The 51,122-nt window shown below is 43.4% G+C and overlaps 2 protein-coding genes across 4 annotated transcripts; one reads left to right on the forward strand and one right to left on the reverse strand.

The window, feature by feature from the left end:
- Positions 1 to 5,329: 5,329 nt before the first annotated feature.
- Positions 5,330 to 22,764, forward strand: RAD51 (RAD51 recombinase; the record flags this gene model as incomplete). Of its 2 annotated transcripts, XM_080931160.1 has the most annotated exons (9): positions 5,330 to 5,416; positions 10,167 to 10,304; positions 11,853 to 11,970; positions 14,264 to 14,355; positions 17,017 to 17,111; positions 19,928 to 20,041; positions 21,626 to 21,755; positions 21,938 to 22,059; positions 22,635 to 22,764. In XM_080931160.1, the coding sequence occupies 9 exons, from the start codon at positions 5,330 to 5,332 to the stop codon at positions 22,756 to 22,758; spliced, it is 1,020 nt and encodes a 339-aa protein (XP_080787286.1). The 2 variants fall into 2 exon arrangements, with proteins under 2 accessions (XP_080787286.1, XP_080787287.1); XM_080931161.1 differs by lacking the exon at positions 21,938 to 22,059 and having other exon boundaries at positions 22,635 to 22,703.
- Positions 22,765 to 24,451: 1,687 nt separating this feature from the next.
- Positions 24,452 to 42,250, reverse strand: RMDN3 (regulator of microtubule dynamics 3). Of its 2 annotated transcripts, none has more exons than XM_080931036.1 (13): positions 42,195 to 42,250; positions 41,685 to 41,878; positions 38,944 to 39,136; positions 38,430 to 38,573; positions 33,141 to 33,426; positions 32,173 to 32,275; positions 29,541 to 29,601; positions 27,188 to 27,263; positions 26,973 to 27,050; positions 26,330 to 26,428; positions 26,095 to 26,148; positions 25,664 to 25,744; positions 24,452 to 25,147 (listed from the first exon to the last, which is right to left on the reverse strand). In XM_080931036.1, exons 2-13 carry the CDS (start codon positions 41,869 to 41,871, stop codon positions 25,094 to 25,096), a joined length of 1,416 nt encoding a protein of 471 aa, XP_080787162.1. In that variant the 5' UTR covers positions 41,872 to 41,878; positions 42,195 to 42,250; the 3' UTR covers positions 24,452 to 25,093. The 2 variants fall into 2 exon arrangements, with proteins under 2 accessions (XP_080787162.1, XP_080787163.1); XM_080931037.1 differs by lacking the exon at positions 42,195 to 42,250 and adding an exon at positions 41,972 to 42,093.
- Between the last annotated feature and the right edge of the window lie 8,872 nt (positions 42,251 to 51,122).

Genomic DNA, 51,122 nt, shown 5'->3' on the forward strand with positions numbered 1-51,122 from the left:
GTTTCTTCCTTTTGGAGTGCTGAGATTAAAGGTGTTCACCTCTACACCCAGCTTTTCCCATGACTATTAGTTTCCGTGACTGTTGATTTGTTCGTGTAGTGTGCGAGAGGGGGGTGGGAGTGTCCACAGAAGTGCCATGGTGTACATGCTGTCAGGGAGCATGAATGTCAGGGAGCAAGCTTGGGTGTTAGTGGTCCTTGCCTTCTACCTTTTTTATGACAGAATTTCTGTATTTGCTGCTGGATATGCCAGAGAAGTGGCCTGAGAGGGTGTAGGAGCCTGATCCCTAGCCATGCTCATAGCATGGCCAGATTTAAGTGGCTTCTGTGGATAAACTTCACCTACTGAGTCAAATCCCTAGCTTACATTGGTTTAGGGGATGGATGGTTTTGAGGTAGGTTTTTCCTGGCTGGTATGAAACTTAACAATGTCATTTATGTACCTGGCCCTTTAAAGGATCCCCCAATGATGAGTTAGCTTGACTTTTTAGTGCTTAGCAGTTAGAACTGCTTAACAAAATGACCTTTAGCTTTGGCTACCTCTTAGACTTCTAGGAACATCAGTTTGATGCTCAGTACCCACATACACCAGTCAGTGGTAAATCCCAGTAATCCCAATACTCAGAAGGGTCTAAATTCTGAGTATCTTCACCTACATAGCAAATTTGAGGTCAGCCTGGGCTGCATATATCCACTAAAAAACAGCAGACATCACTAAGATTGTGTAGTTCAATATCTTTCCAACTATGGTTATATTTTCAAGAACTGGCTTCTCTGTTGGAGGTCTCGTTCATCATTTTCCCCAGTTCTTAGGCTTTTTTATTGTTTTTGAAGAAAAGTACACAGACTAGTTTAAGCATTATTAAAATGGAATCTAGTTCACTGATTCATTCTATCTTGGAATGTATGGGTCACTACTGACCTAAAGCATCATCCATGCTGCTGGGCTTCTGAATTGGAAAGATCTGAAAACAAGTTTTTTGTTTTGTTGGGTATTGTTTCTTCTCCCACTTTCTATCTCATTTACCTGAGAATGATACACCCTTTTCTGTTTGAGAGCCACTGGTGTCCTTTGCCTCATATTTCTAAGCTTATATTTGCCCAGATTACAATTCTGATTTCCAGGAGAAATTCATTATTTACCTGCTATCTATTAATCAACTTGGTTTTTTTCTACAACCAAAATGCTTCTTGAACTGTTCTGTCATTGTCTTAACTCAAACCTCTGTCTCACCTGAAATACTTAAAAAGTTTCATGGAGGAGATGGCAGCTGCCACCAAGCCTGACAACCTGAACAGACAAGGTGGAAGATGACTTTCAAGTTCTTTCTGCCCTCTACTCGTGAAAGTAGACACACACACACACACACAAATCGAGTTTTTTGTTTTTGTTGTCGTTCTCATCTCTAGAAATCTATCCTTTGACATAACGATAGTGTAAGGATAAAATATAAGAATTTTGTCCACTTTAAAGCACTTCACAATCAGCCTTGGTGGCACACATTTGTAGGGGAGTAAAACACCTATATGGTAAATTTATCCAGAGAAATTTATCTAAAATGTCTCTCAATATAAAATAAATATACGTCAAGAATGGTGGCTTTTTCATGTAATCCCAGACCTTGGGTAGCTGAATCCAATCTGTGTTACAAAGAACCTGTCTCAAAAATAATAACCTAGGGCTGAATATATGGCAAAGTGGCTAAGAGCACTTGACTTATCTTCCAGAGTTCAGTTCCCAGCGACCGCATGGTGGCTCACAACCATTTGTAATGGAATCCGATGACCTCTTCTGGTGTGTCTGAAGAGAGCCACAGTGTACTCATATTAAATGTAATTTCCAGCTGTTTTCATGCTTGTGTTAAATGCTTACAATCTGGAGTTCAATCCTCAACACAGAACATAGTAATTGAATCGCTCCTACAATCCCAGCACAGGAAACAAAGGTCGGAGAAGGATTAAGGTCATTCTTGGCACAAACTTTGAGTATGAGATCTTGTCTGAAAACACCTAGATGTATTCAAGAAAAATACAAAGTTCCCAGCAAACTACACAAGCCTTTACTTTATTCAATTTTGCGCTTACTTTTCTGGAGTCCCAATAACCACCACAAAGCGAGAAAGGAAAAAGAAAAAACACTAGAGAGTGAGTTTTTTCATTTTAGTTTTTAGTTGTTTTATAAATGTATAACCCTAAGACCTTTCCGACCTGGGTCCACACCCAGTACGCAAGATTTTTTCAGAGGCGCTTCCGCAGCAGTGCATTCTGGGTTATGTAGTCCTGGGCCGATCACATCGTCTTTGTAGATTTGTAGTCCTCAATCAGGCAACAAGGAAGGCTTGGTCAGAACAGTCATTAAGGAAGGGAAGAGTGACCCAAGAAATCTCGGCTTCAAAGCCGTCGGGCACGTCTGTCAGCAGAAGCGGAAGTAGGAATAAGGCGGGTCGGAGAAAGGCGTGATGACGTTGCAGCGATGCGAGCGTGAGGATTTGGCGGGATTTCTGAATGTCGCGCGCCCAGCGCTCATACGCGCCTGGGCAAAACCGAGGCGTCCCCAAAAGTGTGACTAGGAGGACTGAAAGTTTTCGTAGAAGACCTGACGGAGGAGCTGCGAAGTGCGTTCGAGCCGGGTGACGGGAGGGAGCGTGGCGTGTGCAGAGCCGGCTGCCGGAAGGAGCGAGCGACCCAGGGCTGCGGGACAGGTGAGTGTGAGGAGCGGGCGGACCCCTCCCACGGCCGCTAGGCTTCTTGGGCCAGCTCAGGCCAGTGCTCCCCATAGCCTGCTCGGCGGCTCCCCTCTACACTGAGAAACCGGAGAAAGGCGGAGCAAGGCGACCAACCGACGCTAACCGCCCCGCTGAATTCGTTGTGGAGAAAACCACCTGTACTTCAAACTTGAGACCCGAGGTCAAGACCTAGGCTAGGCTCGCTGGGCTCGAACTCCTGCCCTTGATCTCCCAAATGCTGAATTTACAAACTTCAGGGTTCATTTCTGTAGTCCCGACGCAGGAAGCTGAGATCCTGAGAAAAGTGCTCACAGCTGTTAAGTAGTGGGGCCAGCGCTAATAGATTCTTGGTTACTTTAAAGTGAGTGTAGTGGCTGGTATCTCTGGAGACCGAAGTAGGAGGTTCCAGAGTTCAAACACTGCGTAAGCAAGAGTAGTAGAGACTGAAAAAATACAACACAAATTTCTGTAGAGAATCCTGGCTAGATGACTCACACCTATAGAACCCTAGCACTTGGGAGAGGCAGGAGGCTGACAGTTTCAAGACCAACCTGAGCTACAAATGGAAGAGCTGTCTCAGAAAAAAGAAAAGTGAAGTACAGGGACTGGAGAGATGGCTCAGCCGTTAAGAGCACTTGTTGCTCTTTCAAAGGAACTGACTTCAGTTCCCAACACCCACTTGGTGGCTTATAATCAACCGTAACTCCAGTTCCAGAGGATCCAGTGCCTCCTTCTGACCTCCTCAGATACCAGGCATGCTTATGGTACACATACATGTTTGCAGGCAAGATACTCGTGCACAAAGAGTAAATCTAAAAGAAACTTTCAAGAAATAATAATGAAGTATAAAATACATAGGTCACAAGTGTATACATGAATTATTACAAAATTAATATATCTATATAATCACTAATAGAATGTTGTCACCACGCTAAAAACCTCCTGTTATCCTTTCTGGTTTTAGTATTTTCCCCCTCACCCTGATGATTTCTAAAACTGTTCGCTAACACGGACTACCTTTAAAAAACATTTAGGCAGGGTCTGATTTTGTAACCCTGAAGCTAGTTTGGAACTCAGGATCCCAGTATCTGCCTTGTAGGTGCTGGGGCGACGGGAGGGTGCTGCTATGCCGGCCTTTCTTTGGTTTTGTTTATTTTTATCAAGTATCTTGTTTTCTATCGAAAGCTGACCTTGAACCCTGACTGCTTTCCTAGCTCATCTTTGCCTGTTTTTAAATCTCATGTAACTGTGCCAGTAGTGTTGAATTTTAATCGTTACACATGCTTGCCAATCAATACTTGATATTTTATGAAGGTCATAGTAGCTTATGAATTTTGGAATGGGTGAGGGGGCAGGTTTTTGAGATAATCTAACTATACAGCCCGTCTTGGTCTTAAACTTGGAAGTCTTTCTGCCTCAGCCTCCTAAATGCTAGGGCAGTCATGGGCCACCATACCAGGCTCTCTTTCTCCTCTTGTGGTTTTAATTCTGATTACTGATGAGGTCATGTTTGTTTGTATTTTTGGTTGTGGAGATATCTCCCTCTTGAATCTGATTTCTGTTGTCTTTTTTTTTTTTTCTTATTTGAATGAATTCTTTATGTTTGTGTTCTGATTATCCACCTCTGATTACATGTAGTTTTCTTTACAGTTGGAGGGATTTGTTTGTTTGTTTGTTTGTTTGTTTTGGAGCTAGGGTTTTAGGTAATCCATGATAATCTCAAACTTGCTATACAACAGAGAATGGCCCTGAATTTCTAGTCTTCCCTACCTGCCTCCTAAACATTGTTTAGGATTACAGACATAACTTCCATGCCTGGTTTTATGCATAGCATTGAACTCATGGCTTCATGCATGGTGGACGAACACTTTACCAATTGACCTACCTCCCAAAGCCCAGCGTTGTCAGTTTAAATGTAGTCGGAGCTAATTTATTCCGGTACTTACTTAACCTGCTCAGGGACCTGAATTCCATCTTCAGCTTTGACAGTAAAATAAATATACTTGGTTTCTTGTTTGCTTTGTGGTACTGGGGATGCACCCTAGTGCCTCTTTTTCATATGCTAGACAAGGACCGTACCACAGGCTTCTTCTATATTTCAAGGCTGGAAATTCACTATTAGGCTGCTTTATGTATCTAGTTCAAGAATCCCTCTATTCCAGGAAATATTCTGTATTTTGGAATTTTACTCACCTTGTAGTATAGGAAAGCTTAGAACTTGCTGCCTTGTTTAAAAAAGATATTTTTTTAAATTTATTTTGAATGAGTGATCCTTGGCAGCATGCAGCACACTGCTGAAGGTTAGATATGCCTGGGTTGTTGGTTTGTTTGTTTGTTTAAGCTTATTGTTATGTATATGTGCTTCTAAGTCTTGTCTCTATGCCTTTAAGCATAACACTCCTGCCCAGTGCCTGCATGAGCAGAAGAGGGTGCTGAATCTTCTAGAACTGAAGTTATAAACATGAATTTCCATGTGGGTACTGAGAACTGAACCTGGATCCTCTGGTCTTAACCTGTGGATAGGGAGGGCCAGCTGCAGTTCTTCGTTACCCCAGAATATTTCTCTCATGTTCACTCATACTGATGCCTGTGTATTTTTTAGTAATGGCTATGCAAATGCAGCTTGAAGCAAATGCAGATACTTCAGTGGAAGAAGAAAGCTTTGGTCCACAACCTATTTCACGGTTAGAGGTATGTTCATAATTGCTAAGTATTTACTTACTGTGCTGTAATATACTCTTCTACTTAATGGAACAAATTGACTGTTACAGAAATTAAACTGGGGTTTCAGGAAGTTGTCAAGGTTTCTACAGAAAAGCATAGGATTGTTGCTAAGAATGTCTGGTTTTCCTAGAGCTGAACTTTAGAAACTAAGGCCTAGGATCCCATAGTGGAATCTTTGTGCTACTTTTACTAAGTATAAAAATACTAATGGGAAATTAGTGTTGTAACCCAGGAATGCATGTAGGAAAGGGGATCAGCCTCTCTCCACTGGCCTAGGCTGTCATTAGGCAGGCTGAAGGGAGTGGGTTGTTAAGATGTAATACCCACCTCTATTTTAGGACTCAACATTAAGAATATGAAGCATGAGGGCTGGAGAGATGGCTTAAGAGCACCGACTGCTCTTCCAAAGGTCCTGAGTTCAATTCCTGGCAACCACATGGTGTCTCACCATCTACAATGTGGTCTGATGCCCTCCTCTGGTGTGTCTACATAAAATAAATAAATAAATATTTTTTAAAAAGAATATGAAGCATTAGTTGGGTATGGTGGCTCACACCTGTAATTCTAGGAGTTGGAAGGCTAGGCAGGAGAATTCTTTTGGAGGCCAGCCTGGTCTACATAGCAAGTTCCAGGACAACAAGGGTTGCACAGTGAAACCTGCCTCAAATAAAGAAGCCACAAAAAGGTAGCAGCAACAGAACAAACAAGAGGCTTGGGGAGATGGCTCTGTGGGTAAAGCCCTTGCCATGCAAACAGTGAAGACCTCCATTTGGATTTCCAGCACCCATAGAATCTAGTCAGAGTGACAAATGCCTGTAATCTGAGGATCACTGGGGCTTTTTGGTGAGCCAACCTAGCAATGAGAATCAGGTATAGTAAGAGACCCTGTCTCCCAAAATAGGATTAAAAATGACTAAGGCAGACACCCCTGGCCTCCATGCATGTACACACAAACTTATACACACATGAACACATGCACATGTACCACATACACGAGACACTAGCAGGTACTAAATTTGTACAGTATTTCTGCGTGCTACACAGAGGACCCTGTGGGAGGACATACCTTGATCTTCTGTCTTGGTTTGTATAATTTTCAGTCTGCCTGAACTTCAAGACTCTGGAAACTCTTAAATAAACTGAACTTGGTGGCGCTTGCTTCCAAAATGGAGCAAAAAGAATCAGGAGTCCCAGGTCATCCTTTGCTCCTTACAAGTTTGGGCTGCATGAGACCCTCTCACAAACTCAATGGCACTGCTTTTCTCCTTCCACCTTCATTGAAATTCTTGGTCATGACTTCTTCATAGAGTTTATTTGTGAAGGGCCTGGAGAGATTAAGAGCACAGACTGCTTTTCCCAGAGGTCCTGAGTTAAATTCCCAGCAACCACATGGTGGCTCATAACCACCTGTAATGGAATCTGGTGCCCTCTACTGGTGTGTCTGAAGACAGTGACAGTGTACTCATGTACATAAAAATAACTAAATTGGGGAGGGGGAGAGATCATTTGTGTGTATTCATCTAAGTCCAAATGGGTGGGTACTGAAAGAGGCCAGGAGAGGATGTCAAATCTATTGGAACTGGAGTTAGGTGGTTGTGAGTCACCAGAATTGGGTTCTGGGAACTGAATTCCAGTTCTCTACAACAGCAGCAAGCACTCTTAACTGCTGAGCCATCTCTCCAGCCTTCATAATGTTTTGTTTTGTTTAAAATGTATTCATTTTTTAACAGGAAGATGATATAACTTTTCTACCCAGTAACTTTTTAAATAGGACTTTTAAAGGTACTGGGGCTAGTTCTGCAAGTCAAAGTTTAATATATTTGTTTAAATATATTGAAATGAAAGTTTCTTTAAGGAAATGGTGCTGGGTAAATAATTTAGTTCCTATTATATTGTCTCTTACCGGTTGTTGTCTCTAGGTTATTTAATTCATCTTGTTAGGTTTTCTCTCCTTTTATTATTTATTTATTTATTTAGACAGTCTCTACATAACCCTTGCTATCCTGGTGCTCACTGACTATATAGGGCAAGGTGGCCTTTAACCCACAGAGATCCTCCTGCCTGGTCCTCTTGAGATTTTTTTTTTTTTTTTTTTTGGACATCCGGTCTTACTGTGTGACCTTGGCTGACCTAGAACTCACTATGTAGAGTAGGCTCGTCTCTAACTCATACAGATCTACATGCCTCTGCCTCCCCTGCTGGAATCTACCCCTGGCCTAGATTCATATATTTTTATGTATTAATATGTGTGCTGGGTAGTTTTATGTTAGCTTGATACAAGCTATAATCATATGAGAAGAGAGAGTCTTAGTTGAGATATAAGAGCAGACTTCAGGTAAGCCTGTGGGCATTTTCTTAATTAGTGATGATGTGGGAGGGCCCAGTCCTTTGTATGTTGGCCACCCCTGGACTAGTGGTTCTGAGTTCAATAAGAAAGGCTGGGCCAGCCATGGACAGCAAGCCAGTCAGCAGCATTTCTCCAGCCTCAGTATCAGCTCCTGCCTCCAAGTTCTTGTCCCTGTTTATGCTCCCTCCTGTCCTGACTTTCTTCAGCGATAAGCAGTGATGTGGAAGTGTAAGCCAAATAAACCTTTTCCTCCCCAAGTTACTTTGGTCATGGTGTTTATCACAGCAATAGTAACCCTAAGACAATATGTATGAGTGTTTTGCCTGCATGTGTGTATATATCCAGCATATGAATACCTTGTGTTTGCAGAGGTCAGAGGGCATGGGATTCCCTGGCACTGGAGTTAACAGCTGCCACATGGATCTTGCAAGAACAACAAATGCTCTCGACCACTGAGCTACCTCTACAGGCCCCATCCCCATAATGTTTTGTTTTTTGTTTTGTTTTGTTTTGTTTTTCCATAATGTTTTAATGCTTTTGGTTTTGCTTTTTAGTAGTCCTAGGCTTTGAACCTGGGGCTCTTCTGTATTCAAGGCCAGAGTGCTGGTTAATTTTAAACAACTTGCCTTGAGTCATCTGGGAAGAGTAGACCTCAACTGAGAAAACGCCTTCATTGGTTTTGCCTGTAGCTAAGTTGGTGGGGTGTTGAAGGACATTTGATCACTTGGGCACGGCCTTGAATTCACTGTGTAGATGAGGATAACCTTGATTCCTAATCCTAAATTTACCTCCTGAGTGTGATTATAGGCATATAACCAGCATTACCTGTCATATTGTGTATTGTGTTTTGTTTTTTAATTTTTAGATTTATTATTTTTTGTATGTAAGTGTTTGGCTTTCATGAATGCGTACATTGCCTCTGTGCCTAGTGCTCAGTGAGGTCAAAAATAAGCTTCAGATCCTCCTGGAACTGGAGATAAAGGCAGTCATGAGCACCACGTGGGTGCTGGGAACCCAGGCTAGCCCAAAAATCATGCCCATTTCCCATGGCCTCCTTTTGTGTGTGGGGGGGGAGGGGGTCGTATATGTTAAGTTGTTTATGATGTATCTTGATTGTCACCCGTCACCTTCACTTACCCTCTTTTACTAACTCCCTTTCTCTTCCCAGTCAGTCCCCTTCTTTGATCTATTTCTGGTTGTTCTGGTGTCATAGCTTTTGGTCTGGTGCTCACTGATTCTTTTTATTATTATTATTATTATTATTATTATTATTATTATTATTATTATTATTATTATTATTATTATATGTAAGTACACTGTAGCTGTCTTCAGACACACCAGAAGATGGCATCAGATCTCATTACAGATGGTTGTGAGCCACCATGTGGTTGCTGGGAATTGAACTCAGGACCTCTGGAAGAGCAGTCAGTGCTCTTAACCACTGAGCCATCTCTCCGGCCACCGCCGCCCGCCTCCCCTCCCCCCCCCAAGCTCACTGATTACCCTAGGCTGCTGGCTAGTGAGTCTCAGGCCTCTTAGGGTAATAGTAAACACTATATCTCACTGTCTCTCCAGCCCAAAACTTTTATTTTTGGTGATGAAGAAGTTGATGATTTGGTGTTAGTTTTTTTTTGTAGACATAATGACACTCTGTAATTATGTAAAATGCTGATTTCTGGACCCCCATATCTGATTGCAGTCCTCAATCTATCTCCTGCCTCAATGATGTGTGAGCATTGCTCCCATTTATTTATTCTTTGGTCAATAAAGCCAATCAGCCCTTGACTGAGCAGGAGAGAAAATGGAGCTGGACTTCCTCCCAGGGGAGAGGGCAGCAGAGAGAGGAGGTAGGAATTAGCCGTGGGAGACAGTCCAGGAGACACCATGAGAAAAAGACTAGAGCAGGGAAAGCTGTAGAATGCAAGTATCTCAGAGATTTTGACTTGGAAGTAGCCAGATTTGCATAGAAGATAAAAACAGCAATAATTGCTCAGTTATTGTGTCCTTACAGATTGGTAAATAAAAATATAGTCCAGTCTTAATTATTTGGGATCTAGCCGAGTTAAGAGGAAAATTGTGACACACTTATTAGAAAGCCACTAACAGGTTTTGGTTTTGTTGAGACACGAGTTTTTTGGGTAACAACCCTGGCTGTCTTGGAGCTCACTCTATAGACCAGGCTAGCCCCAAACTCAGACCTCCACCTGCCTCTGCTTTCCAAGCATATGCATTATTTTTTTGTTATTTAATAATTCATATGTAGTCAAACTTTTTAGGGGTTTTGTATATATTAGTGATCTTCAAGCACCTCTCTGAATGTAATGTCCATGTTAGACAAGAGACCTAACTTTATTCATTGCTTTCTTACAGCAATGTGGCATAAATGCCAATGATGTGAAGAAATTAGAAGAAGCAGGTTACCATACGGTGGAGGCTGTTGCTTATGCACCAAAGAAGGAACTAATAAATATTAAGGGAATTAGTGAAGCCAAAGCTGACAAAATTCTGGTAAGTGTACCTCCTGATGGTGGAGAGGGCAGAGGCATTAGTGAGACTAATTAGTGCATGGCGGTGTATAGTGACCGGTCCTTAGCCCTCTTTCTTTCTCTTGTCACCTGGTTTCCATTCCAGAAGTGACTGTTGACAGTTTTTATCTTAAGTCCTGATTTCCTGTGGATAATTGCAGTATTGTGGGATTTGTTATAAATACTACCAAAAACACGTTCCTACCACCCCATGGTAAGGTTGTGCACCTAGTCATCTTAAATGTGATGTCACCTCAGAGATAAATTTAAAATTATTGTGCATATGCTGTTTTGGTATGTGCACCACATACTTGCCTTCAGAAGCTAGGAGAGGGTGGCAGATCCTCTGGAACTGGATTTATAGGTGTGTGTTAGCCACCGTGTGGGTGCTGGGTATCAGACTTTGGTTTGCGGATAGCAGCAGGTGTTCTTAACCCGCTTCTTCCAGCTCTCAAAATAGGTTTATACTATATACAACTAAATGCAGCCACTAAAACATTTTAGAAGAATGTTGATGCTACGTTGTAAGGTACAAGCCTGTAGTTCGAACTATTATGGGGTCTTTGACAAGAAGTTGGAAGCTAGTCTGTTCTTCAAAGTGAGTTCATGTAGGCCAAGTTGGCCAACTTAATTGAGTGAGACCCTGTCTCAGGAGAAGGTGGTGGATCCCTGGCACTGGAGTTTTAGGAAATAGTGAGTCGCCGTGTGGGTTCTGGGAAATGAACCTGGGTGCTCTGCAAGAACTCTTAACCACTCTCCAGCTGCTAAAATGTATTTACTTTTATATGTATGAGTATTTTGCTTGCGTGTATTTAAGTGCACCGTGTGCATGCCTGGTGCCTGTGGAAGCCAGAAAATGGCACTGGGTCCCCTAGAACTGGAGTTATGGACAGTGGTAAGCCTCCACGTGAGTCCTCTGCAAGAGCAGCCAGTGCTTTTCACCTCCAAGCCATCTCTCCAGACCCCCAGATGTTGAGTTTTATTGTCCCATTTTATTAAGACTGATTTTTTTTTTCAACCTAAAGTGTAGTTTTTGTTGCTAAGGTAAGGTATAAATGTTATTTGTATATACTTGGAAAATAAACAATAAAGAGAAAAGCTGTGGATGACACCCTGGTTTTACAAGGCAGGAGATTGTGAAGGGATGACCAACAGGAAGGAAGTAGGTATGAAGACATAATTGTTAAGCTCCTGTGGTGGTACACTCCTGTCATAACTAGCACAGAAGTGTTTTCCTGTTGTGTTCCTGGGCTTGTCTCACAACACATGTAGGTTGGAGCATCTCCACTGAAAAAATAACAGGTGGAATGCACAGAAGTCTGAAATTTTTTTATCAAAAACATCACACTCAAGATGGTTCAGATTTGGGGATATTAGGAATTTTCAGTGAAGGATATTCAACTGTTAGTCTACCCAAGTACCCCAAATATATAAAAATTACAGTCTAAAGCATTCTGAGTCCCAACTTTTGCAGATAGTGGCTTCTTTACCTGTGTTACATTACTAGTTTAACTTGACTTATTTTTCCTAGACTGAGGCAGCAAAATTAGTTCCGATGGGTTTCACCACTGCAACTGAATTTCACCAGCGCCGGTCAGAAATCATACAGATTACTACTGGCTCTAAAGAGCTTGACAAACTGCTTCAAGGTAGAATAATCTCTTTTCCTGTTTTATAAACCCTGACTAATTAACACGGCTGGTGGGTCAGAACAAAACCAGGTTATTACTGAAGAATTCATCTTAGGGGAGAGTACTACATAGAGATGTGTGAACAGCAGATTTCTTTCAGGCCTTGACCAGGTGATTCCTTAGGTTTACTTCTGTAAGGCTTCTAGTTTAGATCTTTGTTTGTTTTGAGGGAATTGGAGTTTTTTGTTTCGTTTTTGTTTCTCTAGCTTGTGTCAACAGATCTGAGATTTGGGCTGAACTGAATATATACTGGATTATAGAAATGTCAGCTTCTCATAGATACTTCATTACAGTTGAGAAAGATGGTAATATTTGAGGAAGCTAGGTGAAGTGTACCCAGAGCTTCCTTGTATATATATTTTTGCAACATTCTACAAATGTAACATTTTTTAAATAAGTCATTTTTATTTTTTAATTATTTTTAGTGACTTTAGGAATTGATTCAAGAGCTAATGTTATATTTAAACTTGCACCTATACTCCAAGTGCCAAGATTTGAGATTATAGGCATTAGTTAGTTATTCTGGCTCTGATTTATAAAGTATTAAAATTGCCTATAAATTAAATTGGCTTTGTTTTGTTGAAAAAGTATCTTGCTTTGTAGCTGTTTTATATATATTTATATATATACATAAAGAATTAGTTTCTTTTGTTTAAAAAAATAAGTATTATATATATTTTATTATTTATTTGTCTATTATTTAATTTTAATACAAGATTGAAAATTTTGATGACTGGTTACAGCAAATGGTTGTCCTACAACCCTGATGCCCTGAATTCAATCCCTGGGACCCACAGTTGAAGGAGATAAAGCATGAGTTTTCCTCTGTCTGTGAAGCTGTGGCACATGCCTTCCCGAGCTCACCCATGTCATACACACAGGACAATAGTAAATTTTAAATCAGAAAAAGTATGTGGGAAGGGGTTGAGTCCAGAGACTCGTGTCCTCTGCTTCCTGCTACAAAACTTGTTTAAATATTAGTCAGAGTGTAGCACATATTAGTTCTTATTTATTTGGTTATCTGTTTGTTTACTGTGTAGTGCCAGCCAGCCTGGAACTCGGAGTTCCCACTGCTTCTCTTCGGGAATTAAAGACAGCGCCGCCTTGTCTGAGTGGTTTTAAGCTTTTGAAAACGTAGTTGTCCTCATTGTTGAAAGGTTTTAAGTTTGGTTCTTGCTGTTTTTCTCTTTACTTTCTTCCTTCTTGGGATGTGAAGGGAAAGGTGTTAGATGTTTAATGTTATTTTCAGCTATGGCGTGAGTTTGAGGCTGAACTACGTAAAACCTGTCTCATAAAAAAATAAAAGAATTCTCATTTCTAATATTTACTTATTGGATTAATGGTATAAATAATGTTCCTAGTGACAATTATTTAATGTGCCTATGCCTGTTTTCTTCAAGATGAAGATGATAAGTCTTCATATCTCCTAAGCTTTTAGAACTGCATGAATGATACATTTAAGTACATTGGACAAGGAGATTCACAGAAAATAGTAAATACTGGGTTGTATTAAAACTGCTGAAGGGACTGGAGAGATGGCTCAGCGGTTAAGAGCACTGACTGCTCTTCCAGAGGACCTGAGTTCAATTCCCAGCAACCACATGGTGGCTCATAACCATCTGTAATGGGATCTGATGCCCACTTCTGGTGTGTCTGAAGACAGCTACAGTGTACCCACATACACAAAATAAATAAATAAATCTTTAAAAAAAAAACAAAAAACTGCTGAAGCCTCTTGTTGGCTTTTCTTGGTTGAGTTCTGTAACTTCATTATGGTAGCAATTACTTGAAGCTATACATACAATAAAGTTGCCTAAAAACTATAGCAACACTAAATGAATGTATATGGAGAGATGTGGACATACTAAGGGCTGAAGTGGTGACTTTTATTGTTTTTAGTTTTTTGACAGTATTGGAAGTTGAATCTAGGCCTTTTATCTAAATAGCATTCTACCATTGAGCTACATACCCAGACCCAGTGTCTCACTATATTGTGCAGACTGGTCTTAAACATCCTATGTTGGCCAGACGGGTTTTGAACCTTATAACTTTCTGCTTCATCTTCCCACATAGGTGGCTTATAGGTGTGCACTAGTAAGCCTAGCCAAAAAGAGAAGGAAAAAAATTAATAAATTGCTGGTTATTGAAATGGGAGTTTTAAATTATGGAACATTAATGTGCTCTAAGAATCATTTCCATGATTGTAGTTTCTAAACAGTTATTTTATGTGATACTCTTTTCAATTTCATAGGTGGGATTGAGACTGGATCTATCACAGAGATGTTTGGAGAATTCCGAACTGGGAAGACACAGATATGTCATACGTTGGCTGTAACATGCCAGGTGAGTTGTTGGTTAGGGCTAATCAGATCAGCAAGTATTGGTTGACTCATGATACCTGCAAGCATCTGTTAGAGATGGACATAAAAGGTACTTTCTCTAGAATTCCATAGCTAGTCAGAGGTAAATTCCTACTGAAAACCATTCCACACCATAGAAACCTTCCAAATGACTGATTCAAAATATTTCCTACCACATCTTCTTCCCCTGCCCTTCTTTCATTGGTCTGTGTTTGTGTATGTGTAGGTGAATTGCTTCCATGAATGTCTATGTACTGTGTTCGTGCCTGGTGCCACCACCATTACCCTGAGCTGGAATTAACAGTAGTTATGAGCTTCCATGTGGTTGCTGGGAATGAAACCCCAGTCTCTGGAAGAGTAGCCAGTGTGCACTTAACTGATAAGCCACCTCTCTAGCCACACAGTCTATACTTTATGTCTCAAAAAAAATATGTGTAACAATAATAACCTGACTGATTCATTAATCACTGTGTCTGGTCTGTTTAAATAGAAATGTTTTCTCTATAACTTTTTACTTTGTGTATGTGGCACGTGTGTGTGTGTGTGTGTGTGTGTGTGTGTGTGTGAGTGTGAGTGTGTGTGTGTGTGTGTGAAGGGCATATGCCTTAAAGTGCATGCTTAAAGACCTGAAGGTACCAAGTCTCGTCCTCTATTACTCTCCGCTTTGTTTCTGTAAGGCAGGGTCTCTCCCTGGACTTACATCTCGTCCCTTTTGGCTACACTGGCAGTCAGCAAGACTGGGTTATCATTCTGTCTCTATTTTTCATAGCACTAGGATTGCAGATTCCTTTGAGATTATACCTGGCTTGTTAAATTAATCCTGAGAAACAAATTCAGGTCTTCAAGATTGTATAACAAGCACTCTTATCCACCTCTCTAGCCTGCTCCCCATTTCTTTTTGACAGATTCATGTAGAATAGATGTTTGGTACAGTATAAATATCTATTGTTTCTATGGCAACCCTGCATACAATGCTAATTCTTTAAATACTAATAGAATGAATTCTTGCCCAGCAATAACACTCTGAGGTGCTCAACAGCTATAGATCGTTGTTACTTTTTCCCCCAAAGAATGCTAATTTATTAATAGTCTAACAGCTGCTGTTAGTAGTCTAAGAGCTAGAACCAGAATACAGGAAGGGTGTTAGATCACTACTTAAATTCAACATTATCTGTTATCATTGTTCAGATTTTCCCAACTTAATGAAATGAAACTTCAGTGCATTAGATCTCTAGTAATTTAAGTTCTAGAACATTTCACATGTGTCCAAGAATAAATAAATGTCTGAAGAATTTATACTATAGCATATTAAAATAGTAAAAGTGATAAAATAACTTATATCTCTATAAAATAGAGATAAATCACAGCACTAAATATTTCTGGAAAACTTCTAGCCTAGCCAAGCATTATGGTGCTCACCTGTAATCCTAGCACTCGGGAGATGATGAGTTTGAAATGAGCATAGCTACATAGTGAACTCTGTCAAAGCACCACTAAAGCCAGCCACCACCTGCTAACATCATCACGCCTACATCCCCACCTTACTCCTTTGAGACAGTCTTTCCTTGAACCTGGAACTCGCTGGGTTTTCTGTGGTTGCTGCAAAGCTCAGCATGCTGAAGTAATCCTTCTCTGCTTCTGGTGGTGCCGGGATTGCAGTGTCTTAGAGCTGCCATACTGAGGAGTGGAGGGGTTTGTTTTGAGGCGATGTCTCATGTTGGCCTCAAATTTACTACATAGCTGACCTTGAATCCTGGTCCTCTTCATACTGACATTAGAAAGATGAGCCATCATTGCCAGTTGTCAAATGGTTGACCTTTGAACTGATTGGTCTTAGCATGCAGCTTTCTCTCATAGTTTGGACTGTTTCAAAGCAATCCAACTCTGACAAAACACCAACATCGTGTGCTGTGTCTGTTACTAACTTGTATTTTTTTATGTCTAGCATGTGTATATATATATATATGTGTGTGTGTGTGTATATATATATATATATATATATATATATGTCTAGTGCTCATGAAAGCCAGAGTAGTATATTGGGTTTAAAGTTACAGGGTTGTGAGTCACCAGATACGTCCTGGGAGTGAAACCTGGGTCTTTTGGAAGTACAGGCAGTACTTTGAACCACTGAGCCATCCTTATCAGCCCTGCTGGTTTCTTCTCTCTTTTAAATTACTTGTTTGTTTTTATGTGTTTTGCCAGATTGTTTGTCTGTATGAAGATATCAGGTCCCCTGGAACTGAGGTTACAGATGGTTGTGAACTGCCATGTGGGTACTGGGAATTGAATTCAGTTCCTCTAGAAGAACAGCCAGTGCTCTTCATCTCTGGCCTCATACAATAAGACCCAGGCTGTCCTGGATCTTATTATGTGGTCCAAACTGGCTTCAAACTCTTGGAGATGCCTCTGCCTCCTAGATGTGAGCTGCCATCCCAAGTTCATTATTTTAAAGGGTTTTTTTTTTTTTTTTTTTTAATATTATACTTTTTTGAGATTATAATATATGTTATATATATATATATATGTTTTCGGGGCTAAAGTGTTTTGACTCCTATTTGGAGTGAAGGAAATTAGATGTATCATGGGGAACGTGGCAACTGTATCAGAAGAGTGGGTGTTCCTACTGTTTTTTTCCCCCCAGCTCCCCATTGACCGTGGTGGAGGTGAAGGGAAGGCCATGTACATTGACACCGAGGGCACCTTTAGGCCGGAGCGGCTGCTCGCAGTAGCTGAGAGGTGGGTCATGGAACTTGAATATGTTTACCCTGTCACTAGAGTTGTCTAACTTGCCAGAAATGTGTCTCATTACACTACACGCCAGTTGCGTGTGTGTGTGGTCGAGAACAATAATCTTTAATGGGAAACATTGTTTATTCTGTAATCTATAAATATCTCAGGTGGAATAAAAAGCAAGATCCAACTATATATGTCTTCCAAAGAAACACTTTAAAGGCAGGTTGCAAATAAAAGGCTTGAAAAACATAACATAATCAGGAACCCTGAGAGAAATTAAAAGACTGCAGCAGCCCCCCCACACCAAATACTACTAAAGCTGAGAAAGAAAAATTTTTTTTTGGTTTTCGAGATTAGGTTTCTCCGTGTAGCCCTGGCTGGCCTAGAGCCCACAGAAATCCACCTTTCTTTGCCTTCTGGGTGTTGGGAATAAAGGCGTGTGTCACCACCACCTAGTGAGGATAAACTTGTTATATTTGTATGTGTGACTTGGAATGGGCATGCTGGTTCATGGTGGTACACGTGGTGGTCAAGAGGTCAATTCCTCCGTTGACCGTGGAGGTTCCAGGGATTGAGCTCAGGTTTGATGTGGAGAGTCCTTATCTTCTGAGCCATCTCACTTGCCCAGGAAGAACATTTATCATTAAAACATCAGTTCACTGGGAAGGTATGGTGATTGCATAATCAAGATTTTTTTTTACTTTATGTATATATGTATATGAGTATGACTGTACCGAGTGTAAAGATTGTATTTGGAGGCCAGAAGAGAAATCAGATCTTCTGGAACTGAAATCATAAATGGTTGTGAGACATTGTGAATGCTGGAAAGTAAGCCCAGGTCCTCTGCAAGGGCAGCAATCACCAGTATCTTTTACTATTCAAGAGTACATCACAGAAATTGAGATTGTTAAAAATCTATAAAACACCTCAAAATTCTAGCAATTTTTTTTTTACAAATTGATAAACTCAAGATTCATGTAGAAAAATGTAGAGCTCCATTTATTTATCTATTTATTATTTATTTGTGTGGAGGGGGGCATTGCCTGCATGTGTCTGTTCACCCGAGTATGTGCCTGGTGCTTTTAGAGGCCAGAAAAGGGCACTGGGTATTAGACTGGAATTGTGGTGACTATCATAGTTGTAAGTTGATGTATGAGTGTTGAGAATCAGACCTAGGACCTCTGGAAGTGCAGCCACCATTCTTAAACCATTGAGCCATCTCTCCAGCACAAGTCCTTAATGAAAACTTACTATAAAACTACAGTAGTTATTGCAGGTATTATGCCTTAAACATAGATATGCAGCTACGTATAGTACAGTGGTAAAGTACTTGTCTATTATACATGAAACCCTAAGTTCAATTCTCAGTACTGGAACTGTGTGGGGAGAGTTACTCGTGTCAAGAGACAGAAGCTTTTACCTACTAAACTACTGTGTCAGTCCTAACATAAAAGAACAACTGTGAACAAACAGCATTGCTTGGGTCAGAAGTGACTGCACCTGTTTCTCACTGGGGCGTGGATAAAAACAACAGTGTTCAGTTGATTAGTATAGAAAACACACTGGAAAGTTGTTTAAAGCCTTGTAAGGGGAGGGCAGCGGCCCCCCACAAGCACTTAGAGACAGGAATGCTGGGTTTCTCTGCCATGTTTCTCCCTGCGGTCTGCTCTGTCAGTCCTTCACCTCCGTGTCTCAGTCTCGGTTCAAGAAAGAACTAGTTAAAAAAAAAAGTGTAGACTCATGTGAAAACTTCTGGAAAGCCTTTTCTCTTGGTGAAGAAACCCCTTAATGCCAGCAAGATGTATGACTTAAACTTGTATGGTATTTTAGAGGCCTTGAACACGGTGAGACCCTGTCTCAAAAATGGGTTGGGCATATGGCAAAGAAAATTTTGTTTCCACTTGTTCTACTCTAGCCAAATTTTGGAAGTACAAAAGGAAGGAATCAGATCTATTTTAGATGTGAGGGGAAGGTGGCAAAGTGGTTTCTAGGCTCTTGTTAACCAGCTACTGTGGGTGTCTTCAGATTACTATAGCCCAGGAATTTGGGTTTAGCCTAGAAAACATAGGTATTACTTGTGCTGCCCTCTTTCCCCCCCAAATCTCAGAAAATTTTACAACAGCCATTTGGTTAAGTCCTCAGGTGAATAGATCAAACTTACTGCCTTCAAGAGGGATCCTTCCTGTTACATGTTCAATAAGAATGAAATTGTTGGGCCTGCCATATTGAAATACACCTTTAATTCTACCCTTCCAGACATGGCCAGGCAAGTGTCTGAGTTCGAGGACAGCCAGGGTGACAACATAGCAAGAGACAAAGAGAATGTAGACAGAAAGAGAGAGCGCCTTACTTCAGCTGTCTTGCATTTATGTCTTAGGTGGCAGTTACAGAGTTGAGAAAATACAGATCATACTATGAAAATGGGAAATACATAGTTTGTTCTTTTTAAATGCAAAAGAAAATAATCACTGAGGCATAAGAAATACTAAGGTGTCATTCATTTAACACAATCTTTGAATGGTTTGTTAACTTTTGTTTATGGTAACTCTGTAATTCTTGACTTTTCTGACTTGAAAGTTTCTCGTAGTTAAGAGGCCTCAAAGAATAAATTTGATTTATCCTTAGGTCTCACTTTTAGTTTAAAATAGTTGTTGCTGTCATCTCTGGCTTGCCTATGTCTCTAATAGGACAGGAATCATATTTGTGGGTCTTAAAACCAGTAGGAATGCTGCTACTTATCTTTGTGGGTGATAGAAATATTAGGTATTAATTTTTCACCTGACTGCGGATTGTCTACAACCTGAAAATCTCTTTTCTAGATATGGCCTCTCTGGCAGTGATGTCCTAGATAACGTAGCATACGCTCGAGGGTTCAACACTGACCACCAGACCCAACTCCTTTACCAAGCGTCAGCCATGATGGTAGAATCCAGGTATGTACTCAGTAAGACGCCAGAAGTGTGCCTGCGGCCCTTTCCTTGATTTGGATGGTAGTTTGAATAGAAATAGAGGGATTCACATTTTAAAGGTTGATTTTGTTTTTCAAATAGTGTCTCTATATCTAGTCTCGGCTGTCTTAGACCAAACTTTCATCAAGCTCAAAGAGATCCTTCTGCCTCTGCCTTCCCAAGTACTGGCATTAAAGGCATGCACCACCATGCCCAGAAGTAGGGGGTTTTGTTTGGTTGGGTTTTTTTGTTTTTGTTTTTTAATGTAGTGATGATTTTTGTTTTAATTAAAGAATTTTACTTTTATGTGTGTTTCTGTGAATGTATGCCTCATGTGTCAAGGTATCTATATGGGTTAGAACAGGGTGTCAGATTCCCTGGAGCTGGAGGTAGAGGTGGTTATGAGCTACCCAGTATGGGTACTGGGAAACACTCTTGGGTTCTGTGAAAGAGCAGAAAGTATTTTTAACAGCTGAGCCATCCCTCTACCTCCAAGTTCCTTTCTTTAAATAATACTCTGTACATGTATTTTGTGGGTGATGTGTTTGTAGTTATGTGTACACACATTCATGTGCGAGCGTGGGCATGCATCTGAAGCTGCTCACATGTGCAGGTTAGAGGACAAGTGTGGGCATCAGTTCTCACTCTCCACCTTGTTTTAGACGGCATCTCGTCATTGGTCACTGTTGTGAAACCAGGCTGACAGGCTTGTCGTCTACACCACAGAAGCTCCGGGATTACAGGCACATGCCACCTTGACGAGCTTTACATGGGTTCGAGGGATTCAAACTCAAACCCTCCCAATTATACAGCAAGTACCTTACCCACTATATCATCGTCTCTGCCCCTTCAGTTCTTATTTTGACACTTTATGATATCAGTCACATCACTAGTGAAAAATTCTTTCCTATAATGCCTGAGGCCCTGTGTTTAGTCTCAAGTATAATGAAAAACAAAAACTCCAGAGATACTTTTGGTCACGTCTGCCAAAACCAAAACAGAAACTATCCACCAAAAGTCACCATGATCCACCATGCATCAGATTAAACGTTTTAAGAAAAAGTGTGTGTGTGTTACACACGTACTAGGAAGTCAGTGTCAGTTACTTATGTTTTATCCTGGGGAAACTGAGGCAAAAGGATCATAAGTTTTATGACAAGTCTGGGTTAGATAAGTAGCAAGTCCCAGTCTCAAAAGATGAAAAGTGGAAAATACACAATCCATGTAAAAACTCGGGGTGGAGTAAGATAGTGGTTGGGCACAACTTTGATCCCAGCACTCAGAAACAGAAGCAGGTGGATATCAGAATTCTAGGACAGTCAAAGCTACACAGAGAAACCCTGTCTGGGGGTGGGAGGGATCGTTAATGGCCTAGAGAATATTTAAGAGCACTGACTGCTCTTCCAGAGGACGGGGGTTCACTTCCCAACATCTACATGGCAGCTTACAACTGTCGGTATCTGACACCCTCACACAGCTGTGAATGCAGACAAAAACACAAATGCACATAAGTTATAAAAAAATATAGGGTTTAAGGAAGAAAAGATTGACAAGTCTTGTTTCTTATAGGTATGCACTGCTTATTGTAGACAGTGCTACTGCCCTTTACAGAACAGACTACTCAGGTCGGGGAGAACTTTCAGCCAGGCAAATGCATTTGGCCAGATTTCTAAGGATGCTGCTTCGACTTGCTGATGAGGTGAGCTATAGGAAAGAGATGAGAAATGCTTGCTTTCAGTGGCTCCAAATTCCAGGAGCTTTCTGAGGACATTAGTACTTTGTATTATCAAAGATGAACCTTAGTTGTACATTTCTTTGTTGTGAGCATTAAGGTTCTTGGTCTGTCTGTGGTCACAAAACTGACATTCTTTCCCTCATCAGTTCGGTGTAGCGGTGGTCATCACCAACCAGGTGGTAGCCCAAGTAGATGGAGCAGCTATGTTTGCTGCAGACCCCAAAAAACCCATTGGAGGAAACATCATCGCTCATGCATCAACCACCAGGTAAGGGATGGCAAAATGGATGTCATACAATGATGTAAAGATAAAACACTTGCTCTAACCCTGCTAAAGTGCTAAGTACCAACGCTTAGGAAGCCTCGCTGAGCTGAGTTTGTTATGCTTTGGTTGATATAAGTGTTGGCTTTGCAGCTGGAGAGATGGCTCAGTGGTTGCAAGCATACACCACTGTTGTAGATAGAAAACTGAGTTTTGTTCCCAGTATGCTCACTGGGATTCTCAACCCTTACAACTCCAGTTCTAGGACATCCGAGAACTTGGGTCTCTGACAGGCACTACCCACACACAGATTCAAACCCCTAACATGTAACTAAAACCTCTCAGTTTTGAAAAAAGATATATGAATAGTTGATATGCCTCCCTAATTATAAAATGTTTGTTTCATAGAGCTTTTCAATAAGGGAGTCATGACAGAAATAGATTCTTCCATTTTGGAGGTACACTAAATATATTAAAAACTATCCTAAAATCCTTTTAGGAAATTGCATATGTCTGGAGCAATTAGTGCTATTATAGAATAGAATTATTTATAACTTGGTGTTTTTGTGTGTTTGGGTCAGGCTGTACCTGAGGAAAGGAAGAGGGGAGACCCGAATCTGCAAAATCTACGACTCCCCCTGTCTTCCTGAAGCTGAAGCTATGTTTGCCATTAATGCAGATGGAGTGGGAGATGCCAAAGACTGAATCATTAGGGTTTCTTTCCTCTGATGAGCTTCGAAATGCTATGTGGCTCATGAAGAGGACTGTTCACAGACTTTATCAGCTTTCTGGCAGCAGAAACATGTCTGATCTGAACTGTATATTTCTTCTATAGTATATTAATAACAGGTTTCTTTGGTGTTTGGAGGAGAGGTATGAAATAACAGGTGTGGGACAGTCTAATGTCTTCATGAGAAACCTGGAAAAATCTGAGTACTCTTTCACTTCTCAAGAATGGGAAAATGCCTGAGGATCTGTAAGTGGGAATGGACGTTTTTGCACATGCTTTTTCTCTGTAAGTAAGGTGCAAACTGTATGCCTGACCTGTCACATAATTTTAAATTTATTTTTTGGTTAAGGAGTCTTACATGCAGCATGCTAGACTAACAGCCCTTCAGTGCATGTTTGTTCTTTTAACTGCTAAGACTTCACTTAAGCAAATTTGTTCTGTGCAGTGGATGTGTTATTTGATGGAAATATTCTAGTGCAACTGAATATTACAAAACAGGGTTTCCATAACAGCCTTCCCTGCTGGGTAGTTATGCTCAGCGGTGTGAACCCTAAAGAAAGCCTAAATTCAGGTTACTGCATTGTATCCTTTAGCCTAAAATTAAGAATGCCAGGCTGATTTACTATATCTTTCCTGAGGTGTTGTTTTTATTGTATTAAGTTTTGTGTTGCAGAGGTCAGACATTACCCAAATAACTCTACTTTGGGAGTATTTCCAAAAGCTGTGGTCTCCTTTTCTGTCATTGAATCTCATTAATAAAAGAATTTCAAAACAGATTTTTGGAAGGAAGCTCAAAAGCAATTTTATTCAAGCTTGGGAGAAAAGCAATAGAATAAGTAAGCTGAAAATGTTAGCAGCTGAAGAAATGAAGAATCAATCCATCATAGCTCTTAAAGTTAGGCATGAAGATGAGAGAAACGGAAGACCCAGAATGCCAGGGAAGAACTGGGACCTCCATAGACATGGCTTAGCAATTGATACTGCTTGCTTGCTCTGTAGAGGGACTGAAATTTAGTTCCAGCACCCATATCAGGTAGCTCACAAACAACTTCAGCTCCAATGAAATCTACACCTTTCTGGCCTCTGGGAGCATACATATGTGTGTGTAGAATGATTTTCTTGTATGTGGGTACATCATATGTATGCATCCGAAATCAGAAGTCGTCAAATATCCAGGAATTGGAGTTACAGATGTTGTGAGTCACCACATGGGTGGTAGGAGGAGGTCTAAGTATGGTGGAGCTGTTCTTAACCTCAGTACTCAGGAGACAGATCTCTGAGTTCCAGGACAGCTTAGCAAAGAACAGGAGGGGTCACTGCTTTCCTTGCTATCAGTGCCATCATTCCTTGAATGCAATGGGGGAACCTTTGTATAAACAAAGGTTTTATTCAGTGGAGGGACTGACATTGTACAAAGGCCTTGCTTACAAAGTAGTGAGACTGTCTTGTCTCAAGCCCAAGTTTTAACTCCTGAAAAGATAGTTTAGAGCACTTGCATGAGAGGTGGCTTATAACTCTTAGCTTCAGACCTGATTTCCTCTTCACAAATGAATATCTTAGAGTGCAGTGCTTGATGTACTGTTTTTGTTGTCAGTTTCCTGTGAAAGGAAGAAACTCTGTAGTTGTCAAAAAAAAAAAAAACAAACAGGACATTTCCTTCTAATCAAATTTAGTTTATTTCAAATTTGTACCAAAAAATATTCCAGGCACCTCTTCAGATAGATCACTTTCAAAATATATTTATAGACCCTTTTCCAGTGCTGCCAGAACTCTGGAGTCCCGTGGTCCAGCCCTCAGCCCAGGAATACAGGTAGAGTCTACATGATGGGTGGTAAGAAGGGAGTACCTGGGCTGTGTGGCTCCTTCTTCCTCATAGGCAGGGCATGACATTAAAGGACAATAAATACGTGTTGAATATTAGCAGAAAGGATCACAAGTCCTCTGCTTCTTTGTTGCCGTGGCTCTTTGAAGTTTGTCACCTCACTGGTGAAGACAATTCATTCTCAGCTTGTGGCCTTCTGGGCTGTGTCCACACTAAACCCTATGGCTATACTGATTTTTCAAGAATTAACTTAAGAGGAAGAAAGCAGAAACCTTAGCTGCAAGTACATCCCCAATTTGAATTAAGGTAAGAGATTAGAGTAAATTAACTATAACATAAAAAGCTGAGGGATGATGGTGATAGTGGTCAGATCTAGAGCCAAGACATCTTGCTTGGTTTCCTGAATTCAGTATGGGTCACAGGGAGCAAAAAGCAACTTGATTTTCTTTTCCACAGTTAGGAGTGGCCACCAAGTAATTGAAATGTGATTATTTTCCTAAAATTACTTCTAATTCTTCCAGGTCTTTTTGGAAAGCTGAATCCTAGGATACAAAGAAAACAAAGCTAGTATAAACAGAATTAAGCTTTTCCCAACAAGGTACCCTTTTCTACCCTTAACTTGCCCCATGATAGCTTAGAATCTATTCAATCTGTCTCCTCCCTTGGGAGAGATGCATGTAGGAGACTCTGCACAAAAGGGTAAACTTACTTTTCTGAGAAAGGTGAGTCTGGGAGAATCAGTATTTAAAGGTTCTTTTAAAAAACTTTACTGTCGTCTGGTAACATTCGCCATTTTAGTTAGTTTTAGGGAGAGCTCAAAACCCACATCAAAAGCCAAGTGCAATAACAGCCATTGTGGCCAGTGCTCTTAAGGGAGATAAAAGAGAACTCCCGGCTCTGGCCAATAACAAGGAGACCGTGTCTGAAGGTGGAAGGTGAGTCATGAGTCATGACACCATGGCCTCCCCACACAAAGTATTACTACTTGGGCTGTGGTATAGCCCGCCTAAACTACATTTTGAAACACTGTCTTTAAAAAAAATTTTTTTTTTTTTTACCTCATTAGTGACGTTTGGCAGCTCCTGAGCCAAATTCATCCACTTTCTAGCTTCAGAGTTCTTTCCTAATTCTCTATAGCACTAAAAAAGAAATAACAGTAATTCAATCAGAAAAACCCATGTGTATGTATGTGCTCAGAAGGCAAGGATGACAGGGCACACCTTTCCTCCCAGCATTCAGAAAACATAAGCAGGTGGATCTCTTGCATTCTGAGCCAGCCTAGTCTCAGGAGTGAAAAAGGGGGAAAAGATATGGTGGCTCAATATTTAGGAAGCAGGGATAAAAGAACTGCTATGAGTCTGAGCTTTTGGAACCCTTGTTACTCACACCACTCAGCTCTCAAAACATAGCTCAGTGGCTGTAATCCCCAGCATTAAAACATCCCATAAATGCACCGTAATGTTTCTATCTATGTTAAAGGTGAATTTACCTTAGAAATATATACCCGTCCAGCTTTTGAAAATCCTGGCTGTAGTTCCTCAGCCTGGAAAAAGAAGAAAAAATGTCTGGGAATCAGTATTTTTATAAACTACTCAAAAGTAATTTTAATTTTCCCTCAAAATAAGGTAAATACAGGATTGCCCCCAAGTAGGAAACACATTTCCCCATCAAAGGTCCCAGGAAGAAGCCACTGTAACTTCCACCCACCCACTCTCCCCTAGTACCTTCAGGAAACTCTGCAGGGCGTCCTGCACAGTGGCACTAAGAGGGCTTTCAAACAAGGCTGTGGCTGTTTTTTTTTCCAACCAGCTCAAGTGAGAAACCTGCCATTTAAAAAAAAAAAAAAAAAAAAAAAAGGTGTGAATTGTCATGTGCCTGTGATCCTAACACACTAAATGCAGGAGAAATTAGTTCATAGGTAGAGTGGAGCTACATAAAATCCAATCTCCAAAAAAACCAGTTTCAGGTTGCTCAGCAATATAAGAGCAGTACTCATGGGTGAAGGAGAGGACCAACTTCCTTAGGTTGTCCTCTGTTCACATGGTATGCACCCACATATACACAAATGTACATAAGGCTGCTTAGATTGGGACATGTAGCTTTAGTAGCAGAGGGGCTAGTACATGTGACATCTTGGATTTAGTCGCCAGTACTACCACAAAATTTGGGAAAGGAAATGCATTGAAATGCATACCTAGACTTGGTATTCACCTGTAATCAGAGCCCTTAGGCTGGACTACATACAACAGTGTCATCTACCAATATGGGCAGTTCAGAGGAAATAAGAGCCAAACCAGGAAGAACTTGAAGACCTTACTGGAGATTGGTGTGACAGGAACATCTTGGGCCTTAGACTATAAAGCTCACCTGGTAGCACCACCTGCCAAGAAGAAAGTGACCCCTGGGGTTTTCTGGCTGAAGTTCAATGGCTTTGTCCACATGTTCCTGAGGAGAAAATTCAAACTAACATCAAACCTAGAGCCGCTCAGAAAAGAGCAGCAGGTACTGATGCTGTGGGAAAGCCAGTCTAAGGGAGCAAGGAACCGGACCGGGCCAGCAGAGGGGAAGGAGCCTGTCCTCACCTTGAAGCTAAAGCCACTCTGGATACGCTTCGAGATGCCCTCATGCTCAGCCAGCTGACCACAAAGCACTGCATACCTAAGGGGGGAAGCAGCAAGCTCAGGGGCAAGGACTGGACTATCAGTGCAGAGAACGTGTACCAACCGTACCAACCGATGTAGTTAACTTCCGCTCTGCTTAAGCACAATAAAAATGTATTTTTCACCTACAAATAATTCTCTCTTCTTAGACTCATGGTCTCAGTTAATACTTAGTGATAGGCTTACAATTCTCCAAAGTAACTATAGGTATTTTTTTAAATGCCTGGACACCACCCACCATGAGAGAGTAAATCTCTCCTTTATATTAGAACATTAGTCAGGCAAGATGGCACATCACCACTCACAAAGGTTAAGGCAGAAGGACTGGATCTTTAAATGTCCCCAGTTTCATAGAGTTTGTTTCCAAGTTTTAATGATACTTGTGACTAAGATTACAGCTTAGTGATTGCATAGTGTGAGGCTCTGAGTTAGACTTCAGCACCACAATCTGAAAAGTCAGCATCAAACTACAAAAGGTCTACACATTAAAGGTTCTCTTTAGTTTAAGAAACATACAGGTAGTGTATCCTTAGGCAAGAATTATTATGTTCTCAGCATGGTCCACTGAGATGTTCAAGGATTTTTGTTAACTTGGAAACCAATGGAAAAGAGGAAGATTTTAGCCCTTCCCCCACATTCTCCTGCCAGAGGAACAAATCAGTCTTTGTCTTATTGGGGCTGGGAAATGTATCTCAGGGGTAAAGTATCTGCCTAGCATATGTAAGGTCTTTTGTTAGTGACTTGTACCATTTGAAAAGCCAGGAGTATGCAAGCTTTTTTTTTTTTTTTAAACAGAGCTGAGGACCGAACCCGGGGCCTTGCACTTGATAGGCAAGCACTCTACCACTGAGATAAATCCCCAACCCCACCCCCTTTTTTCCTTTTTTTTTTTTTTATGTGTCTGTGTATAGCTATGTGCATATGAGCACATGGCCACTGAGGCCATTAGAGGGCATCAGATTGCTTGATCTAGAGTTACAGTCAGTCTTGAGCCACATAATTCAGGAGCAGGGAACTGAACTGTATCTCTCTAGCCCTTAAACTGTTTTTTTAAACTTAATGTGTGTTTGCAGACACATTCCATGACACACAATGTAGATCTATGACAACTTTGTGGAATCAGTTCTCTCCTTAAACCATGACATGTATTCTGGAGATGAAACAGGTCTCCAGGCTTGCCCTGCAAGTGCCTTTATCTACATGAGCCATCTCATGCCCAAAACAAACTGAAGAACACTGTGGACAACTGAATTCAATAGTAGGATGCATTCTCACTGTATAAGACCCTGACTTCATTCCCCAGTACCACACGAACAGACACCAGAAGACCTTACTACCTGGACTCTGCCACAACTCTCAGTACTAGAAGCAGTTGATGCCTTCCCATGCCCAAGTTTCTTCTTCATATATTTGCTAGATATCTTGGGAATAGAAAGTTGTATTGGACACCTATAGGGGCTCATTTCCAAACTGCCGTTCCTGAGGACTAGGTTTTCATTCTTGAGAGCCCAGGGAAAGCAATGATACCTAGAAAGTTACCTGGCTTCTAGAAGAACCTTTGCACGGTAAGTTTCAGCCATAGATGGAAAAACACAGCCTCTCAGCTTACATCTGAGGGTAGAGATTTGAAAAGCAGAGGACAGTGGAAGAAGAATGAACCTTTTTTTAAAACCATGACAGATGCCAGAATCAGGGCCCAGGACATGAGACCTTGGCACTTGCCTGTTAGCAGAATGTGTCTCCTAGAGACCACAAAAGAACTCACTATGAGAGTCTTTTGGGTTTATTTTTGTGTGGTACTGAGTACGGAACCCAGAGCCTTACGTGTCCTAAGCAGACATTCTAACACTGCACTATACCCTCAGACCAATAAGCTAATATATCAATTGTTAAACTTCCTGAGTATAAGGCTCCCGTCTTTTTCTCATGCAAACCAAGCAAAGAAGCCAATGTCTGCCACCAGCCAGGGATCACAGCTGGGGAAAGAACTTTTGCAGGACAGGAAATGCAAGTTATCCCAGCTTCCCTAAAGAGCCAAGTCTGTGGCCATAGTGACTCTTGGAAAGATATTCAATCCTCTTAGCCCCAGCAGAATGCAGCTCGTATTTTTCCCTTGCCTTACCCTCCAAAACACACCTCCCTGATCCCTGACTGGGGTTTGGTAAGTCCTGCAGAAATTCAGAATATGCTCCCTGGTTCTTGAAGCAATTGCCTCTAGCCAGGGTAAAGAGAAGGATCTACCCTGGCTCTTCCTAAAACCTCAGGGTATTATTACCACAAGTGGCTTGCAGCACTCTCGTCCCCTTTCTTCAGAGCGGCCTCTGCATCTTCTTTTCCTGGAAGATAGAGGTAGATCCAGGGTTAACACCGGCCCTGAGCACCACACAAGCACAGTCCAGAAAAAATGAATGGCCACTTCGGTTGCAGACAGCTTTTGCCCATCTCTCTACCAGCCTTTTTTAAGGTTTGGGCTCCCCATATAGCTCAGAATGGCCGGAAACTTGAGATTCTGCTTCCAAATACTGAGATTATCACATGAGCTATGCCTGGCTTCAACCTACCACCTTTTTATACCTACTTGATGTTCTTGAAATCAATTTCTGCATTTCAAATATGAAAAAGGAGCCAACAGAAACTGTCTCCAACTGAAAAGTCTGTAAATAGGCTTAAGGATGTTTATGTATCACTAAGATTGTATATATTCTTTATATTTTATTCATAAAGTTATTTGTGATTTAATAAAATTGTTTTGTTATCAAGACAGGGTTTCTCTGCATAGCCCTGGCTATCCTGAAACTTGCTCTGTATACCAGGCTGGCCTTGAACTCAGATCTACTTGCCTCTGCCTTCCAAGTGCTAGGATTAAGGGTGTGTGCTACTATCACCGGGCTAATAAAATTCTTTAAAGCCCTTGCTCTCTCTTGCTCTTGCCTGCTTGCTCATGGCTGGTCTCCACTTCTCCTCCCTCTCTTTCTCTGTCTCTCTGTCTCTCTCTCTGCCTTTCTCTGTCTCTATTTCCCTCTCAACTCCCCTCCCCATGCCCTAAATAAACTCTATTGTATAGTTTAAAGAAAAAATTCTTTAAAAAGCCAGGTGTGGGAGCAAAAGCCTGTAGTCCAAGCATTCAGAGACTGAAGCAGGAAGGTCATAAATTTGAGGCTACCCTGGACTACATAGCAAAACTGTCTTCTAAAAAAAGGTTGGGGATAGCTAGAGAGATGACCCATCAGTTAGGAAGAGCACTGGCTGCTCTTCCAGAGGACCCAAGTTCAATTCCTAGCAACCACATAGCAGCTCACAACAGTCTGTACTCTGTCCGGTTCCAGAGGATCCATCACCCTCACCTCTCACACAGACACACATATAGGCAAAACACCAACCAGTGCACATAACAATGTCTGGAAGATGTGCAGGAACAGGGCTGATGGCTGAGTGGATAAGATGCTTGCTGTGAGGAAGTGTGAGGACTAGAGTTTGGGTCCCAGCATTCATGTCCTAGACAGACACAGCAGCCTGCCTATATTCCCAGCACTTAGGAGACAGAGATGGAACTCACTATACACCAGCCATGGGCCTCCCCAATGCTGAGATCACACCCATGTGTTGCTATGATCTACCTCAGACTTTTAATAAGAATAAAGGCCAGTGGGGCAGAGGGGAGAAATGGTTAGAGGAAATCCTTGGGTTGTTATTACCAAGAGATCAAACACAAATGCTAATCAAAACCATCACCTGAAATCTAAGAAGTAAAACAGTCTTTAAAGTCTAGGCATATTTTGCCTACAGATATGTCTGTGCACCATGTGTGTGTCTCTTGCCCATAAAAGCCAAAGAGGGTATCTGATCCCTTAAAACTGGAGTTACAATTGTTAAGCCACCACATGGGTGTTGGCAACTGATCCCTAGTCCACTGGAAGAGCAGCCAGTAGTCTTAACTGCTGAGTCATCTCTTCAACACCCACAGACTTTTCTTTTCCCTGAGTGTAGTAGTGCAGCCCTGGGGGACAGAGGCAGAGGTAAAGGACTGCTAATTAGCTGGAGGCCAGCCCAGCCCGTGGAGCCAGTTCCAGAACAGCTAAACCTGTCTCCGAGAATTTTACTTTTAAGGCAGGGTCTCACATAGTTCAGGCTGGCCTCAAATCCATGATCCTCCTAAATGCTGGGTACTGGTATATGCTACCAACACCTGGCTGAAAGCAAAATGCTATGAAGAGAAAACTAATAACTGAACCTGACACTCAGTGTAACTTAGGCTGCCTCTCACCCATAGCGATTGTCCTACCTCAACCTCCAGAACTGGCTCCAGAACTGGCTCCAGAACTGGCTCCAGAACTAGGATTATGGTCATCTTTTTTTAAGTTCTAGATTCTCTCACTTCATGACTGACATGGCCAAGCCCTAAGATTGGCACAGTTCAGTTAAAGTCTGCCTTCCAAAATAGAAACTTAGGGAACAAGGCTTACTAAACGGATCCTGGAGACTTACATAAGCCAGCAATAATCTCCCAAACTGCTTCTCTTGGGCGTTCGTATACATATTACACTCAGTCTCAGAATCTCTGCCCTGCTGACTCAAGATTCCTAAGCAGCAGGAGAAAACTTCCTCTGGTTAAGATATGAGCCCCTTCTTTCTGGTTGGGAAGTCACGGCCAAGACTAATGTGACCATGTGTTAACATTAAACAGGACACACACCTATGCTACTCCATCACCATCAAGAGCAGAAAAGCAGACCAAACTGTGCTACCTCAAAAACCTTATCTTCAGAGGAAGCAGTTTGTCCCTGCTGAGTAGCTATACTATTCCTGTCCTGACAATTCTTTGTGGTTCCCCTGGGCCTCAAGCAAATGGGCCAGCTGTATCTGCAGTCAGCTGGTTACATTCCCTTTGGGTACCTGTAAGCATTTACCATTTAGGGCATATGACTTCTTCTCGCTTTCCTCCTCAGTAAGCTCAGACATGTCACTATAGGCCCGGGCCAGGCGCCACAGAAAATCTTGTCGGCTTCCATACTATAGACCAAAAAGAAATAAATGAGTCTCCTCGGCCCTGGTCTTCCCCCGACATGTAGGTTTGTTTCCAAGACAGTGGCATAATCACCGACATCAGGCACCCCCTGTGCACAGCCTTCCCCTCCATAACTGGCGAGGTTAACTGAAGACATTATCTCTAGCTGATAGCTTGCACAATCACAGGATAAGAACATACCAGTCTCCTAATAATGCCAGGAGGAAAGGTCAACTCCAAGAAGATAGAGAGACACAGCAAAAGAAGTTTTGGCTGACATGAAATTGTTTAATACAAAGGAGAATTCTGCTAGGCACAGTGGCATGCACATTTAATCCCAGCACTCAAGAGGCAGAGGAAGGTGGATCTGTTGGTGTCTAAGGCCAGCCAGGGATACTTAGTTAAACCTGCCTTGAAGGGTGGAAGGTGGTGTCTATTTTAGGGGGAATTTACATAATAAATTTGGTTTGTGAGCCTGGGGAGTTGTTGAATGACCTACACAAAGTCACTTGTAATAGAAATTTCAAGTAGGGCATGCAGATTCAACTCTGTCTCAAGGAAAACTAAAGGAACAGGGTGCGGTGGAGTTAGGGAGGCACAGGTATTCCAGTCCTTTGCACTTTCTCCCCTGGTAAAGAGACAGGGTCCCTGGAATTGTACAGGAGGCAGAAACCCATGCAAGAAGCTAAGGAACAAGCAGTACACCAGCTTCAGGACCTGTTCGGAAAGGATAAGCAACCTAGTGGATACTGCAGAGACATTGACCACACCCCTATCTCCTTTCCCATGTAGCTGTGTTGGGTTAGAAACCCCATGGGTCTGTTTTCATTCCCTGGGAGGGTCAGATTCAAGGAAGGAAAGCAGTCTCACCGCCAGCTTATTGTTGAGCAGCAGCTGGAAGCCTTCCCGCTTGTTCTGCTCACTGCCCTGGTGCAGCTCGTCTGCACGCTGCAGGAGCAACTGCATATCTTCAAGGCCAGAGAAGTCATCATCCTCCAAGGTAGCAGATGCCGAACTTGAAGCTACCTCCGTATCGAGGTCCAGAGAATCCTTCCTCCCCATCTTCACAGTCTCGCAGCTCACTTCGTCTTCAGCATCCTCACTCTCCTTGTCAGAGTCCCGCTCATAGTCAGATTCTGCATTGGCTGTTGTATAACTGGCAGAGAATCAAGGGACAGGGTAAAAAAGAGGATTATTTAGCTCAAAACTAGGGTTTGTTCTCCAGCCACAGAATAAGGACTGTTTAGCATTGACCACAGAGCCAGATCATTTCTTACATAAGGGAGAAACTTGTCTTCAAGATAAAACTTGAACTATAAACTAGGAAAAGAAGTTTCTAGCCAGCAAGGTGCTATGTGCTGGTCAGATCAAATATAAAATCCCTCTGTTTAGCTACTACTCCAAGTGCAGACAACAAGAAGAAAAGGTTTTAGACCAGGGAGTGGATAATCATCTTTATTGGACAAACACATCTGTCAGAAGCTACCTGCATGGGTGCCAGTCTCTGAGACTTGACCACTGTAGTCTGAGGGTAGTAACACACCTATTATCCCAGTACTTGAGGAAGTAGAGGCAGGAGAATCAAGAATTCAAGGTAATTTTTGGCTACATAGAACGTTTGAAGCTAGCCTGGGCTATATAAGACCAAACAAAAAGATTATCCACAAAACAGGACTAGTGAGACAGCTTGGTGGGTCAAAGTGCTTCATTTACAAGTCTGATGATCTCAGAGGTCCAACTCACACTGTTTGTCCTCTGACCTCCACACACGTGGCAAGTAAATGCCCATGTTCATTACACAATAAACATTTTGATATAACAAATTGTTATAATTGTATGTGCCGATGCTAGATTACTTGCTTGTCATGCACAGACCTTGGGTTGATCCCAAGCACTGAAACAACAAAAGACTAGAGAGGTGGGTTGAAAATGCTCTACAGGCACAGGTGGATCTGACCAGAGCTATACTGACTGTTTGGGGGGATTGCATAATCATCCTCAGCAGCCAAACACATCTGCCAGGAGCAGCCTGCGTAGGTGCTAGCCTCTGAAGCATGAGTAGCACCCACACTTTTCTCCATTCCTTTCTCAAAGCTGCACCTGCAACCAAGTCTACAATCAAACCTCAATGGCAGTAAAGGGAGCCTGGGGAATGTGGAAGAGTAGCAGAGGCAGAGGTCACTTTCCAGATGAGGAGGAAAAAGCAAACACCCTTTAGAAGAACACACCTGGGGCTATAAGCCAGGTGGTTTCTAGGAGCCACCACAGAGGAAGCCAAGGGTCTTAGTTCTCTGCCCACCAGCAGCTAACGACCTGCTAGTTAAAGCAGGTAAGAGATGGGCCTGGGGCAAAGTAGGATTTCCAGGTGCCAGAAACAGACACCTGAGAGCCCTCTAGAAGCACAAGGAAGATTTACATTTCATCTGAGAGCCAACCTTCCTCCCTGGGGTGAAGAATAAAGGCAGGTTCCCTGTGGCCAACAGAAATCAACCAAACAAGAGAGTCTGCTCAGACGAGGCAGCCTAAATCTTTCTGAAAGCTGCAGACAAAAGCACTGTCATCTAGACAGCCTCATGGAGAGGCTCCAGAGGGCACTGGGGAGTAGACATTGTTGGAGCCCCAGTCTAAGCATGTGGCTACTACTGTTCAGAACACTTCTTTTTATCTGAAAGGCATCCAAAGCATCAATTACAAGAACCTGCATGAACCAGGCAATGGGGGCTCATGCCTTTAATCCCAGTTCAAGGCTGGAAACAGATTTGCTGAACAGCCAGAGATACATAGAGAAACCCTGTCATGAAAACAAACACAGAAAACCATTTGTGATATTTAAAGATCATCCTAGTATCTTTCCTCCTGGAAGTTTGCAGTAAGAACTTGATTAAAAGACCAAGGAAAAGTATGAGATTTCATAACCAACTTGAGTACTGAGGAATGAGACTTTACAAGGGCAAGCTAGAGAAACTCCAGCTGAGCTTGGACAATGACCTGCCCAAGTGAGAAGATCAAGCAGAGGGCTCTCTGCCTAGCCGGCCAAAGCAAAGTAGGCAAATAATATGACTGCTGCGGAGAGCTTGAGGTCTGTCCCTCTGCCCCGAGGAGGGCTAGGCTGAGGAAGTTCAAACAGGAGATTGTGCCTCCAGCACTCCCCAGGATACTCTGCTCTGGTTGTTGCCTTTTCCCTGGGTCTTAAAGGCTAGAACTCCAACAGCCAAGAAGCTAAAGAGCTGAGAAGGGAACTTGCTGACACCTGGGTGAGAGGAACTGAGCCCCATGAAGCAGGAAGCCCTACCTCAAGTCCTATCACACCAAGCTCAAGCCCCACGTCATGGCAACAATCATGGCCTTTAAGGGCCTGAAAGGAGATTCGCTGTGTGCCAGTGTTACTCACACTATTTACAACACTCCCTCTCCTTCTACCTCCAACCCTTGTGGAAATCTACCGGACAGGATTTCACTGGCTGCCATGCCCCAAGGCTTTGGAGGTAAGTTAGTTCCCACGGTGGACAGGAGACTAAGCTACTTGTTTTTATTCCTGACAGAGTTGATGAATTAGAAATTAAAGACTCGGTTTCCCAAATGTCTGTGCCCGCTGCTGACTACTTTCTTTGACCACCTAGTGCTCATTAGAGAGCTGAGCCTGGGATACTGAGAAGGGAGCAGGCCTAGGTCCTGAGCCTGTGACTCTCAGAAGTAGAGATAAGCCACATTAAGACCTGAGGAAGAAGCCAAGGCTCAAGGAGTGAAGATGAGAGTGAAGATGGAAGCTGGGCTGTAAAGGCATGCCGGGCTCTTCAGGGAGAATGTCAACCACCCTGGGTGCAGTGCCCGGGAAATAGGCTCATAAGCCTGTGCAATGATTCTGCTTTTGCCACTGACAGTCAACATCTGGAAGCACAAATCTGTTACTGGAAGAAAGAATACAGGGTGAGAGACAGTTTGGCAAAAAAAGACTAATTCTATCTCAGCACTCAGGAGGCAGAGACAGGTGGATCTCTGTGAGTTTGAGGCCAGTCTGGTCTACAGAGTGAGTTCCAGGACAGCCAGGGCTACATAACAAAACCCTGTCTGGAGGGCTGGAGAGATGGCTCAGTGGTTAAGAGCACTGACTGCTCTTCCAGAGGTCCTGAGTTCAATTCCCAGCAACCACATGGTGGCTCACAACCATCTGTAATGGGATCTGATGCTCTCTTCTGGTGTGCCTGAAGACAGCCACAGTGTACTTATATATAATAAATATATAATTTTTTAAAAAAGACCCTGTCTGGAAAAAACAAAAATCTAGTTCTACTACCCCTCAAGTACACAATTAGAAATCAGACCTCCAGACAATAATAATAGTAAACAAGGGCTTGAGATCTACAAGATTCTGCTTGTTTGTGCTGGGTACTCACTGACTGTGCACAGCATATGTAAAGCCCTGAGTTCAAGAGACACCTAAACAGAAATCAAATCTGCCCGTAAGCCAAGCAGTGTTGCAAACGCCTTTAATTGGGAGGCAGAGACAGGTGGGTCTCTGAGACCGTCCTAGTGTACAGAAGGAGTTCCAGGACAGCCAGGGCTACACAAGAAACCCTGTCAGGGGAAAATAAAATCTCCCATTAAAGACCCGTGGCCAGGACGTGAAAAGGAACAGTAAATGTATTCTTAATTTTTGTAGAAAAAAACAAATGAAGGGCTGGAGATGTAACCCTACTGCAGAGCACTTGCTTTAGCAGACGGGGAGGTTCTGGGGTTGATGCCCAGCATGAAGAGAAAACTAGGAAGAAGCAGGAGAAAATAACGGACCCCCAAACAAGACCAAACTACTACTGCATTCAGGCCTTTCTTGGGCAGTGAACTGGGGCATCTGAGTCAACAGCAAGAACTGCAAGGGCCACATGTCACACTGTGTGCCCACAGAAGCCCTATGTGCCCTAAAGACCATGCCACTGCTCAGACCACAGATAAGCCAGCTTGTAAGGACAAGGGGATTTACAGAAGAGGCTAGGTCTGAGCCTGGACACTGTATAACACTGCAATGTCAAAGCTCACGTTCTCCACATGAGACAGGACAGCAGAACCTGGGTCACAGGAGTATCATGAGGATGGAGTAAGAAAACACCACTAAGGTGCTTAACACACGATCTGAGGAAGTAAAAACATAAATGGTAGCTAGTGTTACAAGGCGTGCCATAAAAGAGATGAATTTACTCAAGAGCTTACCTGTAGCTGCCACAGGCATGTTCTAGTTAACTCGGCCACTCTGAACTGACAACTTTACTATTCTCTGACCTGTCTATTCCTTAAGGAGAAACAAAGTTCAACAGAGGTCACCTAATGGAAAAATCAGCCTCTAAACACCACATACATAGACGCTGCCACCAATGACATCAGACTGTCCTTGAGACCAACATTTCAGAATGGCACTGTGGTTTAAAATTAAAAAGCCCTGACCAAACTTGAAAGAGAATGTCCTGCTTGCCACTGTCCTACTTGATGGTAAATTCTCCCATCAGATCTGCTGAGCACTTGGGAGTCACCTCCCCAGTGTCCTGATGCAAGGGCAAGTGGGCCAGACACCAGAGAAGAGAGACGCCTGAGGAAAGGGAGCACAGGGCAGGCCTGCAGACGGGACACACCTGCTCAGCCACTCAAGGAAAGAAATGAAGTTCTAAAACAACGCTTGTGATGACACAGAAAAGTGCACTTAAAACTGGCAGGAAAAGAGCCCCCTGGGCTGAGGAGATGGCTCAGCATAGAAGAACACTTGCTGCTCTTGCAGAGTACCCAAGTTCGGTCCCCAGAACACACATGACTGTTGACAACAATCTGTAACTGGTTCTCGGGAGATCTGGCGCCTTCTTCTGGGACCTGCAGGCACCAGGCATACAAGCAGTGTGCTTACACATACACAGGCAAAATATGTACATAAAATAAAATGTGTTTTTAAAAACAATATTTAAAAAAGTCAGCTCATAAAAATAACAGATGTACATCAAAACTACCACTAACATTCTCAGGTCTGAATGACATAAACTGGGAGCTGTTTCTATTCAGTCATATCCCCATTTTTCTTCAAAAATTATTTACAGCACCCTGTTTTGGATTTTGATAAATAATGCTTTGACAAATACAACGTTGCTGCAAGCACTACTGCCTCCAGGAGAGACAACTCACCCTCCTTCACTCTCTGCATCTGTGAGTGTAGCCCCTGAGGAGGCGGTGAAGTACACAGAGCTGGACCCAGTGGAGTCACTCCTCTCCCTGGCAAAAGGAAACCTGCGCCGCCGAGCCACTCTCTGGTTTTCTTCTAGATGAGATCTGGAAGACAGGCACCATCCCAGAGTGCACATTAGGACTCAGTCAACCTGTCTTTCCTTCACTCCTCCCTCATTAAAGGATCAAGAGAGGAGAAAATTCTGAGTCTGCTCTCAGGAGAGTAGGGCAGAGCCTCAGACTACCTCCTAGCAGACTAAACTGGGAAGAAGTGAGGTTGAGCTGCTTCAGTGGCCAAAAGGGCACAGGAGCAGCATCATGATCGGGAAAAGGAAGGAACCAGAAGTGCAGCCTCCTCCACCCTAGATTAGCAGCTACAGAATGGGCTTATTTTAGAACCACCAAGAGCAGAACACACTCCAGTTGAAAAGCCACAGGAGCCAGCAGAAGTTGAGCCAGAGGCCCAGTCACTCACCGAACCTCCCCGACAATCTCCCCAGCCAGTCCTTGCAGGCTTCTCTGAAGTTCCTCTACCTCCCGCCGCAGTGCCATAAGACTGGTCAGCACAAACTCCAGGCGGTCCAGCACCTTCTCCTGACCTTCCTGTGGGAGGCTGGGCACCACGGCAGCATCTCCAGCTTCACCTGGGACGGCCCGCAACTGTGTTACTGAAGCAAGGGGAACAGGAGACAGAGATACCCGTGAGATACAGTGAGGAAAAAAAAATAGTTCAAACCTAGAATTCTCAAGCATTTGCTTCTCTTGTTTTTTTTTTTTTTTTTTAATTTTATGTATATTGGTGTTTTGCCCACATGTTATGAGGGAGCCAGATCCCCTGGTTATAGACATTGTGGTCTGCCATGTGGGTGTTGAGAATTAAACCCAGGCCCTCTGGAAGATTTGGTGCTCTCAACCCGTAAGCCATCTCTCCAGGCCCTCTTGTTGGTTTTTTTTGGTTTTGTTTTGTTTTTTTTTTGTTTGTTTGTTTTTTTTTTTTTTTTGAGACAGAGTCCATGTAACACCAGCTGTCTTGGAACTATGTAGACTATGTAGGGTTTAAAAGCATAAGTCATTACACCGGGCCATTTGCATCTCCTGAAGTTCAATTTACAGACAAGAATTTGAGCCTCTGGGAGCATACATCTCACGGCTTAGTCATAGACAAGTTCCAAGTCACTATCCAGAAAAAAAGAAAGCAAATGTAAAAATATGGACCAACAAAATGACTCAGTAGGTCAAAGCACTTGCTGCTAAGACTGACAACCTAAGTTCAATCAATGCCCAAAACCTACATGGTGGAGGAAGGAAACCAGCTCCTGCACACAGAAGTGCTGTGGCATGTTTACACACTGGTGTGTCTACACATGTATACACAGAGTGAGACACACACACTAAACCTTTAAGGTCATAATCTCTAAAGGAACACTATCTGCTTGAAGAACCTTTAGAACACAGATAGTGTAAAATGTCTGCAAGGGTGTGGTACTTACAAGGCAGGGCAGCTTCTCTGCTAGAGTCAGAGAAAACCTTTGGCCAGGAGTGGTGGCCTCAGAGGTAGAGGCAGGAGGATCAGGAGGAGTTCAAGACTACTTTCAGCTACACAGTGTTTGAAGCTAACCTAAGCTATGTAAAGCCCTGTCTCAATGTCTCAAAAATACAAAAAAAAAAAAAAAAAAAAAAAAATCTTGTGGCCTTCTAGTGCCAACACCAGCTACCTAGTAAAACAAAACCTGGGTTTGTTCAAATCCTGATCTCTCAACGAATAGCAACTGGCTCTCTTGAGGCCATAATTAATACCATCAGAGCGGAACAAGAGGAAAATGAGCAGTCACCAAGAAAAGGTCCATGGGAAAAAAACTGGCCAAACTCCATAAGACAAACAGTTACCAAGATGGATCTGCTCAAGCCTGAACTGAGAGTGAACTGATCATGAATGAGTTAGGAACTTGGTAGACATTTAAAGCAACTGAACTGGAACAGGAAATATATAAGAACTCAAGAAGGCGGGCCCACGGAACAGACAGGCATACATTCCTTTTTAAAGGAAATCTAGGCCAGCAGGACTGGAGGCACAGCAAGGAAGACAACTAGAATGTGCAGGTTTTCTCCCAACCTCAGAGGAGGCCAGACCACTAATAAGAAATTACAAATGAGCAAAGTACAAAGGACTGGAGAAAGTCAGGTTACTGGCCAGCCACGTAGCCACTATGTTATCAGACGCTGACAGCTGCAATGTAAGGTGGTAAGTCTGCAGACACTCTTGCAGAACTAACATTTCCAGTTAGCACTGAATCAGAAGAGATATAAGGACAGTGGCCAGAGAAAACTTTCAGCCAGCATGGAATAGCCTCTGTTACCCAAATAAGGGGAGTGATTCAAAGCCCTAGCTTCTTTCCTTAGATGATTTAACCTGAAGTTTTTTTGTTTTTGTTTTTGTTTTTTAACAAATCAGAACACATTTCATCTGTCACTGCTGGCTTCCAACCATTTGGCTTCAGTTGCATGAGTGTGCTCTTAGCCCATGCTGTGGAAAGTACACTGGGCCAGATGACCAGGTCCAGCTTTGCACTTACTCTGCAACAACCTTGAGAAAGTTACACAATCCCTGTGAATTTTTCTTCATAAAAAGGATTTTTAAAACTTGATTTCCCTCCAAATACCCTTCACACTTGGATACATATATTCACACCTCCAGAGCTTTTAATTCCTGAGATTGTTTCTCTTTCCTTCTTTCAGACTCTTCCTCTGTTTAACACACCCCTCACCCAGCATTTCTCAAATGCGCTCGGTACACATTCATGAGCATGACCAGAACTAAAAGCGAAAGCTTCTTGCATCAAGCTTTCCTAGAATCGGAGTAAAGGGCACAGCTTTCCTTTTCGATAAGTTTTCCTAAAGGAGTGAAACTCAGCCTTTTCCAAGAAACAGGAGCGAAACGAGAGAGAGTCATGAGCCTGGGCCTCCACCCCCAAGGCAGAACCCGTTAGCCACAGCCTCACCCAGGTCCGGCCGTCGAGTACCGCAGCCCCCGGCTCAGACGGACGCCCTGCTAAGAGGCAGCAGCGCCGGTCCAACGCGCCCCAGCCCAGTGCAGTCCGGCTTCTGCGCCATTGGCCTCTCAGGACCCTATACATAGCAGACACGCACCGCTAATCTGCTCTGCGAAAGATAGCCCGCGCCCCAGCGCCATCCCTAAGTAATGACCTGTGCTCTTACCCTGGCGTCCACGCTCTGAAGCCTGCGCACAGTCCAGGGAGTTGGGCAGACTGTGGCTCCGGCCATGGCGCTGGGTCCGTTTCCATCGCTGGCTGTAAAGGACGCACAGGAATCCAAGGCCGGCGGCAGTACCAAGTAACAGTCCCAACCCCGCACGGGAGCCGCCCAGGGGCCCCAGTCTAGACATAGTGTACCTGCAGCCCGCGTAAGAAACAGGAGCGAAACGAGAGAGAGTCATGAGCCTGGGTCTCCACCCCCAAGGCAGAACCCGTTAGCCACAGCCTCACCCAGGTCCGGCCGTCGAGTACCGCAGCCCCCGGCTCAGACGGACGCCCTGCTAAGAGGCAGCAGCGTCGGTCCAACGCGCCCCAGCCCAGTGCAGTCCGGCTTCTGCGCCATTGGCCTCTCAGGACCCTATACATAGCAGACACGCAGCCTGCTGCACACTCCCGGCCTTCCGGCGCCCCCGAAGCCCACGACGGTCCACAGGAGACCAACTCAGACCCTTACCCAGCCGCTAGCCACCATGGCAGCAGCAGCACCACGGCTTCACGCTGTCAATGACCTTGACGTCATTAACCCGCGCCACCTGCTCCGCGCACGATGAGGGGCGCGAGGAGATGACGCACAAGGCTCTGCCTCCCACCCCGGTTCTGTGGGCGGGGCTACGTCGTCCGTAGGACGCTGTAAGAGGATCAGGCTAGCGAATGTCCGAGCCTGCTGAATGGACTTTACTCTGCCATGCTACACACAGAATGTGCTCCACAAATCTCACACTGCCTATACCTGGAAGATGTCACCCCCGCCTCTTAACAGTTTTATTTCCAGCTGATTTAGTCTTGTACGGGTTTTCCAGTCAAACTACCCTAAACAACAGTGAAATTAGAGTAAGCTCTTGGTTATCGATAAGACGTCCCTACGTCGCTGGGACTTGTACTAGCTTTCAAAAACCTGCTTCAAGCCAGGGTGGCTGGACCAGGAGGATCATTGCAAGTTCGTACCTAACCAGGACTATATAGTCTACAGAGCAAGCTCCAGAACAGCCCGGGCTACACAATGAAACCGAGTCTGATACATACCATTTCTACTACCTTTGTTTTGTTTGTTGCTGCTTTATTAAGTCAGGGGATCACCATATAGCCAACTCTGGCCTCCAGGGTCTCGCAGGGCATGGGGGAGTTAAGAGGGTAGTAGAGGCAGAGAGTGAGAGAAGAGAGGAGGCCGGCAATGAACACATGGAGAGGGAGGAAGGGAAGGGGAAGAGGAGGGGCAAGGGGGGGGGGAAGCAAGAGGACAAGAGACCATCTTTTTTTTTCCTCTCTTTTTCTTCTGGTGGTGTGGGAGGCAGAACTTAAATTTTGAGACCAGATCTCAAGTTAGCTTTGAATTGACTCTGTAGCAACAGGCAGACCTTGAGGTTGTGATTCTTCTGAATTCCCCACTCTGCCAAAAGCTAGGATTAAAAATCTTTACCATAAAACTTTGGCATCTCTGGACTTCTGTTTTGGCCTTCCAAATTCTGAGATTACAGATTTGTCTGGCTCCAAATGTATTCATATGTAAGTATCATATATAAATAAAGTATCTCACAATTTTAAAGATAGACACAGGTTTTGGAGGACTGACCTAGATAGTTCCATTGTTTGTTTGTTTTGCTTTGTTTCTTGGTTTATTTGGGGTGTTTTTGTTTGTTAAGATTTTTTTTTTTTTTCCTGTATGGCCCTGGCTGTCTTTGAAGTTTCTTTGTAGATCAGTAGGGCCTTGAACTCACAGAGATCCACCTGCCTCTGTCTCTCCCCCTTTAAAATTTTGGAGCCAAGTGGTAGTCATGCCTGCCTTTAATCTCAGTACTTAGGAGGCAGATGCAGGAGGATCTCTGAATTTGAGGCCATCCTGATTTATAGAGTGAGTTTCAGGACAGCCAGGACAACACAAAAAAACCTTGTCTCAATCCCTGCCCCCCCCCCATCACACTGTGACTGAATGGACAGTACATGTGGTAAAGTAGGTAAAGTTTTTGCTATACAGAGCATAACAATGTATGTTAAATCCCAGAACCCATGTAAAAGCATGTGTCTACAATTCCAGCTCTCCTACCAGCAGAAAGGTTATAGACAAAGGAGACTGAGGGACCCTAAGGCCCTTTACAGTCTCACACCCTCCTTACAGCTTCCCCTCCCACTAATGGCACAATAAGGAGTGCTTCAACCTTATTTGGGCAGCCCCAGGAATGTAGGGGAAGAGGCTTGATATATGATCCAGGCAGGCAGGCACCAAGCAGTACTTCTTCCCGGGGAGAAGTGTCTTATCTGGGCAGCCACTGGAATGTAGGACATAGGTCATGAGATGCAACCCACACTGGCAGCAGCCAATCAATTTCAAAGTCAACTAAACCCACCAATGTTTGCCTGCCTAGTTACCATTGCTGTAGCCCACCCATTACTAAGTGTATAAAAATAATACTGACTGAGGGCTTGGGGTTGCCTCTCCTCTGGATGTAGGCCACCCCAGTGCACTGGACTAATAAACCTCTTGCTTTTGCATCGATCCCCAGTCTCTCGTCTTATTCATGGGAGCCTCAAATAGGTAAGACTCAATTAGGGTCTTACATCTCCAGAGCAGCAACAGAGACCCAGCTTCAAGGAAGATAGAAGGCAAGAACATACATGATTGGTTGTCCTCAGACCTCTGTCACAGGTTTTGAACATACAAACCAAGAACTAGTTAGTATGTTACTTAGCATAGAAAATAATGGGTTTCATTTTTGTACATATATACAGTCATATTTTATTCACATTCTACCTGCCATTGTCCAATCTCACCTTATTCCTAAAAATGAGATATGTTAATTTCTTTCAGTAATATAGTCACCCAGGACTGGAGTGAACCAGTCTGGTCTCCAGATCACTCCCAAGAACCACTTCCCTGAGCACTGAGCAGCTCTAAGGAGTCCTGGGCTATCAGAGCTGATCTGGTAGGAACCTACCAGGAGCTCTGGTCTCCTGTTTTCCCAGGTTCTTTTTAGGACTGAGGAGTCCTTTTTGGCCAGAGCTATAGAGCTGAACCCCATATTCTGTGGACCACAGCTTTCCTCTTCGTATGCTCTCTGCTGGACTAGGTGTCTTCCACAAGATGCCAAAACAGACCATGTGATAGCAAAGACCATGTGATATCGGTCATGTGTGGATTTTTCTCGGGACAGGTAGTGACTGTTGGACCCAGCACAGAACGGCTGGGTGGAGAGGGATGGCGGGGTGGGGAAGTCCAACCTCTTTAAAACCCTTGGCTATCACTACACTAACCTGATGCATCTCCAGGCCAGAACAGGCAGAAGCCTGGGTGTTGTGGACTCAGTGGCATCAGGACCTATCAGATAAAGTCTGGGACTCTGGTTATCGGGAAGAATAGCATCAGGAAAGCAATGCAAACTGAAGACCACAAAAAGCTGTGAATGCGTAGCTTGGAAAACAGGGACTTAGTACAAACTTTGTGCTCAAAGCAAAAATCCCCATGAATGTGGTACACATGGGAGGGAGGGATTTGACATACTATACAGATCTCACAAGTGGTTTTAATGGAAGAAATTCTAGTTGTTTTCATGGACATAGGCAATCATTCCTTCATTCTAAATGTGAGGAAACTCTTATTGGAATAAAATACAGAAAAGGGAATGAATCTGTAAGAAAAACTGACATCTATAAAAAAATAAATAAAATGAACAAAGATGGACACATAGTAATTGTACATGTCTATGGGACACTAGGTAACAAAGAGTCTATTTCAAAAAGAAAAAGAGGGGCCAGTGAGACTGTTGGGTAGGTGAGGGTGCTGGCTGCTGAGGGTGAACGCCTCAGTTTACCCAAGTTTCATTCCTGGAAACCACACAGCAGCAGAAAGAAAAAACTGATTCCTGAAGGTTGTCTCAAAACTTGTCCTCAGAGCTCTACCTATGGGCCAAGATTGGGCATGGTGGCACACACCTGTAATCCCAGGCCAAAGCAGGAGAATCAGCCCACGTTTGAGGCCAGCCTGGCCTACATAGTAAGAGCCTGTCTCAAAAAGACAAAGAAGGAGTGAGACAAAGAGAGGGGAGGGGAGAAGAATAGGCTCACATGCTAAATTCAGCACCAGTGCCCCGGTGCCCTGCTGCAGAGGCAATCCACAGAAGCTGACAGGAAGAAGACAAGGAGGCCAGGCAAGCAGCCCAGTCAGGGAATTCATTTCCTCCTGGATATTAAAGATGTTATCTAGCAGGAGTAAGGCTGCCTAGGCGGCTGGTGTGTGGCTGTTCAGACAGCTCTATGCTAAGGTACATCAGCAGGCCAGTTTTCTAAATGCATCAAAGCAACCTCCCCAACCCCCCATACCCTCATAACCCCACCCCTACACCATCCTAATCCTAAATCTCCTCAGCTGTCCTGCCACATTCAGCTGAGGTAAACAGAACAGGCTCCAAACCCCTGCCCAGCCTAGAACATCTACCTCATCCAGGAGGCTCTGCCCAAAGAGGTGACACCATAGTGCCTTGAAATAGTAGCCTCACCTGGTGTATACCTTCTTTTTTAGCACATATACACATGTGCACACACACAGAGACACACACACATTCTTATTTTTAGGGCTCAGCTATCACTTTGTAGGTAAAAAAATTGCCTAGACTGTATAAGGCCTGAGTTTGATCACCAGCATAACTACTGAGAGGCTCACTCTTGTTATCTCAGGGTTTGGAAACCTGAGACAGGAGGATTGCTCAGAGTTCAAAGCCAGCTTGAATACATGGTGAGCTTCAGGTCTTCCTGGGCTATATAAAGTGAGACTCTGCCTGAAACAAACAAAAGAGCATGTGAAGTCCTTATTACCCGCCCCCTCCCCCACGCTACCCATTTCCTTGGTGTCTCAGAGGTAACGGGCTCCCTGCACAGTGTTCTTCTCCTGTCCTTTTTTTCTGTTTGACTACACATTTTGTGAAAATAAAAGGAACACCAATTTGGAAGCAATGCTGAAGAACCCTGTCAAGCCTGACTGTACTGACTCCTGACTATGATCTCAGCACTAAAGGATGAGTCAGGAAGATTGCAAGTTCTAGGATATCTTGGGCTACCTAGGCAGACTTTCTGTGTGGAGAAACAGAGAGGGAAGAAAGGGGGAAGGAAAGGGATAGAGGGAAGGGAGAACAGAAGGCCAGGGAAAGGATGGGGGGAGATAAGTGGGGGAAGGATAAAAGGAGGGGATGTAGAGGCTTTCAAAATGAAGTCAGGGTGCCCTTGAAGGCTCAGGACTCAGGCATGTCTCAGGCTTCCACCGAAGAACTTGAGCCCTGCCCTTCAACTGCAGGCCTCAGGATGCTGCAGGACTCTCACCTCAGAGACATTTCCCCTGGTTCACACAGTCCTCAGTTCTGTGGGTCACACGGTCCATGTCAAACAACCCCCTGCATTCTTTCTCAGCTTCGGAAGTCGTTTGTCTTTACCTCTTTGTTTATTTTTTATTCTTTAATTTTATTATTATTCAGTTACATGTGCATGTGTGTATGTCTGTGTATGTGCATGTGCCCCAGGTTAGGAGCATCCTGTGGAGCTGGAGTTAAAAGCAGTTGTAAGCCGCCTGACATCGCGGCTAGAAGTTGAACTCGGGTCCTCTTCAGGAACAGTACAATTGTTCATAAGCACTGAGCCATCTCTCCAGCCTATATGTTTTTATTCTTAAGACAGGGACTTTGTAGCTGAGGCTGGCCCTCAACTCAAAGTGATCCTCTTGCCTCAGCCAACCAAGTGCTCAGCTTTTATAGCTATAGTTTGACTAACTGTCCCTCAAATGTCTAGGTGTCAATGACCGGGTCTGGAGAGCGGCATTACTGGGTAATGTTGAAGCCTGAAGGACGAGGGGCCAAGGGAAGGTCCCTTGGTCATGGGGGCAAGCCTTGTGGAGGATGTAAGTGGTCTCACCCTGAACCTGGAGTCCCCATTTTCACATCCAGGCTGGAAACTAGCAAGGTCCAGTGCTCCTCCTGTTTGTGCCCTCCTCAAAGCTGGGTTACAGGCATTTATAGAGACATCTAGCTTGTGTTCTGGGATCCAAGATAGAGTTCTCATGATTTCATACCAATCAGCCATGTTCCCCACTGTTGAGATGTTTTGTTTCTGCTTTCTGAAACAGTCTTTCTATGTAGCCCAGGTTGACCTCAACTCCCAATCCTCCATTTTTTTCCACTTCTTGCATGTTAAACCTTTTTGCTTTATAAGTTAAGTGTCTCTGGTGTTTCATTGCAGTAACATGATCTTGTAATAAGTTAAGAACTCTTTCTCACTGTATGCTTCACTTTCCCTACTTGCTTTGGGACGCTGACTTAGAGCCTATGCATACCTATGTCTCCCAAACTGCAGTTCCCAAAACTCTGAAATAAGGGTCTTTCTTTGTACTTTCTTTCTTTTTTTTTTTTTTTTTTCTTCTCAGATCACACTTTATTGTGGGAGCCTCTTGGTTGAAGGGGAGAGCAGGAAGCAAGAGGGCTCTTTGTACTTTCTAAGCTTAAATTGATACTTTTATCTGTTTCAAATCACAAAACAAAATATTTAGTTTTATGTACCTGGGAACTATGTGTAAGTTCTGTGTTGTTTTTGCTTTTAGATTGGTTCTGTCTATGTATCACCCACCGTCCTGCAAGTCTCCCATCCGAGTTTCAAGCAGACCTGACTCGGATTAGCTTCTGAGAGGAGATGAAGCATGTTCAGGGTGAGGAGGGGACACAAACAGCCCTCAAACTCTCATCTTCACGCTTCAGCCGAGTGCCGGGGTGTTTCGGGTTCTAATGCTTTGACTTAATCAGGAATCTCCATGTCCAAATGCTGAAGGTCTTTGTCTCCAGTTGGTTTTTGGTCAAACCATAAAGATGCCGGCAGCTAAATGTTGGCCAAAGGGAGATAGGGTGGGACCCTTAGATTCTTGTGGGCTAGGACTCAGGAGAAAGGAACGGGCAGAGAATCACCATGATGCAGATGGATCAGACTTAGAGCTGCAGGAGAGAGAGACACCTGTAAGAGGAATTCGGGTAAGTGGCCACTAGCCACTCCTTCAATTCATCCTGGTCTAGCAAGCAGAGGTTTAGAACTGCCCAGCTTTGATGTGTGGGGTGTGTGTGAGCGTGTGTGTGTGTGTGTGTGTGTGTGTGTGTATGTGTTTCATTAGTGGATCCAAAGAGTTCCTGAGTAGGTGGCTGGAAGCACTCACCCACGGGAGCCAAAGTGGAACTGGAATTACAGGTGCCCATCACCCCAGCCTGGTTTATCTGGAGAGGTTTGATTTTGTCACAAGGGGTGAAATTTGATTGTGACCGTCACAATTTTGATCTTAATAGAGAATTTCTCAGCAGACAGATAGTCCCAACCACCAGTACTTCACCTATACTTGATTTTTAGAGGCTTTTCTTCCTCTTCCTTTTTTTGTGGGGGAAGAAAGTCCTTTAAGTTTTGTTTTTTAATTATTTATGTATGTGAGTACAGTGTTGCTGTGTTCAGACACACCTGAAAGAAGAACTGGATCCCATTACAGACGGTTGTGAGCCAACATGCGGTTGCTGGGAATTGAACTCAGGACCTCTGGAAGAGCCATCAGTGATCATAACCACTGAGCCATCTCTCCAGCCCCTCCAGTTTATTTTTTTGTGTATATATGAGTGAGCAGGTGCTCATGGAGGCCAGGAATAGGACACTGGCTCTTTGGAGCAGGAGTTAGAGGCAGTTGTGAGCCACCTGATATGGGTTCTGGGAACGGAACAAGGGCCCCCTGAAAGAGCAGCAAGTGTTAATTTCTGAGCCATCTCTCCAGGCCCATGGGGCAGGGGACCTTTTTGAGACAACATTTCATACTTCAACACAGGCTGGCCTTGAACTTCAATCCTGTCTAACTGAGGCTAGAGATTTGAGCCACCATGCTACCTCCCCCATCATGGAATCTCACTTTGTTACCCGTGTTGGTCTTTAACTTCCAACTTCAAGTGATTCTCTTGCTTCAGTCTTTGAAGTAACTGGAATCACAACCATGCACCACACACCTGGCAATTATCACAAATTCTAAGTTTCTTCCTTTCTTTCCTATCTGTAAAGTGTCTGGTGGTATAAAGATGAAGTTTAGGGGAGAGATGGCTCAGTGGTTAAGAGCACTGACTGTTCTTCCAGAGGTCCTGAGTTCAATTCCAAGCAACCACATGGTGGCTCACAACCATCTGTAATGGAATCCAATGCCCTCTTGTGGCGTGCCTGAAGACAGTGACAGTGTACTTACATATATAAAATAAATAAATAAGTCTTTAAAAAAAAAAAAGATGAAGTTACAGGCTCAGGGGGTAGGGTGTTTGCTTCCAAGAACCTGAGTTTGACCCTGGGACTCATACAGTGGGAAGATTGAGTCAACTCCTGAAAACTGTCTATGACCTTCAGAAATGAGCCAAGACAAGGTCTATGAACGCAGAGACAAGACACATGATAAAACATTGTATTTCTAGGACTCCTAAAGGGTTTGAGGATCTGGCTATATCTCAGTGATCGCCTAGTGAAGTCAGTTGCCACCATTGTTTTCCCTGTTTGCTCTTTTTGTTATGGGGGGAGGTTGTTTTGGAGTTTTGTTCTGTCCCTTTGTTTGCGTAGTTGGTTTTGGTTTGTGGTTGTTTTGAGACAGATTCATCTCTTTCTCTCTCCTAGTTAGTTACCTTCCTGTTGCTGAGACAAAATATTCAAAACAAACAAACAAATAACAGCAAACCCAGCAACTTAGGGGAGGAAGGGTTTCTTTAATTCTAGCTCACAGTTCCGGCTTACAGTGGCAACATCTCAGCCCCCGGAGGAGTTCTTTATAGGTTCCATGATGAGGCTTTTATTTTCACCATCCCAGTACTAGGGGTTAAATTTAGAGTCTCAGTCTTTGCCCTGCACCACTGAATTACAGCCTAGCCCTTTCTGTCCCTTTAACGAGCTCTTTGTTAAACATAGATGTGTCTTATCCCTCTCACTAAATTGTTGGGGTGCGAGAGCTGGTACGGGACAGGAAGAGGATCACATAAATAAATCAGACCAGTTAGGTAAGAAGTTCAGGTTTCCAGGCCAGGGGTGGAACGTGTCCCAGGGTGTGTTGTCTTTGCTTTTTAGGGAACCAATCAGAACGAGTTGATAGAAGTTGAACTGTCAACTTCTAGATAAGGGCGTGGTCCAACTAGCTGTGAACTCACCGCCCTCCCTAGGGTATCAGGCTCAGAGATCGAGGTTCCTGTGCCTCAGGTATTACCCTGTGATCTACGCGTGCTCCTGAGGCTCCCCGCAGGAGGAACCGGTTCCGCGCCTTTACAGCCAGCGGACTGGCACTCAGCCAAGAGCGCAGATAACGCGCAGACTTAATTTGCAGGATCATAGGCATGCAAGGACCCGCAGCCACACTTGAGAATGGCAG

Source organism: Micromys minutus (assembly GCF_963924665.1).
Source record: "Micromys minutus genome assembly, chromosome: 17".
Lineage (NCBI taxonomy): Eukaryota > Metazoa > Chordata > Mammalia > Rodentia > Muridae > Micromys > Micromys minutus.

What these genes read in the sequence shown, in the direction of transcription:
- RMDN3 (XM_080931036.1), bottom strand. Translation starts at nt 41,871, where the DNA reads ATGTCTAGACTGGGGCCCCTGGGCGGCTCCCGTGCGGGGTTGGGACTG. An exon ending in GAAGTCATATGCCCTAAATG is followed by an intron (nt 29,602 to 32,172) that starts GTAAATGCTTAC and finishes TCTATCTTCCAG; the next exon opens with GAAAAGAAGATGCAGAGGCC. An exon ending in CCCTGCAGAGTTTCCTGAAG is followed by an intron (nt 26,149 to 26,329) that starts GTACTAGGGGAG and finishes TTCTTTTTCCAG; the next exon opens with GCTGAGGAACTACAGCCAGG.